Source organism: Phaseolus vulgaris, chromosome 6 (assembly GCF_051622355.1).
Source record: "Phaseolus vulgaris cultivar YP4 chromosome 6, ASM5162235v1, whole genome shotgun sequence".
Lineage (NCBI taxonomy): Eukaryota > Viridiplantae > Streptophyta > Magnoliopsida > Fabales > Fabaceae > Phaseolus > Phaseolus vulgaris.
The window spans coordinates 21561789-21633877 of NC_143503.1; the positions used below are offsets into that span (position 1 = coordinate 21561789).

The following is a 72089-nucleotide window of genomic DNA, read 5'->3' on the forward strand; positions in this document are numbered from 1 at the left end:
TATTGAATTTCTTTTCCAAATATTTTTTTTAAATTACATAAATAAATATTTGTATAATTTATTTCCATAAATAGACTCATTTAGAAGTCAGAATTCTGAATTTGGAAAGTGCAATTATAATATGTAAACAATGATTATTCGTATCAAAAAATTTATACTGATCACTGTTTAAGAAAAATCTTATATATCAGAATTCGATATTATAGAAATTAAATGTGTGTGTGTGTAATCTTTTAAGTAGTACCAGTAGATTATATTTTTCATGTAGAACAAAATCAAATTAATCTATAATACGAATTTCAGTGACAAAAGTCACATTTTATTCGAAAATTATTAGGAATGTCAAATAAAAATGTATTTTGTAGGTATTATTTAACTTCTTTTTAACTTTGAAAAAAAATTATTGAATATGAGTATAATATTAAGTAATATTTGATTTTTGAAATTAGTATATATATTCACTTTTTTATTTTTAATTATCAAGACACTTTTAATTTATTTAATATTGTATTTTAAAATTAAATTACTTGTAATTTATTTATTTTTATTTGAAATTAAAAAATAGTATATATATTTATATATATTAATATGAAATTCTTTATAATTTTATGGTCGATATGTTTTCTATTTTATATCCATCTTTAATCATTATCTTGTATCAAAGAATGAATTTTGATATTAAACTAACGAAAGAGTCCTCTTCGCTCAAATATAAAAAAGAAAAAAAAATACTCATATGTATTCATTTAAATATAAACAAACTTCAATTTTATTTGAAGGTATCATTTAAAAATATTTTTAAAAGATAATTAGAGATAAAATAAAAATATAAAATATATTTATGAAGATAGAATCTTTTTTCTATAAATTATAGATTATTATTATCATTATTATTATATATTCCTTTTAAAATGTAGTTTAATTTTTTTACAAAAAATATGAAATGCAATCAATTTTTTTTATTTTTACTAAAATATTTATAAAAAATTCTATTCAGTTTTTGTGTACTCATTAATTTATATATGTGTATATATACACATACATTTATAAATTAATTAAAATTTAAAAAATAGAAATAATAAGAATACTTAATATTGTGTTAAACTTCAATTTGCCACCACAAAATAAATACCAAAATCTTTTTCAAAATAGCAATTATAAAATTTGAAAAATAAAATAAAATTATTTTACAGTTTAAAATAAACATTGTCTCGAGTGAAATTTTGAAACATTGATTACAAATTTGAGAAAAACAAAGAAAAACTAAAAAAAGGTAAAATGAAAATCACTTAGTTTAATTCTTTAGTAAATGAGTGTCCCAAAATAAGAAGAAGAAGATGCGTGAAACTTCCTCATCATAAATGGCCAAATATCTCTTAGATTACGAACCTGGGAAATTTCATCAGCTCCACCATCCAATCAAACTCACATTGCTACAATTATTTTTTGCCCAGGGTAAATATGCATATGCATTTAAATACTTGTAGGTATTTTTGAGAAAAAAAATGGTTTATATATATATATAATAAATATCTAATAATACATATATAATTTAGATATTATTAATTATATAGATCAATTCTTCTTATCTTAATATTTCTCTCTAAGATTAACTCTTTTTTAATTGATTATATATATAAATACATACACAATCAGATAAATACATCTTCAGGAGAATGATGATAGAACATTTAATATTCATCATATCATTTCAAACTTTTTGGATAGAGTATGAATATGCACAAATTATGTATAAGATGATTATTAGAGGTTATAGGGACTTGTGTTTGCAAAATACCATATTGAGGTTGAAAATAGTATATTAACTGCTTATTTTTTTATATTGACATTCGACAATATAGGTTATATGTGTGCCTAATTAACAAATATAGTTGATCGTTACTCTTATTAGAGGTTTGGTGAATATCTTAATCAATTCTTAATTAGAGTTGACAAATCTAATAATGATGTATTTGACGGGAAATTCAACACAATAAAAATAATAACTCAACAAGAACAATAAATAGCGGATAATAATTTCTCCAACTTTAAAAATATGTGAGGAGCAATAATAAATAATGACAGCAACATAAAACACACTTCAGGAAGCCACAAATTTTTTTACGTGAAAAACTTTCTCAATGTGAGAAGTAAAAACCATGGGTACAAGTCAGTCAATCAAACTCCACTATGATCAAAGTTATGGTTACAAGAGAGTCTCAAATCACAACACAAATTGTGCTCAATAACCAGCCAAATAGTTATACAACAGAGATGAAACAGAGAACAATAAACCTGGAAAATTCACAAACTGCAGCTACCGTACGCGACCTATATGTCATTGTTCCGGTGACTTTTGAACAATTCAGTTGAAGCACCACGAGGTATGAACCTGTTGACAAAATTTCTGCACGATCAAATGGTAGACGAAACCAGCAGCAACAATCTAAAGATTTTCGTCCTCAATAGAAATGTTGAAAACACTGATGAAATATGAGATAAATTTCTCTTTGTTCAAACAACTTCTGCAAGATCCGAACAGTCAGATTGAAGTCACACAAAGTATGAACCTTCTTACAAAATTTCAGCCCGATCCAACAGTGAACAAAGCGTCGATGGCAGCTAGAAGTTTCTGAGCGAAACTTTCTCTCTTTACTCTTTTCTCTCTCTGTCTTTTTTGCTGACTGTTGTCACTGTGTTCGAAAAAAACCCTAAAGGTTAATACTGGGCCTCCACATAGAAAGTGAGTTCAATCCAACAGTATTCATACTTTCTACTCTTGTAAAATAAAAATCTACCTAATGTGTTTGATCCTCTTATTAAAGATAGAATTAGAGACAATGTGTAATGTTGTTTGGTTGTCACATACAAGATGTATTAGGGAACTTTGTTCGAATTTAAGCTCTTTGAGGAGGTGAGCTTTGAGGACGTGAGTTGGGATTGTCCTTAGGTTCAAATGTTGTCCATGTCCAATGGTTTTCTTTGTGTACTTGTTCTTGCAAAAGTCCTAATTATTTCTCAACATCATGTATCCTCTTGTTATTGTCTACAAGTTGGTTTTGGCAAACTTGATGCTTCTGAACAACTTTGTCCCACTCACTTGAATAATAGTTACTATATTCATCATGTTCCTCTCCACCAATTTGTAGAGCTTCTTTAACATTGTTTAATCATTCCTCCACATCAGTGATTGCCCAATCCCCTACAATATACAATAACAACTTCTTTGTTATGGTCAACAAATAAAAATGCAGTGATTTCAACCAAGGTGTTAACCACACAATTAAATACATCAGCTACAAAGAAGGCTTCATTTAAATTATTTGATTGGATTTTTACGCACAACCACTGCAGAAACCGAGGAAAAGAAATTTTATCTACAGGGATGTCAATTCCCAACATGTTGAACAACCCAAAGTTGGTGCCAAAAAAAATACTTAGTCATTAACAATTTCACAAATTTATTACATTTGGACTACATAATTACTTGTCATAAAATTGTCACTAACCTGCAAAAGAGCAACTTAACCAACCAAATATATTTCACTGGCATTCCTTTGATTGTTATATACTTCTAATGTCCGTATTAAAGTAAAAACTATTAAATCATAAACTACATCGCCCCAATTGTATACATCCAATACATTTAAATTATCTAAAACCTTAAAAGAAAATGAAGAAAAACTCCTAGAAATCATAGGAAAATAAAAAACAACTAATAAAAGAAGTATGTACAACCTACAAAATTCATCAACATTTTTTTTCTTTTTATAAATTTTGTTGGCTATTTTTTCAAAAACAATATATATTTTTATGTCTTCTCCATCAAACACTTCATTCACCAACCCACCACCATCATCCTCCAAATTTAATTGTTCTCTCGTCACTCCACTCACAACCTTAGAGTGAAACATACACCCAGAACCTTAAAATGAATTAAATGTTGTCTTATCCTAGAAAACAATTGTTATCAACACTCCACCTACCAATTAATTCGTGAAGAAAAGGGTATGATATGTCCAATTCATCTTCTAATTCAAGCATCCACTTAAAAGGTGTTCGCTCTATTCTTTGACGTTGGAATGACGTCAAATTATGATTAATTTTAACAACATGTTGAGTGTGAACTCTGTGTCTCACTCTTATCTACAAAATCAACCATCAAGGCAAATTTATGTATTCAATACAATTTCACAATTTCAAAATTAAATGAACTATTAGCAACCTAGTAATATAAACAATCAAACTTTCATTTCCCTTCCTTCGGAATCAAATTTTTGACCATTATACTTTCCCATAGAACTTGAATAAGTCATTTCACAATCTGTCTAAAACAAAATATATCAACCAGTTTACCAAAAAAATAAACCAAATAGAACAAATGTTATCATTTTTTATCTTAGGTCTTGAAATGTTATTAACATGTAAATTACATACAAGAATAGATAAAAAAAAATGTAACATTCTCCACCTTCTTATGTTTTTTTTAAAAAGATGATGTGTGTTTGTGACAGCAAGACATGTGTTATACATTAACTTCTTTTCAACACTCACTCAAATTCATTCCCTTGATTAATCCTTTCATTGTGGTATTGTGAGAGTGATTGATTCTTTTCTTTTTATCTTTTATTGTAACAAATTTTAGTTGAAAATCATAAAAGTGTGTTTTCTTCATGGACATAGAGTGGAGTTTTCCATGTATAAAGAAAATCATCAACCTATCAATGACTACACCAAAAATATTCAAAATAACCAACAAACCACACAATGCATAATGGAGGAACAATGTCAACCACCGCCAAAAAAATAAACAAAAAAAATCAACCCCTACCAATGCATAATACTAAGTCGTCAATATATATATAGACCCTAAAGAAAAAAAAAAACACAAAATAACCAACAAATCAAACAAGGTGCATACCACAATAAGGCAATTGCTTCCTGCACCATATCACTACACCCAATCACAGGGAAAAAATCGAAAATATCCTTAAAAAAATGGAATATATATAAAATTACATTCTGGACCCCCTTTTCTGGAACATAATAATCTCTTATGGATAATTTTTTCCAGAATGTATTATTTTCACTTCCAGATTTTTTTATCCGAAATGAAATTTTGATTTTTTTTTTCGAATTTTTATATCCAAAACAAAAAAATCTCTTCCAGATTTATTTTCTCATAATGCATTATTTTCAATTCCAGATTTTTATTTCCAGAATAAAGAATATATTTGAATTTTTTAAAATTATGTTGAGTGCGGGTTCAAAAATGTTGGGTGCTGGGAGCATTTGCTCCACAATAATCACACCACCTACCACAACAAAAAATACAAACAAAAATACATAAAACCCGTCGATAAAACCCTAACCCAAAAAAACAATGTTTGCTACAACCTTATTAGCGTTGCTTCACCCTTTAAAAACCTTATTAATGTTTGACTGGACAAAAATGTCCTTCACCACATCAGCACAATGCCACGTCACAGTTGTATGCAGACACAAAACACTCAGCAGTTGTTAACATAACATTTGTCATGTTTCAATCCTAATAAACTGAGTTTGCCATGTTGTCAAAATAAAAAGAAATTAAAATCAAGAAGTGTGATAGAGCTTTTATTAATAAAGAGATAAAATAAGAATAATAGTAAAAAAATAATTAAGTTATTAATCTATATATATATATATAAAACTGTTATTTAATATCGTGTTATGAAATCAAACCAAGTTCACGCACCATACAAAAATCATTAAATATAAATTAATTTTATATTTTAAAAATAATTAATTATTATATTAATTAAATTATATATTATTATTGATTTTTAAATTAATTTTTATTATTAATTTTTAAATTAATATTTAATTAGTTACCAAAGTTTTAAGTAACAATTATTCTAGAATTAAATCTTAATAACTAAAATTTAGATAGCTAATTAGATATCAATTTAAAAATTATTTATTAATAATAAAAATTATTTTATATACTAATAATTTTTTAAATAATATATAATTTAATTAATATAATAATTAATTATTTTTTTCTCTATAATTAATTTTATATTACATCACATTAAATAAGAGTGTACATAGTTTTTAATTAATTTTATATTACATGACATTAGTTTTTAATATAGTACATAGTACACACATTCTAATAATTCATGTTTGCAAGTTGCATGACCCACCCCACCAGGTTGCATGTGAGATGTCATTTCTTAGCTTTCTTTGCTAATTCAAAATCAGATCCAAAATTCACATGGCTGAGTAAACATCTCTTTCTTTTCAAGGATCCACAAAACAACCTTACAAAAGCTATTGTCTTTGTCTTATGTCAGGACATAACTCCCAATGAACCAGAGTCTTTCTTCCTTTTCTCTGCTAAACTTACAACCTAATTAATTCATTCCTTTTTTTCTTTCTTCCAAAGGATTTTTTTTCTTGATTCACACATTCTGTTTCTTTAAAGTGTAGTCACAAGAATAAAGTAAATATCTACATACTCATATACTCTTGTATTCTTATCTTATTTAAAAAAATTCTCATACCTATATATACACTACAAGAAAATCATGAAACAAAGCATACCAAATTGAAACTACAAGTAAGGAAAGCGAGAAAGAGAAAGGTAGGGACAACCGCTCGGAACCGGAGCGGTTGACCGATTTAAAGAAAATCGCGACCCCCATTTTCACAGTTACACACCTCTCACCGTCCCAAGAGGAAGGATTCTAGATGAAGCATTACAGGTCGAACTCATCCCTCCCCCGTCACAGACCCCAAGAAATGCTAATACATCCACACATTGCCAATACCATCGTAACTACGACTATTCAACCAAAGGATGTCAAGCTTTGAAGGACAAAGTGGAAGAACTCGTCTAGGTGGACCATTTCCATAAATTCGTTAAAATAGATGTCGCGGTACATCGATCTCCCCAGAGAGACCGACAATCATCTCGAGGCCCGAGAGACTATAACGATCGAGTCGAGGGGATGGACGTCGATAGGACGACCATCAACGTCCAGCCATAAGAAAACAAAGTGAAAGCCCAGTAAGGCAGACCCGACGGCGAAGTGAGAGTTCCGGACGGAACAATCAGACGAGGCGCCGAGTGCGGGAAGCCATCAATACCATATCAGGCCCAATATTCGATTACCATTGGAAAACGTGAGGAATTTATTATGTATATATAATGATTAAATACCATCTTTATATGTTGTCCGTGTTATAAAAGAATCATCAATGACACCAAAATCATATAAAAAGTCAACTATTTTAAAAAAATAAGCGAAACTATAGATTTGAAAACCAAAAAATTGACTTACCTTCTTCTCCGAACAAGGAATCGCCAAGAGAAACCATCCAACCACCCACCACCACCAATAGAAACACCTTCCTGTGTCAAGAGATGGAGCAGTGTCACTACGGTTTAAGAGAAATGGAGTATGTGGAGTTTGTCTGTGCAAAATGTGGACAAAGGAAAAAGAAAGAATAGTGTAGGTCCTATGTGCATTCTAGAGATTTTAAAAAATAATAAAGATAGTTTTATCTTTGCATAACATTGTGGGGTGTAGAAAGAAAAACGTAAGGAGAAGAAGATGCGAAAAGAACAAAAAGATGCCAAAGAACAAAAAGACTTATATGGATAAATGGGCCCTGCAACTTGCATTTTTTTACCGGTGGCAGCATCTTATCAAACAATACAATTTTGAGTTTTTTAATTTTAATTAAATAAGAAATGTAATAAAGAAAAAAAAAATCTGGATTGACTCTTTCTTTCATCACCCCAATAGTTTCTTCCTCCATCTTTGTAGACAAAATTTGGCGAATTTGTCTTTGTATGTGTAGGAAAGATCCAAATTACTCATGAAGTCATAAATATTTTAAATTATATAATTAATAAATTTTCAAATTACACATGTTACATTTTTAAATTTAGAATTATAAAATTTGAAAATATATTTTGAATTGTATAATAAAAAAATACATTATGAATTGTATAATAAAAAAATTAAAAATATATTCTGAATAAAAATATATTTTAAATTATGTAATCTGTAATATATTTTTAATTTGTACAGTCTAAAAATCTAATCCATAAACACTTTAAACTTTTTCAACATTTTATGAAGGTACATGATGAAGAAATCATGGGGTAGAAAAAGAAAAAACCCTCTGAGTTAGACCTCACATGAGTTGCAGCAAAAATGGCTAACCAAACAATGGCAATTGCTTTCTGCACCCAATCAATTTTGACTTGCACCAAACGAAAATTTTAAAATCCCATTATGCCCTTTTCACATATTTGCTTAGATATTAAAATATCCAGAAGTCATTTTTATACATTCTGGATTAAGCTTCCGGATGGTCATATCGGGAAGTGAGTAATAAGTTCTGAATTTTTATATTCAGAACGGTGTGTTGTAAATGGTGTTGATGATTGAAATTTGGAATTCATTTATGTTTGCTTATGGATCTTGACATCCAAAATGCTGTACAAATAAGCTTCCAAATGGTGAAATTTGGAAGTGACATTAATTTCGAATTTGTATATCCAGAACTTTGTAGTTTGACTTACGGATATGAATATTCAGAAGTAAAAAATTTAAAATCATTAAAAAAAAATGGACTTGATTGTAATAGGTGCAAATCATATTGGTGAAGGGAGAATTAGCCCCAAACAATTCGAATTTGGGTTCAAAATATCAAATTTTGTTTCACAATAGTGATGAACCCAATTGAACAATTCCAACTTAAAGAAAAGAACAAAAGTAAAAGTAGTCTTGAAAACCTTTTAAAGTGTTTTTAGGTTTGATTTGAACAATATAATAATCTTTATATGGAGGTATGTTTAAAAGTGAAACGCAAAGTAATTAAAAGAATAACATTTTAGTCTACACAGCTTTTTGTCATCTTTCAAACTACTTTATTTTTGTAATTATCAACTCTGCAATCCTTATCCATTCTCACTGGAATCGATTCCTTATACACCAGAAAATTATTGTATATGATAAGAGAATGAATATATTTTACAACCTTTTTTTTAGAAACAAATTCTAAGAAATTAAGATGTTCTATGAATATAAATTTAAGATGTGGTGTTTGTTGATATAATTAAGGTTATTGCACTCAAATACTATTTGTTTTAGTATTGGATTACAGTTTTGGTTAAAAAGATATGAAAGTGAATTAAGGAAATAAAGAGAGTAAAAAAAAACTTTTAAATTATGAAAAAACTGAGTTTAGTGTTGATAACCCATTAATGATATTGATATAGTGATCATTCAAATATAATAAAGTATAATTTTAGGAAAAAAATTGTATCTTTTCTGCCATTAAATTATATTAAATAACATTATTTTTTTTTTATAATTTTTTAAAATATTTTTTGTATACTTTTCTTAAAATGAAACTTATTTTTTTTTATAATTTTTAAAAAGATATTTTTCTTTCAAGTTTTAATAATGATACAAACTCTTTTATTTTTTAGTAAAGTTACATTCACATTTTTTATTTTTTATATTTTACTTCGAATTTTAAATTTTTATAAATTTATTTAAATGTCAGTCAATATGATATTTAAAAAAAAGTATACTTTTATTAAAAACAACACAAAAAAGGTGAGGATTATTTTTTAAAATTGTTTATTTAAATATATATATATATATATATATATATATATATATATATATTCCTTTTCTGAATTAAGATAAGCATTAGAAATCTTCTAGATGGGTTGATTTGAGAAAAAAAAAAATCTCACACCAATCTATTGTGTTCATATGCCATGAAGTTCAAAATAAAAAATGAGAGTATATATGGAGATAGTAGGGTAGAATTCCTTTATTAATCATAATCAAACCCAATTAACATATTAACAATACAAATATTTTCTCTTTAATATGAATTATAACAAAAAAAATCTTTTATGAGAACTATAACAATTTTTAGAAAATTATATAATATGTCATTGTTTTACCAAAATATAAATGTCTTAACCCTAGTTTTCTCTCCAAAGTATAAATGTTTTTATTGTTTCATAGAATTTTAAGTGTGAGTAAAAATAGTGAGAAGATGAAAATTCATAATAATACCTTAAGGTATTGGAGGTGCCATGAGCTCTTTCCCATTTATTAACTTGATTTATGACTCTTTACATCTAAATTTCTCCTATTCAAGGAGTCAATCATAAAACATTTGAATTAGAAGAAATCGCCCTCCAATGCAAACAAAAAAGTGAGAGTTAAATACATCCAATTTCACCTTTAACTTCTCCCTTTAAATTATTGAAAAACTTTCTAAAATTACAACTTATTCACAATAAATGAATATATTGCAACTATAATTAACCTTATTTTCATATGATAAATGTGTTGATTTTTCTATGAAAATTGTTCTTGTATGGTCGGAAGGTTTTGTCGTGATAGTCTTGCTTGCACAGTCTCCATTGAAAATAAATATCACAAATTGACTCTCGTATGAGAGTACCAACAAAAGGTCTTTGGATGCTCAAGTTAATATTTAATATTCAGTAGTTGTAGGTAATACATATTATTAAATACGTATCTTGACCTGAGTATGATTTATCTATTTATATAGTCTGGAATTAAGTCTGAGATGTTGGACCCAATTAACACGAATATCATTGTTAGTATGTTAAGCTTGAGGACTACTTATGTGTCTTTTTAGTAAATCGAAAAATGTCCGATCATATGATAAAAACATTCTAAATGAGTCTAAGGAGATCTTTACATTAAAAAAACATAACATTAAATTTTTTTTGATGTGGATTGTATGTAACATCATGTTGGTTCCCACTTAAGTAGGGTTCTTGTGGGTGAATGTACCGTGTTTCATACTCCAGGCATCAACAAAGAACCCAATCCCTTAGCCTTGGACCACTACCCCACTAATTCAAAGTGGGGGTTTTCACAAATGCTTCTTAGGCTACAAAGATTCTCACCACCTCCAAAATAATGAACATCTAATCTAAAAATGTATTCTACAAAAGTTTTTTCTTTCTAATTTGATTAATTTGCAAAACTCCGTTCAAGAACTTAAACATAGTTAAAGTAGAACCAGTAACGTGGATAGAAATCGAACACATATATTTTACTGAATATTAAGTTAAAAAGTAGCATATTTTGATTTTACTAAAAACAGCAAAAATGAAAGAACACAGATTAAAACATTTTGTTTCGATTCATTCACACGTCAAATGCTATTTTTATCATGGGACCATGTTTCATAGTTTCTTAAAATAATGAAAAATATTTTTTAAGCAAACACGAAAAAGGCAAGAACACATTAAAAATTATATGAAGAACAATTTGCATAAATTTGGGGCTATGCTTTAGCCAAGTTTGTGTGTCTAAGATTATATGTTGATATTTATTTGTCTCTTGCAATCTTGCATCCTCTCTTGGCCCTACTTACCTCATTCATCAGTTTGGCTCTAACGTCACCTTGTCGCACTTTAGAGGCAAAAGGCAAATTCTCAATCTTAATAATCTCTTTCTGATGTGTTCATGCACATAAATGACTTAATCACAAGCTATGCCATCACAAAGCAAGGGCAAAAAGTGATGCCTGCCATAAAAATTCTTATCTGCCATGCCATTGGTTTTATCTGACACTGTCACACATAAGATTTAGATATTCTTCTTTCAGTGATTCCAACATTGGTGTTTAGATTTTAAAGAATTTATTTGTATTCTGAAAATGATTAATGGTCATTTTATATAATGTTAATTTTGGTTTGCATATGCACTTCTATTTGGAAAGTGGTAGTTGTCTCACTAAATGTCAAACAAATCCTGCACTTTCTTTCACAAATTGTTAAGACCTTTGGGTAATTCACCTTTTTTACACTGCTATTAACTTTTTGTAAACTGACAATGATATTTGGTCTGTGTGAGAATTTTCTTAGAATTTTCAGCATCCACTATTTTATTAGTACTTTTTTGTTGACTTTGTAGTATACATCTAATACACAATTTCCATGGTTTCTCTTTCTCTATCTTCCCCTCATTTACCTCACTCATCACTCTCATATCCTCTATATATGCACATTCAGAACCCCATACTTATTCCTACTACTTCCAATTCCAATCTACCTCTACTTCATCTTGTTCTTTTTCACCATTCTTCTTATTCCTTGCTTATTGATACTTTTTTTTCTCTCATTTCACAAAGCCATGAACAAGTTTAAGAAATCTCAAGTTCTAGTGCTCTGTGTTCTAGTTGTTCTTCTTGTCATCACACCCTCTTTACCTTCCTCACTTAGGCCAACCTACTTGTATTTCATCATAAACTTCCTCATCATGGCACTTTGTGCTGAGGCTGGACTCCTTTCAGTTTTTTCTAGGCCTTCGGAAGATAAAAAGCAACCTGTGATGCCACCAGAAGCCACTTCTGAGAAAAGAGAAGGTTACAATTCCACCCCTATAGTTGTTGGTGCTGTCTCAGAACATGCTGAAAAGTCTGCATCTGAAAGGGTTGTTTGTGTCAGCAAAGTGGACATGGTGCAAAATTGTCCTTCAATGCCTAGCCTTTTCTTCACAAGGGGTGGAGAAGCTGATGAAGAAGTCATGGATGAAGAAGTTGAAGCAGAAGAGGAGATTGGAGGAGTTAATGGACAAGAGCTGTTTGCAAAAGCTGAGGCCTTCATTGGGAACTTCTACAAGCAACTGAAGATGCAAAGTGAGGAATCTTGGATTTATCAGAAAGCCTTTTAGGTGGAGTGCAGTAGCTTTTACAATAGAATAATGTGCTAGTTAGAAACAATGGTCCTTATGAGGAACCATATTATTCTTCTCTGATGGTTGTTTTTCCCCCTTCCATTGGGTTTGTACATGTACAAGAACAGTAAATATTTGAAGTTCTGTCAAGTCTGTTTCCTAATTAGTATTATCTCAGATAAAAGTAACAGTTAAGAGGGTTTTTTAATATGTTGTTATTCTTCATTCAAAAAAGAATGAAAAAGGAGGATATCATGAATGATGCTATACAAAATCAGATATGTGAGGTTGGTTCATTATTAAAAATATACAAGAGAAGTAGTTCTTTGAGGACTATTTGACTTGCTTTGCTACTTGAGGAATAGAGTTATTGGATCAATTTTCATGTCCAGAACAAGGGCCAGTTAAGAGGGTTTTAATATGGTGTTGTCAGTTCATGGCAAGAAAAAAATGTGTTGAATTTAATTTGACAGAGAGATCACACCTTGTTGTCAAGAATTTGACACATCCATATTATATTATTAACAGTACAGTAAAGTATCATTATATTATTACATCATAGATGTATTTTGGATTAAGATAAAATCCATGAGTTTTTATATTCATTAAAAAAAATAAAATTTAAGTTTAATTCAATTTTATAAGGTTGAATTAGACTTAAAATCTTTTTCTTAATATGATATTAGAGTTATTTTAAAAAAAATTTATTGGGTTTATCATATCACTCTATTATCGAACACTCATAATATATAGTCTTACACACCGAGTTAATAGTCTTATACATTGAGTTAACCGATTTTAATCGGTTTGAGAGAATGTGTTGGAGATCCAATATCAACTAAAGATAATGACATTTTAAAATATATAAGTGGAGGCAAATCTCATCTTATAAATTGATTTTATAAAATTACAGTAAACTTTTTAATAATCTTAATTACAATTACATATTTAAATTCAAAACCTATGCAGCATTAATAGTTGTTATATAGAAGTTTATTCATTTTTTCTCTCTTATGAATGATTTTTTTTTTCAAACACACTCATAAGAAAGTTGATTGATTAAATATATGGTTGTGATGTTAAGCAGGGGACAGTGTGTTAATGTGATGTTCTGGTCCCCATGGAAATTTCACTAAGAAACATTGGAATTTGATAAATAAAGAAGATGTCTCTCTTATTTTGCTGTTAAGGTCAATTCTGATGTCCACATAATGAATCCTTGTTTGAACTCATGTGGGTCTCAGTTCTAGATTTTCATAACCATGAAGTCATCTTTGAAAATTTGAAATCCCTTTGTAATCTTTGTCTAAAATTATCTTTCTAAGCATTTTAAATTGTTTTACTACTGGCAATCAATTTCTCATTTAAAATCTAAAACTTTTTAAAAATTTATATCATTATTATAAATTAATTTCAAAATTAATATTTAACATTAACCAAGGTTTTAACTATTAATCACTTTATATTTTAAATTAATATTAAATTAAATTAAATTAATTTAAAATATAAAATAGTTTAATAACTAAAATATTAGTAGTTAGTAACTAATGTTAAATACTAATTTCAAAATTATTTTATAATATTTTTAATTAATAATAGAAATTATTTTATATATCAATAGTTTTTTAAGTTTATAAAATATTATTTAATTTAATCACTATAATAATTATTTATTTTTTTATTTCTAAATTATATTTAATGATTTTTTTATGTGTGAATAGGTACAAAATAAATTCAAATTGATTTTATAGATTAAATCAAATAATTTAATTTAAAGTATTTATGTCTGTTTTCATTTTATTAATTCAGTTTTAGGTTTAATTATGTCCTTTTCTCTTTTAAAAAAAAGTATCATATACGCTTAAATTTTGGTGTTTTTGTGGGGTCATATGCATGGAATGTTCATTTTGAGATTATCGTTTTCAATTGTTCTATATTTTTTATTTTTTGTATTTCATAGGTTATATGTTTCTTATAAGGTTGAATTCCTTATGATTTTGATGTGTGTGCATTAGTGAGATGATGTGGTGATGACAAAATGTAAGATATTTTTCTTTGCTTTCAAACTTAGTAAGAAAATTCCACTAAATGGCCCCTATGGTGAGGTTGCCAATAAAGACCCTTATCTCATTTTTCATGGAATATTATTCTTACTATTCTTTAACATCTCTATATGCAAAGAGACCCAGAACTTCAGATTATGGTACTACTTATGGTTATGGTTGGGAAAATTCAGAATTATTTTTTCCTCTTTAGTGTAAATACAAGATGGGCACTTGTGGAAACAATAAACAAATAATAAAAAATAGAGTAAAATAGAATAATGAGACAAAAAAAATTTAACCTGGGAAAACCTTATTAACTTGAGAAATAAATGTCTTCACTATGAAAGTAGAATTTACAATATTTGTTTCTCTCACTCTTTGACGATAACACTTAATCTCATCTAATAAGGATGGAATACCATGTCTCTCTAGTCTCTCACTAGGATTTCTAATCTCACATGGTGGATATTTCTTCTCTTTTTTTTCGCTCTATGTTGCTCTTCTTATTTGCTTCCTTTGCTTCTATTTTTCTCTTTCTCATACATTCCCTTTATACAAAGATTAATGAGAGGAAGACTTCTTCATAAAGAGATTAATTCTCATTACATTTTCAAGAGAGAGTTACAATTTCCAAAAAAACTTTTTAATGGCCATCATTGAATATATTCAATAGATCGATTACCAATATTAATTGGTCATAATCTCCCATAAAATTAAGGAGGGTCCGCAACAATTTTCCCCCTTCCTGACTTAATTTGAGGGATAACAATAATTCGGCTCCCCTACAAGATCAAGTGTCACCGGTCTCCTTGAGGGATTGTCTAATATCTGAAAACTGACTCTGCATTGTTTACCATAAATGCACCCAGTACAGGATTCCAATATTTGACCCTTTATACCTGGCAAGTGGCTTTTGGCTTTTTGGCGAGCATTTGGAGTGCTTTCTCACTCATATGCCCCAATCGTCTGTGCCAAACATCTTTGGAGTCTGCAACAACATTTGTTTCTCGAGAACAAGTTCTTCCTTGCATAATGTATAAGGATCCTACCTTTGAACCTCTAGCAATGACTAGGTTCCCTTTTGCTAGTTTCCACTTTCCAGTACCAAAGTGGCTTATAAAACCAGCATCATCCAACTTACCCCTTAAGATAAGGTTGACACGCATTTCAGGAACATGTCTCACTTCCTTCAGTACAAGCTTGTTTCATGTGTCTGTTCGTAACATGATATCACCAATACCTACAATCTTGCTTGTAACATGGTTTCGCATTTTCACAATACCACAGTCACCTTTCTTATAATTTGAAAAAAAATATTTATGTGGACTTACATGGAAAGAGGCACTAGAGTCGATGATCCAAGAGCAATCACCATATGCAACATTTAGGTAATTGTCTTCTCCAATAAGAAGACTATCATCGTCTCCAGCGACGGTTGTAGTTGGAGTATAATCCTTCTTTTTTGGACCAAATAAGTCTAGATGGACAATTCTGGCTTTCAGATCTTTCTTCATAAATTTGCATTCAAATCTCTTATGACCTTCTTTGCTAGAATAATAACATTTTGTTCTTGTACGAGATTGAGAACGACTTTTGGCTTTGTTTTTGTTTTTTCCATTGGATTCATTTCTCTCACGGGTTTCAATCATATTTACTTCATATTGAAAATTTGTACATCTTTCTTTCCTTCTGGAGTCTTCACTCAACAGAGTGTCTAAAACAATGTCCATTGAGATCTTCCCATCTGGGACTAAGTTGCTGAGCGTGACTATTAGTGTGTCCCAACTCTCAAGCAACCAACTGAGTAGCAAAAGTGTCTCCAACTCATCATCAATCTTCATATCTATCTTTGTCAATTGACTGACAAGATCCTTGAATGAATTCAAATGCTCTATCATACTTTGACCATTTGTGTAATCAAGTTTCACCAGTCTTCTAACAAGAGATGCTTTATTTCTTGGAGTTTTCTTTTGAGTCATAGATTCAAGCTTTGACCACAACTCATGAGCATTTGTGTATGTGGACACATGCTCAAACAAATTTCTATCAATATACTTTCGAATCATTGCAACAGTTTTTCGATTCAAAAGTTCCCAATCTTTATCACTCTTACTTTCTGGCTTGGTTATGCAAGTAATGGGCTTCCAATAGGAATAATTGTCCACAGTCAACTTGAACATGTCTCCATCATAAATGGCTCATTCCATCTTGTATCAGAAAACCAAGCTCTGGTACAACTGTTGGGAAAATTCAAAATTAATTTTCCCTTTTTAGTGTAGATACAAGATGGGTACTTGCGGAAGCAATAAAAAAACAATAGAAAATAAAGCAAAAATAGAATAATGAGACAAAGAATTTTTAAAGTGGGAAAACCTTCCCCAATTTAAGAAATAAAAACCCACGAGACCTAGTCTAGAAGGATTACAATATTTGTTTCTCTCACTATGTGAAGATAACACTCAATCTCACCCAACAAAGATGGAATACATTGTCTCTCTAGTCTCTCACTAGGATTTTTAATCTTACACAATGGTAGATATCTCATCTCTCTTTTTCTTTCTATGTTGCTCTTCTGACTGCTTCCTTTCCTTCTATTTTTCTCTTCCTCGGAAATTCCCCTTTATACAGAGAATAATGAGAGGAAGACTTATTCATAAAGAAATTAATTCTCATTACATTTTCAAGAAAGAGTAAACCTAAAATCTAGGTCGTAAAATATATACATCATTTAAGTTGTTGACTTATTTAAGCTTCTTAAATGAGTTTTTATAGTAATGATAAAACTATTATACAATTATTAAATAAATCAATTTTAGAGATAAAAATATTTAGTTACTATATTGACTAAATTAGATCATATTTTAGAAACTAAAAAAATTATTGGTATTTAAATAAGATTTTATTATTAATAAATAATTTTTAAACTGATATTTAATTACCTACCAAGATTTTAACTACCAATTATTTATATTCTAAAGTTGGTAGCTAAATCCTTGGTAACTACTTAAATATTAATTTAAAAACTATTTAATAATAATAGAAACTAATTTAAATATCAATATTGTTTTAGTCTCTAAAATAATATTTAATTTAATCAATATAATAATTAATTATTTTTTATTTTTAAAATTAGTTTTTATTTAATGATAAATTTATATTTTAAAGTATAACTCATAATTTTAAGTAAGGTATCTTTTATTTTATTCGAATGTGAAGTATTATATATTTTTTCAAGCGCAAGACTTAAATATGAAAGAATCCAACATTTAATTGATACTAATATAAAATTTAGCTTGTAAAAAAACTTAAGTTTGTTTTGTTTAATTCTTATATTAATTTAACTTTATATGTTTATGAAATGTTAAATTAATTTTACCTTTATTAATTTAGTATTAATAAATATATTTTCTATAATAATCTACTTATAGAAGTGAATTTCAACTATTCTAAGCTATAATATTTTTTTAACCTTATCAATTTACTATTAAAAAATATTTTAATTCTAGATGATAATTAACAAAGAGACATGTCTTAACATATAAATCATAACGTTTTCATTTTTCAGTAAATTAAAAAAAATAAAATTTCTTACTATAGTAAAAAGAATCTTCAAAATTAATTTTAACACTCAAGAAAGTTAAACATATTTCTGTAATGAATAAACATATTATTTTTTGATACGTAGTGTTGAGTATGTAAAACTTAAACTTAGTTATTTTAAACAATAGAGCTCAATTTCAAATTTGAATATTTTTTTTATTTAAACTAAATAAAACGAACTTGAATGAATATATAACTAGTTAAAATAAATAATTTATAAATATAACGCATTTAAAAGTTTGAAAGTATTCAAAAGAAACATCATTCCACTTCCATAAGAAGTCGACAATCTTTGAAAGACACAGAAAATTGACATTATAAGTGCACACTCAACTCAATTAAACAACTCATACAAATAATTTGCAATGAATTTATTCAAGTTTTTGAGTATTACATGTATATAAATTTCATCTAAATGTTAGATATCAATACCAACATGTTTTTTTTTTTTATATATAAAAATTTTCATGTTAGGTATCACTATGCAACTTACATCTTAAATAGGCTGACACTTCAAGTAACAACAATCATCTGTCATTACATGAAAAAAAGTATTATTAGAAAAGAAAATACAAAAAAAAAATATGGGAGAGTAGACCAAAATCTATATATTAACAAAAAAGATACGTAGACTATACTTATTCATAAAGAATTCTAAGAACAGACTAAATAGAAGACTATTATACCAATGAAATGATTATCTATGAATAAATCCTAAATTAGTCAATTTATCATCACATGCATTCCCTTCATGAAAAATATGAGTAACCCTAAACCTAATTTTCTCGATTACGAAGCATCCACGAAACATTAGTTCTAACAATAAATGCAGCATAAACCAAGACAGAATCACATTCAAGTCATACATTAGTAAACCTCATCTTTTGAGCTTTTTCCATAACATATATAACTCCATAAAACTCAGCAACCATAACAGTTTGAACTTCAAGAAATGCAGAGAAATCACCAATAAACTCCCCCATACTCCCACAAAAAATATCTCCTCAAGTAGTAAGACCAGGATATTCCCTATCAACCCCATCAATGTTAATTTTAACCCAACCTGGTGAAGGGAATTGCCATCTAACAGGAAGAAGACGAAGAACTTTACTAGTACGAGTATTAATACCAAAATATTTAATTACGTTGAAATCCAACATATCATTCTTCATTGAATCTTTAGACGAATTTTCCTCTAGACAAGTTAAATCTTTAATTATCGAAATAGCCCTAGAAACATCAATCTTATCCTGAAATCTAGCATAATTCCTCATACGCCATATCATCCAAATAGAAAAAGTTATCACAACAAGATTAATCAATTTAACCAAATGACTACCATCACTCTTAACAAAAGAAAGAAGGTCATCCTTATTAGAGAAATGAGAAGTAAGAAAAATCTGTCGAACCCAACTCCAAATATACAAAGCATTAGAACATTCAAAAAATAAATGTTGAATAAATTCCTCGTATTTTTCACAAAGCTTACACATAGAACATATATGCAAACATTTATTATGAATATGCTAATATGTAGGAAGCCGCCCATAAAAAACTTTCCAGAGTATTAGAGTTTTGGAAGGCGGAACATATGAAGAGCAAATGAATTTACCCCAACCACAGGAAACTCCTAGTTCCAAGAAAAAGATCCTAACTGATTTAAGAGTAAAACAATTAGACTCATATAAAATCCAACACGTTTAGAAATACTTCAACTTCCAAAACAAGATTCAACACATCAATCTCTAGTATACTTTTTGTTGTTGTAACGTTGGTTTTTTGCATACAAATTTAAAGAAATATTTGATATCAATGAATTATAAATAAACTTTTTAAATACTACATCACCTCTTATGTAAAATCTTAATGCTTTGGATTGAAGATGAAGACATAATCTCTTATATGGACTGATGCATGATTCATTGGTTTCGAATCTCTCTCTAAAGTTTTTTAATGAAAGAATCAATAGTGATGTTAGAACTAAGTTCATCTTGGTAACTGACTTAAAAAATTTGTGTGAATGAACTAAATTTTAAATTTCTTGTATCAAAAGTCTCTCTAACCAGAGTTCCAAGTAAGCATGTCCCATTTTGATAAATGATCAAAGAAAAAAAATACTAATAGTGAGATACTAGTGGTTAAAATTGCTTCAACTCAAGAAATAGTGTACAAATATGAAATAATTACTTTAAAGAAAAAAAAATACTAATAATGAGATACTAGTGGTTAAAATTGCTTCAACTCAAAATATAGTGTACAAATATGAAATAATTACTTTAAGGAAAGTGACAAATAAATTCATTCCTTAAGAGTTTTGAGTTTACTTTAAGTTTTGAGTTAAGCATTATTAAAAATAATCTTAAAGGTAAGTTCATTATAAATCAACAATCCATAATGTTTCTTGTACATATGATTTTTATAATATGAAAACTGTTCACACGTATGAGATTCTATGTAAGGTAACACTGATAATTTAATTATTGAAGTAAGTCTATAAAACTTATGTGTACTTTTAAAAAAAATTCTATTTCGTTAAGGAAAAAAAAAACACATATATATATATATATAATTTTTAATGTTTAATCATGACACTATAAAATAATTTTACACTATCATTCAACTATAAGTTATTATTGATATGATTTTTAAAGCAATGATTGTAAGAATGAATAAATTTATTGGGTATAATGATCCGTAATTGAATGATAATTTGACATGATTTTTCACTTAAAAACATATAAGACGTTTTATATTTATTGGTAATATTTTATTACATATTCATGCATGAGTATTTTTCAATCTATCGAGTAAAAAACGAAGTCTCTTTCACATTATTTTAGCTATATTGACTGACAAACTACCAATCTTGAACACAATCTTTTTTGTTAAATAAAACATCTCCAAAGTCATACATGCATTTGCTCCTCAATCTAAATCATGGCCCTTTTTGATTCTCATCATTAAAAGGAGAAAGACATTTCAATTTTATTCTCCCAGAAATATTCTTAGGTGATGGTGGTCACCAACCAAGAATATTTTCCACTTTATGGATGTTTTAATAATTAGAGTATTACTCTAAGCATTAATTTTTTAGAAATGAAGTTAACAATTGAATAGACAGATCCCTGAGATCATGATTCAGCAAATTATTATTAGACAGTGGAAGTCAACATTAGTTAAAGCACATAGTTAAAGATTTAAACTTAAATCATTCTTTTAATAAAAAAAATGATCATAGAGATTGGTTGTTATTAAATGGTTCAACAAAACTACTTACTATTTAAGATTGTTTGTAATTTAAACATGTTATATCTAATGTTCAACAAATATTCCCACAAAATAATTATATAAAAATTATGCTAATGTGATTGAGAATATATCTAATGTTCTTTCCAAGGGAGTTGAGTTATTTAGAGGCACTACTAACCAAAGTGAAAATTGACAAACAGCTTAGTGTCACAGTAGCAAATGACTTAGATAAATCCAATCTACTAGAATTCTGACTTACCCGTGTTTGTTTCTATGCTTCTATGGATGTACTGTTCAAGAGGAAGGATGTGAGTGGATATTCATGGTTTGAATCAAGGAATGTGCAGGGAAGTGAAGGAGAGGATATACATGTGAATAGTAAATATCCTCTCCCCTCAAAATGAAGAGATGTAGAGGGAAAGTTCAGCATCCTTTATTTCTAAATTTACCCTCATTTGAATGTATTAGTATTTTAAAAAATTTATTGTACAATGTTTAAAAAATATATATATATATATATATATAAAATGAAGAAACAAATCATAATAAATTTTAAGGAAGTTTTAAGTTTATTTATTATTTTATAAAATATTATAAATCAGTGTAAAAAAAATATAGTTAAACAAAATCTTCCATTTATATATTAGTGATTAGGGTAGATCAGATGATACCTATTTTTCAAGTTCTAATCAGATATTTTATTAAATATGGTTGAATTTAATTTTTTTTAAAGAAAAGAATATACTATATCTAATTAAAATTGAAAATATTACCTGGATTGGATCATGGTCATCACCAAAAGGTTATACTAAACATTTTCATTTTATTTTATACTAAATATTTAATTTATTTAATACAAAAAAATCACTAAAAACAATCCATCACTTAAAATAATTTTATTCTAACTTAATTATTCATTAGAAACTGAAAATATAATTAATATATTAAAATATGTATTATGTTATATTTTTGTTACTGTTGCATTTTTTAAATTACTTTATTGTGAAGTTTTTTAATATTAAAAAATAATAATTTATTTTATTTATATAAAATGTAATTTATTTTTTAATTTCATAGTATACGTTTAATATTTAAAAAGATTATTTAAAATTCTGTTTTTATTTTTATTTTTGTTATGTTTATATTAAAATATTTTTATATATAGTTATTATGTTTATGAGTTATAATTTATTTTATTATAATTTTTTATAAAATTTTGTTCTATTGTTAATTACGTTTTATTTTTATTGTTGTAGTATTTTTTATTTTTCATTTCTAGAGGATTTTTAATATTAAAAAATAATATTTTTTTTATTTATATAAGATTTGATTTATTTTTCAATTTTATTATTTAAAGTTCTGTTTTTATTTAATTTGTTGAATACATATTTTTTTAATTATAATTTTTATATTATACATATTTACATTTAATATATATTTTTTTAATTATAATTTTTAAATCTACAAAATATGTGAAAGTTTTTCATTTTTAAACAAAAACAACTCATTTTATTATTAATTTTTTAATAGGCAAGGGTTAATCTGTAAAGTAACATTTCACACCTTTAAAAGAAATTAAAATTCCCTCATAACCATCACATCATTCACAAACTCTCATAAACTTTCCTCACACATCCATCCTAATATACCCCAATCCAAACACTTTCACTTTCTTCACACTTTCCTTACACATCTACTCTCTCAAATCCTCACACATCCCCTCCCTAATCCAAACAGAGCCTTAAGGTGCAATTTTCTCCTTATAGACTGTGGAGTTGAGAAAACCATAAACAAGAATTGCGTTTATAAAAAGACACCTTTAAAAAATGCATTTAACTTGATTGGAATATTTGATGATTGATACCAAATGTACCTGCTAAAAAAGCTCATTAAGGAGTAAAACCCACCTCAATGTCTTGATTTAAGCATAACTACACAATGGGTATAAAAAACCACCTATAACAAAAACATATAAAGAAAAATGTCTTTTAACTAGATTTCCATGCATCACTAATTACAGGCTTTTCCTCTGACCAACCAAGTTTCATGAGATATGGATATAGCCGGACCCCAAAAGGGATGATAGCAGCAACCAGACAAGATCTGTAACCTATCTCAGGTCACAATCATATGATCGAACCCTCCTCCAGCTTGTAGTGCAGGAACTCGATTCACTCCAACATTGTGAAGCAATTGTTGTAGCCACCTCCTAGTTGTGGGGTCTTCCTGAAGAAACAAAACCGTGACAGATAATGTAAGCAAACAAAGCGTGTATTTTGGTACAGGAGAAAACTTAAATGCAATTATTTAGGTACTTCTAGTGCTATTTTCAAATAAGAATCAGTTTCATTTCCATAGTCCCAGTAATAAATTTACATTAAAGATTAACATAGGTTCCTTGGTCAAATGGTGTCGTTTTTCAATTAAAATTGGAATTTCACCTTCATAATCCGCATCATAAATGTTTACGTTAAAGGTCAACATAAATTCCTAAGGTTAGACTCTAATTTTAACTAAAAGAACAACACCAAAAACACTTTAAAGAAAGTGTGTCTACATTGAGCTATATATAGAATTAACTTTTCTAGTCATTTCACTAGAATCTCCTTCAACTTATGATTTCTGTAATCCAGTCATTCACTCTATTCATTAAACCAAATATGTATATCACAGGAACTATAAGTACTTACACGAAGGCAACTGCTGAACGTAGCATCTCTTAACATGTCTGGTAGACAGCTTCTTAATGCATCACAAGCCCTGTTTTAACCAGAGCAAAGTTTAATTAGAGACATCCGACTTGAAAAGAAAAACAGCCGACAAGAGGCAATTTACTTTGAAGGGATGAAGAGGGAACAACTAAGTAGTTGCAAATTAGTAACTAACCTTGGATTATCTGACAGGCGAAGATAGCACCTAATGATATGCTTCAGTAATCGAGAGGAGGGTTGCTCAGCAAGAGCTGCCACCATGTTCCCCAAAACTCTACCTACCGCAAAAAAGCGCTCGGCTGTAGTACAAATGTAGTCCAAGCCAACATCGTCCAAAAGAATTTTTTGAACAATAAATGTTGCAACCTGGGGTGGTAGAGGTTTCATTAGACAACCATGATCCATTTTACTATTATTTATGTATATATAGACGATCAGAGAGAGTGGCAACTTATGATGACCAAGTGGCTTAATGTCTACAGAACAAAGGAGATCGAGAGTTTACATCTTTGGCATTCATAACACAAAATCGTGAATCTATGTCAAATATCTGGCTTTAAGATCAAAAATAGTATTCAAACTCATATATTACGAATGCCAGTGCTCAAATTACATCTTATAAAATTAAACACGACAGGAAAATTTCAAAGCCCTGTGACATAGCTATAAGCTTAAATTGAGACCAGCTGCTCTCTAAAGGAAAAACAAGTGTCAGAGATCAAAGTAGTCTCCTCAAGTAAAGGTTCCTGTGTCAATTTATCTTATGCTATCTCAGTAATAACATGTGAATGCATAACAGATAAATCATAAATGGGTTGTATTAGAACGAGCAAGATAGGGTCACATAAATACACACATGCTCACAAAAAAAAAAGTGCACATACACATGTTGATGAAACAGACCAGAAAAAAGTGCTCAAAGAAATATGAAGGAAACAGAAACTAAATCCAATTTACCAGACAAATAATGTGATGACATACGTTTACCAAAGACTAAAAGTATAGAATCAGTAAACTCAACTGTTTTGGATAGCTCACTGCCCATTTCCATGGTGCGCAAGCACAGAGGAATTATTTCTGTTGAAAGAAGGAAACTTATAACTTCTGTATCATCAACCTGATCGATAAAAATCAGCCAGAAAAAAAATTGTCACAATTGACAAAACCACAACATTTTAAATATAAATTATAATAATAAAATACATCAATGATGTAACATGACAGGGGGACTAAACTTTGTTTCTTGATAGTAGTGAATAACCATGCTAACAAATTGGATTTGGGGATTTGTGTAAAAAATGTGGTGATAATTTCTTTTTAAAAATTTGCCATATAATCATCAATCATGTATATTGTCATATCATATTTTTCTAGTAGATATTTTGCACCCAACAGAATGGGCAAGGAAGAAATACCTTCACCAACGCACCAATGACACCAAGACTGGTAAGCCTCAAGTACTCAAATGGTCTTGACTTGCTTGTTGTATTAAGGAAGGGGTACAGATATAAAGGTATATGAGCTGCAGTGGAGAAAAAAGCAAGTGCAACAACTCATTGTATGAAACATCAAACACTTCATGTACTATTCTTTAACAAGCAAAAACTGGAATGGATATTGTGAAGTAGAAAGTTCTCATTCTTATTCAATACAAAAAAGGTAATATAAAACTAAATGCTTCTCGCCAAACAGGTTTAGTTAGAAGTGTATAGATATTGGAAGTACAAAATCTAACACAAGTAGGTAAAAGTTATGCAGCTAAACAGGGAAGTCAGGAATGACCTACAGATAGTGGGAGAAAGGAACTTGATTTTTAAGCAACACAGGAAGTCCTAAGATGAGAAAGACTGACAAGATTCACTTTCAGTCATAGAAGCTATATATTGGATGGAAGATTTTCAGTAGATCATCTTAAAAAATCATTCAGGATAAGATATTCTCCAACCCATGTTACAAATCAATTAAAAACAAAACAGACTAAACCAAAGCAATCAGCAATTCAAACATATGCATTATATTACAGTGAACAATTTCAAGAAGAAGGAATTAAATTTACAAAAGAGGATGTATGCATCTGTTTATGCAGTAAAAAAATATCATAAGCAGAATCAAATTAAAAGCTAATATTGACAAATAATGTAAACCCAAAACAAAATTATTGACAATTCAATCAACTCCCTAAATCAAAAGTCCATATGCCATATTTGAGATTTAGCTCATGAACTTGACTTGTATTATGTCCCAAAAATGCTCATCTGGACATTCTAGTTTCCAGTGCTTCCCAATTCATTATATTATCCAGATGGCATCAACGAAATTAAAAAAAGCTGACAGCATCTTCTAAAGCACTACTGTATATAGAAAAAATATCGACACTATCAGAGTGTGTAACAAAAAGGTGATCAGTAGAAAATCAGACAGAAGTTCAAAGTCCTTCAGATGAATGACGAAAGTGACTATACCATTGAGGAATAGCATCCTTGTATCCGGGTGAGATGCTACACACTGAAAAAATAAATTACAAGGGAAAAGAACTCAGCAGAATTAGTGTTTTGTTTATTTTGTTCATAACATACTTTGAAAGGAGAGAAGTGAAAAGATAAAAGAAAAAGTATGATATTTATGATAATCTCATTTTCTAAGCAACTGGTTTTCAGAATTAAGAAGCTTAAAAAACAGTAGTCAAAAATGTTTTCTCTTTTCTCCTGTAAAGAAACAAAATAACCTGGCTAGCATAATGTATTCTGTTGTAGTCCTTTTGAGATTAGTCAATAATATAAATTTAATAGAAAATGCATGCTGAAATTTGATACTTAGTTTGGGAGTATTTTGGAGTGTGTTTTGTTTGTATATATTTGTGTGTATACATTGACCAAGGCTGACTAACCAGTCAGAATCATCTGGCATGAAGATATAATTCTACTGTAGGGCAATGGTTCACACTTCATTGATGTAATCGACTTAGTGTGCTAGAGCCAAGAACCAGAATGTGGTTAAAAGGGTATTCTATGTTTTATATATAGGTTATAGGTTATGCCTCCTTGACATTTTGCAACAACAACCAAGCTAATTCCAACTATATGGATGAAAGGATTCCATATTGTTGTATTGTTAATCACATCCATAGACAAACCAATGACTTCCAAAGCCTTTTTAATTGTTTTGCTTATTATATTTCTGTTTCCCTATACCTCATCGATTCCATCTGCTTTACTCTTCTTAGTAAGGCTTTTACAAGTCTTCTCCACACATGCACAAACTACTTAAAGCAAGGTTCTAACATTTCTTCTACTACAGGTACTATCCAAACTTTCTCTGTAGTAAATTCATTCCTAATCCCAAATGTAGGGTAATTGGCATCATCTATGTCCCTCGACAATTTTTTGAATAATTTTAAAAGTCCAAAACTGCAAGAATACGGTAGTCATGTAATGAAGTTATTCACTAAAACAAAATGAACGTCACAGTAAAATACAGAACACAACTTGATAGAACAAAGTCATCTGACCTGAAGAAGAGCAAGAGCATTACACACTCGATTTGATTGTGCAGGAGTAAGATTTGGTGGTGAAAGAACAGGATAAATTGATACTATTTCCTGAAACAAAACAAAAAAATCAATTCCTTGTAAGTGGAGGAAAATTGTGAGGAAACTTGCTACTGGAAAACAATGAACAAAAAAGCAATGTTTAAGGAATGAAATGAGACACAATTTTTTTCAAGGACACAGATGCAATAAAATATGAAATCAAAATAAATCTGGAGAAAAAAGAATGAGAAAAATTAAATCTACAATGCACATGGCTGCAGAGACTATAAAATACAACATCTGAATTAAATGAGCAATAACTAATAGTACGTTTAGTTTGGTTAAGGGGAACTGAAAGAAAGGGGAGAAATATTTTAGATTTAACCTCCTTTTGGTTCATAAAGTTGGAAGGGAGGGATGATAAAGGGGCTGAAATCCTTTCCTTCCTATTTTTGACTCAAATTCAACATTGACAAGATTTGAAACAAAGGGAAAACAATTTTTATTATTTGGACTATGCAACTAAGTTTCCTGGAGATTTTATTTTCCCTACCATCTCTTCTATTACTATTGAGAACAGTATAATGGTAAATTCTTCATATGTTTCCTCCCTTCTCTTGAACCAAGCCATACAAGGAAACTTCTCCCTCCTTAAGGCTGAAAAAGTGCAGTTTGCAGAGTATGCTAAGTATAAAAACTTATTAATTACCAAAAGAATGATTAGCTTACATATTAAAATTTAAGACCAATTTATAAAGTTAACAGTTTTAAACAAGTTTTGAGTTATATCACACCATCACAATTTACTTCTATCACCCATCAGCTTTTATAAAAATAAAAATTTGGTTTTGCAAAGGAAAAAAATTCTAAGCAACATCAACTTATCAAAAGATATAGCAGATCAGACTAAATAGAAAAGCAATAAAAGCACAAGGATAAAACAGAAATGTAAAAATGCTCAAAATTTTACAAACTACATAAAAGTTCACAAGAATGATTAAAGCAAAGTATGGTAAACGATACAGGAAAGGAATATGCTACTCAAGTCAGATAACGTACCTGCAAAAGTGCAGCAATAGTACCAAAAGAATTCCATAACAAAGGAGCAAGATCTTGAAATAGCTCCCTCTTCTAAAATGAGAAAACAAGAAAGAAAAACATTGATCAGATACCTCTATGAGTGCATCAGCAATACCAAAAGTTTCTCTCTAAAAATGGTATGCTACTAAATAATTATACTGATTTACACAATAAGAACAACCACCAAGCCTTTTCCTACTAGGCAGGGTTTGCTAATCACATGATGTCATAATGTTATATTGTAAATCATGTCTTAGATTAGTTACACACACGTTATATTTAAAACTTCTAATATTATTTATCAGAACTTACATATTTTAATAAAGTACAAAGGATTTATAGTTGAAATCTGGAAAAAAAGAAAAACTGAACACAATGGCTTACTGAAAAACTGAACACAATAGGGTCATTAAACGCAAAAAAAAAAATATCTTATTGAACCACTTAGACCCTTTACAATCATGTTAGTCATCATTTTTGGGGAAGGTCGTCGATGTTGCAGCGCATGCAGCTGTTTTTATGGTAAGAGATTATGACCAGACTATTTGATACAACTATCTATTCACAGTTTTGGTCCATCATATTCATGCATTTACAATTCATGTAAACGATATTGATACTCTTAAAGGGTGTTCTATTTTCTCGTAGTTCACGATTAGGTACATATATGACTTATCTATATAAATTATGACAAAATAAGGCTTTACAAAACTGGTTTCTAAGGCATATACTATAATTTCATCATATTTTTAGTCAATCTGGAGTCACACCCCCTCGCGTTGAGGATAAACATTCTGAGTGTGAGACTAGATATTTGTGGATGGAATTTGACCATATCTCTAATAAATGAGAGAGGATGGTACATTAGAGCACCAAACCACAAAAGTGGGATAGTTATTCTAATAATTTGTATATATTAATATTAAATAATTAATGTTTTTTAACATATATATATATATATAGTTTGTATTATATACTATTGTTTAATTATATCTATATTATTTTTACTTATATATATATATATATATTTCTTATTATTATATTATTTAAAAATTTACCATTGTTTAACAGCATAAATTATTGGATTTTGTTTCTGATACCTAAAATATTTTCTTTAATTTTGTGGTCCCTAACCAATTTTTTACTTTCATTTTGGTCCCAAAAGCAAGTTAGATAATGTTTTTGAAAAATAAAGTGCTGTAGATAACACTTCAGAGACAAAAGAAAACCAAAATGATTATTAAGAATGAAAGAGTTTAAAATAATTTACCAGCGACCATATTCAACTCGATAAAAAACATATTCAACTCTTATCTACCTGATTATATTATGTCATGTTTTATTTAGTTTTTATTATTATTAGTTAACTTTTATATTTTAATATTCTTTTTAATTTCTTAAATCATAGATTATGGTTTATTTACTTTATATTATAATATAATATAAAGAAGAATTCACCAATAACAAGTTTAAATCCACCCATGTAAATATGGCACAGGAATGTTGAACTCAAATTGGCACAACTTGAGGTTGAGGCCCAATAGATAAGAAATGAGAGAAAAAACACATTGAAACCCTAAGGACCCGACCCAATAGGTTCTCTCTATTAGCTATTATCTAGTACATTCCATCTGGGAGTAAGAGACCCCGGACAAAACACAATATGGAAGAGTGAGAGGTAACACAAAAAGTATGAAGGAAGTCCTAAAGTGTTTGGTGAGGCAAATTTCCCTTGACTTCAAAACACCACATAAATGTGATAGTGATGGCCTCTCTCCTCGGCTATTGTGGCGGGTTTAAACACAACTTGAAAATGTTATGTGTCAGCCTTGCCACGCCTCACCATGATAGCAGTGGCTAATGGTAACCATCAATGAGTCCAAACAACAGCTAGCAAGCGGTAGCTGTTTACAACCATCAATAAGTCCAAAACAACAGCTAGAAAAGTGGTGGCTGTTTATAACCGTTGATAAGTCCAACAACAGTTGATAATGAGAGTGGTGGCTATTGATAACCATGAATAAGTCCAACAACAACAACAGCTAGCTAAGATACACTTTTAGAATTTGAGTTTAAGCCTAAGTCAAATTCACCAAACTGACTATAAAATAGAGAATTGTTTCCCACTGTAATTTGATAGTATCACTCTAGTCAATGTAAAATCTCAAACATCCCTAACTCATTCATGTCACAAAATCTAAAAAAGGGAATTAATAATATGTATGTCAAAGCCATGAAAACAAGTCACCACCACCAACTTTTTGGTCCTGATAAGGATAATGTGATTGCCATTACCCAACACTTTTGCATATGACAAGGATCCATCACAGATTATCCACTACATGGATCATCCACAACTTAAACCTCATCTCTTCCTATCTTTTCTTCTCAAACAAAAACCAAAATGATAAGAGAGAGAAACAAACAAGGAAAACAAAGCTTCAATAAGCACAAGACCGTTATCCTAAAGCTCCTCAACAGCACAATGTCTCAACAGTTAATTAAGTTAATTAATACACACAAAATAAAGAAAGAGAAACAAGTTTCGATCCATATTCACAAACAGAAAAACAAAACAAACAATTACATACAAAAAGAAAAGGAACCCTAACTACATATCCAGAAAATCTAGACAACTTCAATTCACCGTCATAGTTATTCAAACGACAAAAAATTGAAGCAGAAACTTGAAAGGGCAAGTAAAAATGTTAATAAGAATTAACCTTGGAGAGTTCCAGAAGCGCGTTTTCTCGGAGTTCAGGGTTGCTGAGTTCCAGTACCAGTTGCTCCGCCGATGCCATCTTCCGATCTTTGCCGGCACCTGAGCCCTGTGACCCGGCACCACTCGACGAAGACTGTGGACCGCCGCCACCGAAGGCGGCACCCATAGACAGCGATTGGGGCAAATTCGCCATTTCGAATCGCAATTCACTCTTCTTGAGTTTGGTCTTTTTTTATTCTTTGGGTTCTTTCAAAGAGAACAAACTTATAAAGCAGTTTTGAAAATATAATAAGGGTTTTAGGTTTCAAACCAATTTTTTTTTTAGGTTTTTAAGTTCAAATGACACATCTCTTGCATGCAATAAATGAAAATGTCATGTGTAAAAGATGGATTGGTACTTCTTTTAATGAATTTGTTTGTTATTTTCAATGAATTTGCATCTTCTTTAGAGCAAGTATCCAAGGAAATGAAAGACAAAAGCAAAGAAGAAAAAATGAAATTAATAGGATTTATGATTTTTTTATTAATTTGAGTTATTAGGTAATAAATATGTATGTTAAAGTTTAGAAAATTTACTTTTTATGGATACATTAAATTAAAAAAAATGTTTTTATCCAATAAAGACTTCAATATTTTTAGTTATTGTGAAATAAACAAATTTCAATTTTGATTTCCAAAAAAAATATTTTTTATCTTCTAAAATTTAAATAATTTTTTTTTGGTTTTTCTTATTTTAAAATTTAAAATAACTAATTATAATCCTTAACATCAATATTAAAATGAATAAATAATATATATTTATAAATTTTAAGGTCTTTCTTAAAATAATTATATGGTACTAAGGCAAACATGTACTTATTGTTTTACTATATTATATTAATTTTGATAAATTAAGATTTAATATATGTATTAATTTTAATTTTATACATTTATTTAAATAAAATTATATATATATATATATATATATTATTTTGTATATTTGATGAACAATATATAATTCCAACTATTGTTAAAACAATATATGAGAGGTATACATGAAAGAGGAAGAAAAAAAAATTGTACCTTAGACTAATGATGTAGGTTGTTAATTTAACTTCATAAGTACTCTATATTTCATTATTTTCTTTCTTTAATTTTTACATATAACAAAATAAAATTTGAAGTTTAAAATATTAAAATTTTAAAATATAATTAAGACATAAAAATTGTATGCATTCTAATAATATATTATCATAGATAATTTGAAATAGTTATTTGAATTTTGATTATCATTAGATAAAAGGTAATTATTTTCCAAATTCAAGATTAAAAAACAAAGAAAAAAGTAAAAAAAAAAATACACGAAATACAAATTTTAAGTCTTTAATAAATATGAAGAATTTCTGAATAATAATTTTTTAATTTTAATTTCTTAACTTATACATTTCATATATTAGTATATTATTTAATTATTTGTAGTAATATAATAAAATTGTAGTGCTTATATAAATAAATGTTTGTGTTGTGTATATTCATTACCCGAATTCTTGATGGAGATGTGATTTTCTATATCAATAAATCTAATGAAATTTAATATACTTAATTTATTAAATAATATCAATACATTAAAAAATTGTCCTTAAAATAATTTGTTACACCTTTAGAATTACATGTTCTAAAATTCTTAAAATAATTCCTGAAACCATAAAAGCAAATAGTTATCTTTACACGACAGTAAAATAATTATAGTTATATTAACTCCTTTGATTCTTAACAATTAAATGATAATATGAATATATTATTATAATTATTACTGACTTTTGTAGGAATGATTTATCTATATTTAAGGTTTGTAAATGTCTAATAAATTATTAAAAACAGCTTTATTTCACAATAATAATATATTTATTACAACAAATGTTTTTGTATGCCCTCTCTATTCTTTTTCTTTTCTACCAGTCTTTTGTAAGGAATTGACACATCTCAATAAAAATTAAGTTTCAAATAACTTGATTTTTTTTCCACATATTTATTTGTGTACATTGTTGTGTTTCTTTTCTTTTTAACCCAATTTATTTGTTTTATTCTTGTTTCTGTTTAGCATTTATTCTCAATATTATTCTTTTTCATCTTCTTAGAATATAGTTTAGAAGTGTATGACTTATGATCTATATTCTGTGATTTTAAGATAGTTTTATTTTATCTTTTGCAATTATTACTTCAATTATAGTAATAAAAAGAATTTGAATATGTTTGGTGTAATGTTCTCAAACTCTAAATTGTATTAAAATGTAAGCAATAATAAGTTGTCTAAGTATCTTTAAGATTAAGGAACATAATTTTAACACTACACTTACACTTAACACATTGAATCAAATGAAATCATATATTTTTTTTTTCCTTTTTTAAGTAAAAGGCACTATTTTGATTAAAAAATATTTAGCTTTATTTTTCTTCTCAACCAAACATGATTTTCATTAAACACAATAAATATTTTATTAAATGGAGAAGAGAGAAAAATAAGTCTTTCATTGTCTCTACATGATTCTAGAAGTCAATTCTTTTTAGTTTCATAAACAAAAATTAGGTTAAACAAAAATATGTATTGTTTTAAGTGGCATACCAACAACTTTTAGAGACAAATTTAAAAGTATTTATATCATGGTGAAATAACCTCAAAATTCTTTTTGGAGTTGAGCGTTCCCGACGTATCAGTCGGGACCATTCCCTCCGTAATGGAATGCATTAATCCTAAGTGGGTGTGATGAAGATGTCTGGAATGATACTATGTAGTATTAAACATAAAACTAAAAAAAAAAGATATTTTAGCTTTGTTGATAATCTAATCATATAAATAAAATATTAAGTAACAAGAAACTGAAAGAAACTCGCATATCATCGTCTTCCATAATAAATGTAACTAATTACTCTAAGAGAAGATCTTGATGTTGATTTTATTAATGGGATTTCTAATAGATCAAGTGTTAGTTTTATTAAAGACATGTTTAATATGATTTTTTTGAGAAATGTTGTGACAAATTCGCTTTTGAATAATTAAGATACAATGTATGATTTATGTATATTGAATAAAAAATAGTATTTCAATACTGATTTGTGGTGGTTCTTATCTAGAATAAAAATGCATGTGATGTTTGTTATGAGATATAAAAGATATTGATGTATGATGGTAGATTTATGTGAATACAATGTATGTGTTTATTAGATATTTGATGTTTGCTATATTAGCTCACAATGAGTACATGTGATGTGAACTAATTTTTATATTCCAAAAGTGACTATATTCTTGGATTTATGTACATGTGTATAGAAAATCATATACATCCCTTATTTTCTTCTAGTAGTTCTATCAATAGTTTTTGTAATCTAAATTATGAAAAAGATGTTAGCAATGTAAAGTAGTGTTCACATATTTTGTGACAAATTAACATAGTTTGAACATCTTGAAACAAAAGCAAACACACTTTTTTTGTCTTTTCTTTTAAAATTATTTCTATATAAAAATGTTTAGTTTCATTTTCCCATTAATGTAACAACCAAAATGCATAATACATTCCAAATATTTGAAAACACCTCATTTTGAATGTAGGCATTCTTACAATGCTTTTACTTCCCTCACTGTAGGAACTATTGCATGCACTAAAAACCAACAATTCAGTCCTTACGCAACTAGTGGCTTTAGCTACTGCAGTCTACAATCACTGTCCTTTCCTTTATGAATATAATGTTAGAAAAATCCTATTACAAATTCCTCCTCTTTAAAACCACCTCATAAGCCTCAAGTAACTCTACACAGAACCTAACACTGCCACATGAATCAGTATGGTTTACAAGCATGATCCTAGGTTTATGTAATTATAACATGAAGTGTTCATATTTCAATTAACATCTTGCATCTTTATAAATTTAGGATCCATAGCCTGAAAGCTTTCCCATGGATTATAGTACAATCCACAAACCAGCTGTGTTAACCTTGGAAAGATTAGCCATTAACCCTTTCAGTTGACATCTGCACCTTCATGTAGATGTAGTACATGTATGCTGAGGGTCATGCTTAATCTTATACTTTTCTTATATTGATAGACATACCAAAGAGCATTCCATGGAAAAATGTGAGAAAATCTGGCTGAACAAATGCAGTGAGTCTATATTCTCAAAATCCGTTTTAACTTGTAAACCTGAAAAGGTAGAAAGTTCTTATGATTAGTACTGTCAAGTGTTAAACACAGGTAGTCAATACAAAGATATGCATATTCATGCTCAAGGATAAAGGTATCAAAGATTAAGCTTTAGGTCCAATAAAAATAATTATTTGCTATTAGTTTTTATAAAGCAAAAAAGTTCATGTGTTGGCCAAATACCCAACAGATAGCTCTCATCTATATTTCAAAAGTTTCTATTAAAGTTTATTTTATGTCTGACACATTGTTGAGCTGGCCCTGTACTGAAATGAACATCTGATTGAAGGTTTTGCAATGAGTAATCCTAATAGTAGTAGTATAATAGTACCTCGGTTTGCATTTATAAGCAACAAAAAATTGAACACACAGACTATGGAAATCAGTGAACTGCATTAAATTTACTAGTCTCCATTAAACTCTTCCTAAAATGAATGTCTCGTGAAACAAAAGATGTTTTTCCTCAGACATTTGAGAGGATACCAAACTGAAATTTCAAAAAGGTTCTCCTATGAATCCACACATCACAAGAGAACAATAACTATAACAAAAAATTATAGAGTTGAACAATATCAGATGTGATTAGTTTCTCTCTTCTTTTTTCTTACTGGTGATAGTTATTGAGACCAAGTAGTGGCTAATGCGAACTTAGAAAAATGACTTCAACTTAGATATATTTCAATTATTTGGTTGCATAACTATGATAAGCATCTGGTCCTTGGGAATAAGCTAAAATGTAACAACAAAATCATCAACCTGAGCAGTTCTGCTGGGTAGTGACACCTCTAAGCAGTTTCGAAGGCCATCAACTCTGTCAATAGTCAATAAATTGGTTGCACACATTAAAGATGATTATCCTTAACAGAGAGAAAAGATTACAGGCAAGAGTTTCAAAATGCATGAGTACCTTTTGCTGATAGTTTTGAGAAAATACTGGTTTTCTTTAAGTTTTCCTTGACCGCCATACTTTATTTCATCTGTGTTCATAATAATCTGCACCATCAAAAAGTGCCAACAAAAATTAGTTCTCCCTTCAGAGGGCCAGAAGTAAAATGGTTAAGTTTGGCCTTCAGACAGATTAAAATATGCAAAGATAACAGTGCATGGATAAAAACAAAACAACACAAGTTTACAAAATTCATCATGAAATGAAACTTACTTGATACTCCCCAGCTTCTTCTACACCTATGCTATAACTATCATACGACTCTTTTGGATGAAAATTGAAAATAAAGACAAGAGGACCTCTGACATAAGATATGACCTGCAAATAATGGTAGTGATTACTTTAGTACATACATTAATTGACACCAGTTGGCATGGTATAGTATTAACAACACAAATATATAACACAAATACGCCATATGCTTGCATATATAAACAGAAGAAAACATGGTTGACGCCATCACACAAATGAAGAAAAGAACATATACCATTGAACGGTTGGTCACTGGACATGCCAGAAAGTAATGAAGATGAAAATTAGCCACTAATTATCCTAAAGGGAAAGGAATACAAAATTCAATATACCATTGAACTATCATTCACATGGTGAATGTTTGGAAAAACTCGTGAGAGCACTCTCTGATTTTCATCAAGCTTCATCATGTCCTGAAAAAAGTGGACAGGTAGTTTCATTGCTTAGCATTAGCAAGTAAGCCATAATATTATATGAGATAAGTTAACAGTCACATTAGTAAAAACCATCGGATAAGGATATAAAAATAAAAATATTATTGAAAAAAAAAAAAAGTGGTTGTAGAAAGATCTTGAGAACCCATTATCGAATGAAGCAAGGAGGGGGAGGGGAAACATGGTGAAACTAATGTGGGACTTTTTCCTTTTGGAATAGTGCATAAAGCACAACACTAGCAGCTTATACTGTTTATGAATAAAAAAATATTTGCAAACTCTAAAACACCATTTATATTGATGCAGTTCAGATTGGACCAATTCAATATTCCAATTAACTTCCAAGAACACAACTTTTATAGCAAGAGATTAGATTACCTTATCAAAAGAAAATAAATCACGGTGAACTCCATCGTTGGCCAAAAGATCCCAACAACGATTAGCAAGCAAATATGAGTTGTTGTTGCTTGATGATGGAAATTCAACTCTCTGGAGCAGGCAAAACATCAATACATTATCAGAGTCACAAATAAGATTAATATGTACATATCTAATGAGTAATTCATACCTTTGGATGCCCAAATTCATTACCCATGAAGTTCAAATAAGCACGACCACCAATTGTTAACGTGATCAATCTGATCATCTAGCCAAAAGTCAAGAAAATTAATGAAGATAAAGAATGATAAAAGTTATAGGAAAAGTCACATCACATGATATATATCTACCAGAAACGAGTCACTTTTAATATAGAAAAAGAAAGAAATTTTGGAAAAAAAAATCAGAAGCAGAACCCACAGAATTATTTATGCTAAACCTACTGCATAGTTAGGCATGTTTTAACAAACAGGTTGGAAACAAAATTTTATTCTCAATTTCAAAAATCCTTGTTTACAATTCTAAATAGTAAATTTAGAGGATAGTGAACAGCATACTTTATGCAGTGAAGATCCCCTCAATAAAGATTCCTTATAGTGATGTGAATTCTCATCTATTTCGCCGAACAATATTTCTGCAAATGATCGCCTTCCAGATATGGACTGGCAGCAAGAAAAAAATTAAATTTAAAAGAATACAAAGAAGTAAGGCTCATAGTTCTAGAAATTGAAAATGTGAGTTACCTGGTTGTGATTTTCCGCATACGTAAGCATCTTATCAGCATATTCTCTTTTGGAAACTAATGTGTTAACAATCTACAACATTAGAAGTAACAACAACGAAATTATAGAATTTAATAAAAGAACAGCACCAACCAAAAAATTTCATTCAATGAAGGAATGATAAATTATAGTCAAGTATACAACCTTAGTCATGTTCCATTCATAATCAGGAACACTATCAAGAAGAGTTGACCACATATCAGGCACAGAAAGGTTGACATAGTAATCAAATCCAAGTCCACCTTGAGAAGTGGGCTCACATAATCCGGGATAAAATGTTGCCTGAGCAATAATGGATACAAAAATTATATTATACAAAGCAATGTGATGATCTCAGGATAATGACAGCTAAACTTAGAAAAACAAGCACCTCAAAGCTTGCAGGCAAGGGAAACTAGATGAATAAATGCAAATCAATAAAGAAACAAGAGAAAATGAATGAATAAATGCAAATCATCATGTACACCTAAGAAGATATATTAAATAATTAACAAAGCACGTTTTCAGTACCCCAGCCCCGCCCCCAAGAAAAAGAAAGAGAAACATAGCAGATAGTTTATATTTTACCTTTATTTGTTATATCAGCTTACTGAATCTTGACAAATGTTCATCTTTTCAATAGGTTAGCCTTCTTGATGAACCGTTTTAAAGAACTAAGCCTTCTAACAACTAGGTGGGGCTAACTACATAGATTAAATGATATGAATGAGATATAAGAAAAACCATCTCCTTTTAAAAACCCATTTAGAGTAAAATTTCTTTAACTGGTTACTCCAAAAGTTTATTTTAGTCTTCCTTCATTCCTTTTAGTCACTCTATCTTGCATTTGACCATATGTGCAACCAACTAGCTAGCAATTTGGAAGCATGCACATAGTTCCAATTCACAATAAATGCCTACTTGTTTTTTTCACTCTTAAGAAGTGTGATGCACATAAGTATGCAAAAGCATCTAAAATTCTAAGTAAATGAAAAGAACATAAATACTTACATCTTCCGCTATTGTGACAATATTTGGGTGAAGAGAATGCAGTATCTCATTGGCTAGGATAAGATATACTAGCGCATCCTTGTCCACATATTGGTTGCAATACCTGAATGAAACTAACATTTAAAATCAATACAACTTTTAATATCATTGTTTATCCTATTTTAAAACCAATCTGAGTAATACAAATCAGTTGACTTGACATTCTGCAAATGTCAAGTTGTATCACAAGGAGAAACAAACAAAAAATTGACAACCATACAAGAAACCTTAAAGAATCTTTTGAAACTGTAAAAGTACGATAATAAAAATGACTTCAGAAACAGCATTGGGTTCAAGCAACATCTTGGAACTAAAATATCTTTGTAAAAAACAACCAAAACTCAGGTATATTTATCCATAAAAACCAATAAACTTTGAAAAGGCCTTACTCCTCCAAGTCTCCAGTAAAAGAAGCAAAACCGTTGTGAGTGTACAGCATAGATGAAACTGAATGAAACTGAAAACCATCAATTTGATACTCTACAATCCACCTGTTCAAACATCAATTCATGAGTAATTTAGCATATGTGAAATGAAGAAGCAATAAACAAATAATAAATAATAAATCAAGTTCTGTATAAAATAATTAATTAATAAACCAATCAGGTAGAAAAGACAATGGCTCAAAGAGAAAACTACAAGTGTACTCTACATCGCTGTGTTTACTTTGCAATTGCATATACCAGTTCAAGTTTGATACAAGGAAATGCAAAACATCAGGGTCGCCATATTTGAACATTCTGGTTCCCCAAAATTTGTGTTGCCCTCGTTTTCCTATTCAACAAGGAAAGGTGAAATCAAAAGTGGTATTTACAGGTATTGAACTGATGGCAAAGCTGAGCAGGAAAAATCAATACAGTGTCTTCTTTTAATAAGGAACCAAAAGAAATATCATACACAGGAAACATATAAAACTATCTCATTGGACACCAAAAAAGTTTGTCCAAACAGCATGCCTGCCCTTTTAACAGTTGTTATATAGTCATGTATTTAAAAAATTTAAAAAGCAGAGATGAAATTTAATATATCAATAATTGACATCAGAAAACAGAGAAAGCATCATTCCTCATATAACAGAGGATGACAAGGGAAAAACTTGCATGTGACTAAATAAAGAGGTTTCAGCAGTATGAACAGCTACCGGAACGAAAAAAACAGTCATTTGATCCATCAAACATTGATAATCCGACCATCTCATCTGCTGCTGCATATGAATGGACAATTTCTAAGAAGACGAGCAGCCCTAGTCCTGTGCAGTCAAAGGCAGAGTTAGAAAAATAGTCTCGCACAACAAATACAAAGAGACTTTCGTCATTATATATTATACATTTGTTATATTTATAGCATTTACTGCAAAATCAGGAAACGTATGTCCTGGGGCAGTAACCATTTATGGCTTAACTTGCTTTTTTGTTTCCTGTCTTCTTTTAATTTAGACAAATATCCAGTTAGCTTGATGGTCTCATGTGAAGGCTATCCTTCTATTGTAATGAAGGCAAATAATTAAACTAGTATAACTTATCATGCTCTTTCTATCTCCAAATTTTAATCTTAACAGTTAAGATTAAACTCTACTCACTATAAAGGTTTTGGGTGTGTACAGGATGTTAAAAATGCCTCACATTGTGCTCTCTTTCCACAGGATTTTATTGTACTTCACAGGAGCATAATTCCAGGATTTTAAGCCGTTCAAAATGATATAGTAAATGCATTAAATAATAGTATGCTCAAGTATCTCTTGTTAAAATTCATTTAGTGTTCTTTGGTATTAGTGTCAAGGAAGTTGCACTCATTTAATATTAGCCTAGGAAACAGTCTCTACTAAGTCTATAAAAGAGGCTATATGTGAAGATCTTGAATAACCTATGTACTACATACATTTGACTAAAATATAAAGCATTCTCATTCTCTAAATATTCTGTTTCTCTCGCTTTCTAAATTCAATATAAGCATCAACACATTTCTAGACCAACAACTTTAAGGATTTTGCTAAGTTGGACTTATCATTTTGAGTTAATATTTTCTTTCTTTCCTCTTTTTATTTTCTTCGTAGATTAAGGAGGATTACTGATCCACCTGCTTTTGTGTTCTCCCCTTTCAAAGTGAATTATTGTTATATCCACAAAACAAAAAACAGACATAACTGAATTCAAAGGACATATCAACTTAGATCAGCATCTTATCACACTTCAGTTCACTGAAATTTCTTTTTGTCAGAATGGCAAAAACACACTTCTAAGAGCAAAGAACTTATCCAATACCTTAAAAGCTGCAATCGTCAACATGGTCAGTACAAGCAATAGAAAACATCAGTACAGCATAAAAAATGCTTACCATGGGCCTCATCAACTAATCTCTTGAAGTCCTCAGGAATACCATATCGGCTACTAACAGCAAAATAGTTTGTAACCTGCACCATTGGGTCAATGTTTGAGCATGTCACTAAAGGTCAGAGTATTAGGTATAACAGTAATAACTGTTTATAACAGTCCTAACTGTTCACTTGTATTCCATACTGCACTGGGTACTATTAATACCCAGGCTGCTCTACATGTAAATTAGAATCTCAAATACTAAAGTTCTCTCAATCTCTCTCTCTCTCTTCTTCCTAATCCTTTCTCTCACCCTCTTTATTCTTTTATGGTATCCAGAGCCAAAAATGGCCTCATCATCTACCACTGAACCCAATTCTGAAACTTTTTCTGCCAAGCCCGAAGCCCTTCCCCCTCATATCTTTCATACGCCAATTCCTCTAAAACTGGACTCAGAAAACTTCCTTGTCTGGCGGCAGCAAGTTAATGCCACTCTTCGCAGTTTAGATCTTCTTTATTTTCTGGATGGGTCTTGCATTCCTCCACGTCTCATTTCTATCGAAGAAGACGCTTCTCCAATTGTGAATTCCAAATACATCCAGTATGATCGTCAAGATCAAGCAATCTTGGCCTGGTTACTGGCATCAATGACCGCAGGTGTCCTCACCCAGATGGTTGGCATGGACACGTCAGCCCAAGTCTGGGAAAAGCTCCAGACCCATTATGCGTCCCAAACCCGTGCTCAAATCAAGAAGCACAAGCAGCAGCTGCGTACACTCAAGAAGGACCGCTCCATCTCTACCTACCTTCTTGATATCAAGAAAACAGTAGATCAATTGGCTGTTGTGGGTTGTCCCATCTCTACCGAAGATCACATTGAAGTTGTTCTTGATGGGCAGTCTGAAGAATACGACTCCTTTATAACCTCTATCACATCCCGTCTTGACCCTTACACGGTTGCAGACATTGAAGCACTGCTTCTTGCTCAAGAAAATCGTATTGAACGAAACAAACAATCTGTTGATCACATTCTGCAGGCAAATGTTGCTTCTGTCCCATCCTCCTTCTCTCCCTACAACTCCAGTTCTACACATTCTTCCTCCTTTTTCCGCCCCTCTGGTCACGCCAAACAACGGTTCTACTCTAAACCCCACTTTCAGTCATCCAAGAACTTCCCCAAGATATCTTCTACTGCTTCCTCTTCTCGGGTTCAATGTCAAATCTGTGGAAAATATGGGCATACTGCCCTTCACTGTTGGCATAGGTTTGATTCTTCCACTCCATCTCAAGTTACTGCTAATACTGCTCATTTTCCTTCATCTTTTTGTGATGATGAACCTTCGATCCTCGGGACTCCCAAAAATCTCCATGATCCCCTTTGGTACCCTGATAGCGGTGCTTCCCATCATCTCACTGCTCATGGCACCAATCTTTCCACAACAACTCCCTACACAGGTTCGGAAAAGGTGGTTGTAGGTAATGGTTTCCAGCTTCCTATTACTTTTATTGGTTCTGCAACTTTTACAGATATTAATACTCATCATACCTTCTCTTTACACCACCTTCTGCATGTTCCTACTATTTCTAAAAATCTATTAAGTGTTTCCAGGTTCGCCCGTGATAATAATGTTTTCTTTGAGTTTCATGCTGATGTTTGCATTGTTAAACGTCAGGGAACCAACAAAATCCTGCTCCAAGGCAAGCTTAAAGATGGTCTTTATGTGTTTCCCAATCTAGTTCAAACTGCATCATACTCTGCTTACAATACTGCACTCTCTGCTGGCTCTTCTGCTTATCATTTGTGGCACTCCCGGTTTGGTCATGCCCAACCAAGAGTGATTCATCAAATAATGAAGATGTGTAATATACCCTTTACTGCTAAACATGAATTTTGTGAATCATGTGTTGTTGGCAAGTCCCATCAGCTTCCTTTTAAAGCCTCTCAAACTATACGATACGAATCGCGATTCGATTCAAAATAGGGGGTTATCGATTCAAATCGGACTATGAATCGTTTTTGGCATGAATCGGTCTTTGAATCGTATGAATCATGTGAATCGTGAGAATCGCGGATTCTCGATTCTATTTCCGATTCGGTTCGGATATTTTCGAATCAATGATATTCTGGAAAATTCGAAAAAGGAAACGAAAGATAGTGAAAATCCGGAAAAAAAAAAGAAAGATAGTGAAAATCCGAAAAAGGAGATGAAAGATTTAATTTTTTCCAAAAATCTTAATAAAAAAAACAAAATGAACAGCCAGAAAGACCATGAATTTGTCTATAAAAGTCAAGAACGCAGAGGGGAAGAATGTAGTGGGGAGAATAGAAGAGAAGAAGAAGAAAAGTGAGGAACTAGAAAAATTGAAATTTACCAGCGACAGAGGTGAGAAGAAGTTCCATCACGGGAGAAGTGAAGCACCGGAGAAGAAGGGAGAAGATCAGAAAAAAATTATTTGGTAAAGTTTCTGAACCAATCTCTAAACAACCGCCTCTTTAAAAAAGTGAAAAGCTGAACCACTGAGCCACTTTCTGAACTTCTCAGAAAAGCTGAATTTTTAGAAAACATCAGGAACTTTCAAAAAAGCTAACCTGAACCATATTTTTAAGTTTCTATTTTTTTTATTTTATTATATTTTAAAAAAAAAATTGTATTATAAAATAAAAACAGTTTATATTATTTTTAATTTCTTATAAATAATTATTTACTCTTGAAGAGGGAGCTCCAAGCAACAAAAAGGAAGAGAGGTCCAAGAAATTTAACTACTAAAGTTGATAAAAAGGGAAAATCTATTGTAAATGCAAATGATAATGAGATTGAAGATATAGTTGAAGATGTGGAGGAAGAGGATGAAAATGAGCTCCAAGAGAATGTTATATTAGAGGAAGAAGATGATCTAAGTGACCTTGATCTCGGAAATGATAATTAGGATGTAGGATTTAAATATAGAATAGAAAGTATTTATGTTTTGTGATTGTGTGGATTGAATCTTTTAACTTCATATTTTGATTTTTGATTTAAAAATATATCATATTTTATCTATTATGTATCTTACGATTCATAATAAGATTCGATTCACGATTCAAAAAAATCGAAAAACGATTCACGATTCGAATCTCGATTCTATAACCATGCTCTAAACCTTTACAACTTGTTTTCATTGACATTTGGGGGCCATCAGCTACCCCTGCCACTAATGGTGCTCCTTATTATATCTCTTTTGTGGATGCTTACACTAGATATGTTTGGTTCTATTTAATTCATGCTAAATCACAAGCTCTCACTGTTTTTAAATCTTTCAAAAATATATGTTGAAAAACAGACTGGTTTTCCTTTGTTAAGCATTCAGACTGATAATGCAAAAGAATTTCTCTGTTTTAAATCCTTTTTGCTATCCAATGGCATATCTCACCGTCTAACTTGCCCTCACACTCATGAACAGAATGGTTCTGTGGAACGCAAGCATAGACATATTGTTGATATTGGTTTGACTTTACTTGCTTGCTCTAAATTACCCATGCATTTCTGGGGCTATGCTTTCACTGCTGCTGTATCCATTATCAATGTTTTACCCACACCTGTTTTAAATAATCAAAGCCCATACTATTTGTTGTTTAACACACACCCTGATTATGTTTTTTATAAAACCTTTGGATGTGCTTGTTATCCTTTGCTTCGCCCATATAATAAACATAAAATGAGTTTTCGTTCATCTTTGTGTGTGTTTCTTGGCTATGCATCCAATCACAAAGGCTACATGTGTCTCTCTCCCTCTGGGCGTATGTATATTACTCGCCATGTTACCTTTAATGAATCTGTTTTTCCCTATGCTGATTCTTCTAACCCTTTTTCTTCTGTCTCTCCACCCACAAATAGCCCCTCCGATGCTTCACCTAGTTTAACTGTTTTTCAGCAACCAACTTTCTCTGTGTCACAACCAGCTCTTCCTGCCTCACAACCCATCGCCCCTGCCTCTTCACATGACCAACCTGCTTCCTCTGCATCCACATCTTCTCACTCTGATTTGTCTTCCACGGTTTCACCCCCACAACATTCTGCTCCTCACAACACTCACCCTATGCTTACACGTGCGAAGGCTGCCTTACTTGGTCCAAGTGCTTTCACTGCTGTCCCTGTGTTGCCTCTCCCAAAATCTACCAAAGAGGCCTTACAGCTTCCCCAATGGCTTGCTGCCATGCAAGAAGAACTTGCTGCTCTAAACACAAACAACACTTGGATTCTCACTACCCTTCCTCCTGGAGTTCAACCCATTGGCTGCAAATGGATTTTCAAAATAAAATACAATGCTGATGGCTCATTTCAGCGCAATAAAGCTCGCCTCATCGCCAAAGGTTTTCATCAGCAATATGGTTTTGACTATTTTGAAACATTCAGTCCTGTGATAAAGCCTGTCACCATCCGTATTATACTTACTCTAGCCCTTCAACTAAACTGGTCTGTCAATCAAATTGATATTAATAACGCCTTTTTGTATAACCTTGAGGAATCTGTCTACATGAGTAAACCTCCTGGTTTTGAAACTGGTGACTCCAACACTATCTGCAAACTTACCAAAGCTCTCTATGGGTTGAAGCAAGCACCTAGATCCTGGTTTCACAAGCTAAGTACCACTTTGCTTTCTCTTGGTTTTCATCCTACTAAAAGTGACACCTCTCTTTTCCTTCACTTCCACAACAATATTACTCTCTTTGTCCTAATCTATGTTGATGACATACTAATCACAGGGAACTCTAACAGTGCCATTCAGCGTCTTATTCACTCTCTCAGTCAGCACTTTGCCCTAAAGGACCTTGGGACTCTTCATTACTTTCTCGGGATTGAAGCCACTTGGACGTTGGATGGCGGCTTACATCTATCTCAAACTAAATACATTCAGGATCTCCTTCGTAAAACCAACATGCTCTCTTCCAAGCCTCAACCAACACCTATGCTCTCCACTACTCGTCTAACAATAGACGCTACCACTGTTGTTGATGATCCTTCATTCTATCGCTCAGTGGTAGGCTCTCTTCAATATATCCTCATCACTCGTCCTGAACTCGCCTATAGCGTCAACAAAGCATGCCAGTTCATGAACAACCCTCAACATCACCACTGGAATGCTGTTAAACGTATTCTTCGTTACCTAGCTGGCACTACCACTCATGGTCTTCATCTTCGGCGCCCTTCTCAACTCACTCTCAATGCCTTTGCTGATGCTGATTGGGGTTCTGATCCTGATGACAGGAAATCCACCTCCGGCCTTGTTGTCTTTCTCGGCTCGAATCCTATTGCTTGGCTTTCAAAGAAACAAAAGGTTGTTTCTCGCAACTCCACTGAAGCAGAATATCGCAGCATTGCTGCTACGCTTGCTGAACTCAAATGGATCCAGAATCTGCTCACTGAACTTCGTCTTCCTCCTACGCTACCCACCATTCGCTCGGATAACCTTGGCGCTGTTCTTCTTGCATCCAATCCTATTATGCACTCCAAGACCAAGCATTTTGAGCTTGACCTCCATTTTGTTCGTGATGCTATTCAACAAAAGCAACTGCACCTTCTACATGTCCCTGCCACTTTACAGATCGCGGATGTTTTCACGAAACCTTTAAGTGCTGGCCCTTTTTCAGCCTTCTCACATAAATTAATGGTGTATCCTAAACCATCAATTTAAGGGGGGGATATTAGGTATAACAGTAATAACTGTTTATAACAGTCCTAACTGTTCACTTGTATTCCATACTGCACTGGGTACTATTAATACCCAGGCTGCTCTACATGTAAATTAGAATCTCAAATACTAAAGTTCTCTCAATCTCTCTCTCTCTTCTTCCTAATCCTTTCTCTCACCCTCTTTATTCTTTTACCGAGGGGCAACAAAATTCTAACAAAACTTATAAACAGATATAAGTGGCATGCCAGCATATACAAGGTGTGCACATAGTTTGTGTCAGTATCAAGGCTTAAAAGATAAAGCATGTATGGCTTTTGTACAATTCATACACATAAGCTATTACAATCTGGTTTGTCAAATTGGCATCAATTGCTAACAACTTTGTCGTATATATTAATATTTAATAGACTTAATTGTAGTTTTGGTCTCTAATTTACAAAATCTGCAAATTTGATCCCTAAATTTTTTTTGAACCATTTTAGTCCCTTGATTATTAATTATCCATAACTTTGGTCCCCCGGCTTCTTTTTATGCAATTTTGATCCCTTAAATTTTAATTTTCCATAACTCTGTTCAAATTTTAGTTTTAAAAATATACAAAATCACTATCAAATTACATTTAATAACAACTCTCTAAATTGCTACCTTTTTCAATCCTGTAAAACCCAACAGTATCACACGTTAAATCCCAATCTCATTGTGTCATGTGTCTAAAGTAATAGAAGATTGCGGTAATTGAACAGAGTTGCAAATAATTAAAATTAAAGGATCAAAATTGCATAAAAAAATTCTGGGACCAAAATTACAGATAATTAAAAGTCAATGGTATAAACTGTGGGAAAAATATTAGGGACCAAAATACAATTAAGCCTATTTAATAACACTTAACATCAAAGATTTATTAGGTGATTCTCTATATTCTCCTAATTCAAAGTCGATAAAGCCTAGCATGGTTTCCATAACCTAGAATAGAAGCTTCATGTACAGGTTTGAACCCATGACACTAAATATTCATAAACGTAACTTGAAAAACTTTAAAAGAATCTTAATCACAATATAACAACAGTGAGAAAAATAAGTAAGAATTACAGCATTAACTTACTCTGTAACCAACAGTAAAATAATCCTTATGTTCAACAATTCCAATCAGCTGGATGGCATTGTATCCAGCATCCTTAATGTAAGGAAGAACCTGCATTGTGTATTGAGAATATATAACAACAATAAAAAATCAATGGAGCCATTTACAAATATAGACATGGAAGATATGAATAATGGAAAAATTATAAATTCCAACCAAAAGAAATGGGAGAAACCTCGTCTGTGAAATCATTGAATGAGGATATTTTTGGATCAGAACCACTAATTCCAACATGAGCTTCGTATATCCGCAGGGATGTTGGTACTTTGGGACTTGCATTTTTCCATTTGTATGCTTGCTCAGGGGGTGGTTCCCAGTGAATTGCATAAGCTTGCCTCCCATCAACCTCTGGAATACATTAAATCAGCATCATTCACACATTCTTTTAACACAAATCAGAGGATCCCCATCTCCATCTTCCAAAAAGAAAGTGACCGATGGTCCGGACAAATTTTTCAATAAGCAATTTTAGGAAAACAATAAGAAAAAAAGAGTTTCTCCATAAGCTAAAATTAGTTTATACAAAAGTTACTTAAAAGTTTAGAAACATTATGTGAGAGAAGTTATATATTTTAGCTTATGCATACGCAAATTTTAACTTATGAAGAAGCTTATTTCCTTTTTTCGTTGTCTTTCTATCTATAAGTGCATATAGAAAAGCTTGTCCAAACAAACCCAGGCAATCATGCCTCTTTCCTTCTTTTTTATCTATTTGGGCATAGCATTCCGCATTTATTGTCTTTTCATAAAATTGAACTTAAAGTAAACATAGAGTCATAGTTTTTAAGTTCTATTCAAACCCAAAATTAACATTAATTGAAAATAGTGTATTATATTACATAGAAAAATGAACAAAACTTAATAATATGGAAATGGTGATAATATATGAATTTATTTCATGGGTATAAATTTGATCACCTACTAGGATAAGGCTTTTGTTGGTATGAGGTATAAATTTTATACTCTCTAAATAAATAATGCCCACATCAAGGAAGCTCTGAACATATCTTCCAAGTCCAAGATGCATTTTAGCTAATATGTATGTAGATCTTTACAAAAGAAACAACCATAAGATACTACACTCGACCAAATATAATTCTAATTTATATTCACAAACAATTAAATAACTTCTAAGAATCCATATAAGATTTACCTGGCTGCACATACGTAGCCCAAGCAGGCACCCTTTCCAATGGTCCATTTGGAGTGTTGAAGTAGACCCTGTACTTGCTACCATGAGGAATGCTAGGACTATACTTTTTCATCCAAGCCTTCCTACCTTTACGTGTCTCAAACCAGTATGCTATAGGAGGTTTCAGAGAACGCATTTTTTCATGCCATTCAGGATCAACTATAACATTATATATGTCATACTCCTTGCCACTATCCATCGCAGCAGTACGGGAAGGTCCATGCTCTGCTGCCCATGCTTTGTATCTTGTTTTTGGATCTGGTACGTCCGGTATGTCCTCTATGGTTTGAGGTCCATTAGGACCAAATATCTGCTCATATAACTTAACTGGCCCTTCATAACGATTATTTAAGTAACGATCTTCTCCTGGTTCCCAGTACTCATCATTTGCTTTCTTTAAGATCTCTTCCAAAGTGATACCACTATCCCCTTTATCATAATCATCTGCATAGTTATACATTTGAAAATAGTATTTATCTGGCTCTTCTCCCTCTCTCAGCTTATCTTGAAGAATGATAAACCAATATCCATAATCATCATGACCAAAGTAATGCTCTCTTGCACAATTTTCTGTAGGTGACCAATCATTGAAGTCACCAACAATTGCACAATAGCGAGCCCCTGCATTTACTAGCTTGTCAAAAACCAAGAAACTGTGGACACACTAAGAAATTATTGTAGCTGAAAATAAACAAGATAAACTAGACTACACATTCAACATTAGGATTTTGAGAATTGGAAAGACCCCAAAGGAAAATATATGGGATATGTCAAACCTGGAGCCCATTCCATATAATCCACACGATGTTCTGGATGACGATGCATTCCCAATAATTCAAACCTGGACCAATACACGCACATATTTGTAAAATTAATTAACACTAAGTTACTAACAATAATTTCAAATATCATAATTCCATGGCAAAAAACTTCAAGAACACACAGGAAACATAATATACATAACATTATTTTTCAAAACTATGGTTGATGGAATTGATAAAAGTTAAGACCCATTACAAGGAATAATGCTTAGAGCTGAGAGAACCAAAATGCAAAATTATGTACCAAATTACAAGCTTAAAGCCACATTATAATGGAACTAACCCAGAAGCTAGAATCATGAAGTTAGCGTGCCGTTTCAAAATTTCATCTTTGATGTCCTTCAATATTTTATACCTGCAAAACCCAGCAATTAACATCTTATATCTTATAATGCCAAACATCAAATTAGAGGCAAAAAAAGGTGCCCAACATATCCATGTCATTCACTTGGACAACCAAAATAAAAACGAAATAGTTTCCCCTCATTTTATTTACAAATAAGTACCTTAGCCCATGCTTCATAAACTATTCTTAGTCTCAATGACCCTCTTTACTTAAACCAAACTTTCCCAAATTTTTTGTAGGAACCCTGAACAAGATTTTCCAAAGAAGGGATCTGACTTTTTTCTAAACGGAGCTAGTCACTTTGAAGAATAAAATTAGTTCAGTGTATGTTTGATCATAAGTTGGGAGAGCTCAAAAAAACTTTCCTTTCAAAGCAACAAATTCTTTCTTTTTTATTTTGTCTATTAGAAATGGGGGATGTGTATTACAATTCCTAAAAACACTCTACCAACTTTTCTCCAAACATAGCCTCAGTTCTTCATGAAAATAATCAATAGTTGATATCACGAGCACACACATAACAAAAACAAGAATGTGCTGAAATATGAACACTTAATTTTCTCATTGAAGATTAAAATTAATGACTTTACCATCACTAACACTAAAAGAGCCTAAGAAGCAGAGTGTGAGTGTAATATCATGTGAAGAGAGTGTCAGCACCCCACTACTAAAAAATCTAAATTTCCATCACAATCACTAAAACCAAACACCCCAGAAAAGCCGAACGAAAATTCCACCAAACACGGCCCAACTTTCATTTTAAATTTTCCAAATTTCATGCCTTTCACGGAGGAACAGGGCAAACGCTTTGTGGGAAATGCCGCGTTTTTCGAGAAAGCCAGCAGGGTCAATACCCTTTTCGCCATCATCACTTGTGGTTTCGGTTTTGGTCTCTGTCTGTTTCTTCTTCGGCTTTTGGCGTTTCTTGGGGTTCTCGGAAGCAGAACAGGCCGTTTTTGTTGTCGTTCTTGTTCTGCGTTGGAAAGTGAGGTTTTGGGGTTTGGTTTGGGAGGGAGGGAAGGAGGTGCCTGTGGTTGGAGGGAAGTAGAATTTGAATGGGATTGAAAGGGTTGACATTGTTTGATTGGGATAAGGAAGAAGAACACAGAGAGCACTATGCTCTGTACTCAGTGTTGTGTTGCCTTTGGTTTCAAGAGAGGTTTTAGAGTCCACCTTTTTGGCAATAATCCGACAAGAGCAAAATAGAAAAGAATATCTTCTGACTTTCAATTCAAAACATAATATCAAATGAAAAAAAAAATGTAAATTTTTACACTTCATCATCCAATAAATCAAAGGATATATAACTCTTCAAGATTTTTATAACAAAATTTTATCGTTGGGTAAATATGATACGACTTTAGTTACGAGGATTAACTCATGTCAACTTAACATGATTTTTATTAATAAATTTATTTTAAGTAAAGTCATGTGGTGGCACGATTTTTTCATAAATCAATATTTTTTATTTTATTTACATACGTGTTTTGAATAAAAAAATATTAATATATATAATATTAGTTAATATAAATAGTAGATAAATCTAATGTGAATAGTAGTAGTTAATTGATTATTTAATTATAATTTAAATAATCAAGTCGATATTGAAGATATCAATGATGATCTACCGACACTCACCCTCTACAAAGATCTAAAAACAAATAAAAAATCACCCTCTGACATATCTTTCTATAGATAAATTACTTACTATAATGTAAAATTTGTTTCTTATTTTATATTTTGTAATGAATTTGAATATTTTTTTTGTATTTGTAAAGAATATCTTTTTATCACCATTTCTAAAACACATCCAAATACTCCTATTTATTTTCTAAATGCACAATAATAATTTATTTTTTTTACAATTACAGTTTGCCTATATAAATTAGTAATACCCAAATATGAAACAATACAATATTAAATACTTTTTCCTAAAACAAAACTCCTACATAAATTTTATTTATGAAATAATAGAAACAAAATATTACATAAATTACTACCATTCATCAGCACACAATTTTAATTATAATTAAATATTACTATTTACATCAAATTTATCAACTATATTACATTAATTAATATTATATATATTAATATTTTTTATTCAAAACACATATTTAAATAAAATAAAATAAATAATGACTTACACAAAAGTTATGTCAAGTCACACAACTTTACTTAATAGAAACAAAATTTCATTAATCAAAATTGTGTCAGGTTGGCACGAATACATTCCCAACACTAAAAGGGTATTATCTTGACACAACTTCACTTTAATATCACAAAAATTGTTCTACCATTACATAATTTTTGTAGATTAAAGTTGTGTCACGTTAGCTAACTCCAATCCATAATTTTTTGAAAAATAGTCTTATTTCAGTAAAAAATTCCCAGTTTAGTAAAAAGAAACACTCTTCAATGTATAGTTATTAACTATGTAAATGTTTGTTTGAGCATTTATAATCATTGTTGCTTAGTAGGCCATTTGAACAAATTTGGATTCTTTGTTGGATATTTGGTGTTATTTATCTACTCTCTTTTAAATTATATTAAAAAATTAAATATACCAAAATCACTAAAAACTCCACGAAAGGATCCAAACTCCATTTTGACAAATTTGTACCCTTTGATAAGAGCAAGCTTTGAATGACATTTGATAGTTTTCACGAGGATTCCTCGTATGATGCCTTGTGCGCCAATCCATTGGAAAGGTTTATATGACAATTTAGACATGTGAAAGGGATTCTTCGTTCTCATGTGTGTCTTTATGATGGAGCATTTATCAATGTTTACAATAACTGCATTAAAAATTTATAAATAAGTTTAATAGTCAATGATCATTAAAATCAATTATTTGCTAATACACTCAATATAAAAAAAACTTGAAGCTCGTTACAATATATTTTTCATTATTTAGAAACATAAATTTTGTTCACACACATAATGTTTTATCTGTAAAAGAATTTGTTGATTAGGGACAATACTTTTCAATTATATTATAATTCATAATTGAAGGACTTCATAAAATAACCTTTTACACTAACTGTATTCCAATTAAACTTTAAAAAAAGTTACACCATAACGTGATCTTTTTAAACCTCTATTGTAATGAAGTTCAAGTGTACAAATAATACCATAGTTGATCTGCAAAACATAATTCGAAGCTAAAAAAAGTATCAACTATTAGCTATATTCCAGTTAGCTACAGACCAAAAAAAGGAAAAGAACTTGCTGCAAGACAAGATCATTGAGGTGAATAACACTGTACTAGCAAATTAAAATTTGAAGCAGGGCATAAATCCACAAGACACAGGAACCAACATGATTATAGTATGCTGCAACTTTATAACATTGTGTTTGTTACTCTCATTCTACTTATCTCGTTCTCACACAGGCATACACACGGCTCTCCCGTTCACACATTCTCTAATTAGTATAAACAAGCACTGTGTAAAAAAAAAAAAAAATTGGAAGATTTTGCATGAAGATTGTTTTTATGGTATTTAAACCAACTATGGACTTTATTATCACCAATTCCATCGCATCAATTACAAAGGTAAATGAATACAATACACTTCAGAACATCTGTGTGCCTAACACAGTTTATATATATAGAATGAGAGAGAGAGATTACAGCTTCTAGCTATTCTTGTTTCTTAGGGTATTCCCTCGGTCCAAATATTGTGGACCCAACTCTCACATTAGTACTACCCATTTCAATCTGGAAAGGCAAAAAATATTTATCAACAGTTGCATGTATACAATTGACTAAGTGTAAAAGAAATCTTTAAGTAGTTCAAACAAAGACTTTAGTAACGTATCTATCAACTAGTAGTATTTTCAAAATGCTTCACAAATCACATCCAATACTAATTAAAAAAAATGTGGTAGTGTCATCACAACATAACCATATCTATAAAACTTCGAAAAATGATAACACACTCTTTTAAGACTTTATTGTTGTGTAAAATTCATGTAAGAATGCAGATTTCACCCTTATTTGATGAATTTCATTTATGATTTAGTGAGATCTTTCTGGATTCCATTGAATAATGAAAAATATTTTACAAAGTGTGTTGTTAGCATTCTTCATACACTATCATTATCACTGCAAGTATCAAACAAAACATGCCCATTGAAAGATGGAATCACGCAATGCAACTATCAAGAAAATTATACTTTAGCACACTATTCCATACCGCTAACTCAAAATCACCAGACATGCCCATTGAAAGTTCACATTGTTCCTCGGGCATTTCAAGTGCCTTGCATACTTCAGATCTGCAATTTGACAGTGTCTGATATTTCACAAAAGAGAAAAAACCTTAGTAAACAGACAAGTAGAATTTGCAACTAAAGGCATAAAACATTACTACAAAAGCAACAAAATGATGGTAAAAAATGCAGAACAAATTTCAACAAAACAACATGAAGACAAAAAATGAAATACAATTCTTAAATGGAAAAGTTCTGACAAACAAGAAATGGATCATTTCAAGAAGTGCTCCCCCACATGCTTCAGAATATAAGAATAGAATCTGCACCTGAAAGTTCTGTGGGGTTGAGGTATAGTCTGCCATTCCTATTGTCATTAAGCCAGAGAACACTAGGTTTGGGCAGCTCAATTTCACGTGTTTTGCAAGCTCAACGCAATTAGAAGGATCAACACCAGATTTGGCTGCAAAAATATAAGAACCCAAACAAAAAAAAATTATTTATTTAAAATATGTAAGAAATAAGAACATTAATACTACAACAAACAATGCACTAAAAAGTACTTGAAACAACGCCAATACATAATCAATGAATTTGATACGCTGTGTTAACAAACAATGATGGAATAGCTAAAATTTTCCAATCCAACAGATATCAAACTATCTTAGGAGTGACTGTTTAAGTAGCATTACTGTGCTAATAAAAAAAAGTAGCATTACTGTGTCAATATTTAAATGAATAAATAAAAGTTTAATGCAGTAAATAAACCATGGGATAAGGGGAAATATTTGAATTACTTATATTCTTCCAATTTATGGAATTCCATGGGTATTACAGGAATACAATGAATAATAATTCCCTGATGCCAAATTAAGAACTCTTAGTACGGGAAGACAAGTCAGTAACACAAATATACAATTTACAATCTACACATGAAGGATTTGCTAATACCTCAAGCAAGAATTTTCCTCACAACCAAAGGTATTGGGGGTACCTCAAAAGATCCAAAAAGTGTAAAAAAGAGTTTAAGAGTAACTCATTATTTTAAGTCAAACTTACATTCTTCACCACTGGTATTTACTTGCACCAAAACCCGCAAGGGATCTCTTCCAAGGGTTGATACCATACGATCAAGATTATTTGCTATCTACAGTTCCAGAGGTACAAGAACACTTTAAGGTGAGTCAAATAGCTAATGGTATTGATTAGAAAATTAGCTGTACCAACACCAAAATTTGAAATTTTAACTAGTTATTTGCTAGGTATAATATACACCTTGTCCACAGCAACAGCAATGCGAAAAGTAGTTAATAAGTGAGCACAACATAAAGACAACTTTTATCTAGATTCATTCAAATTTTATTAGAGAATAAAATACAATAATTAACCACAAATTCATATCTCCAAGAACTACAAGTAACATTGATTTTACATCTCTACCTTCTGATTGTCCACACTCTCAAACACGGCCAGATTTGGAACACCACCTACATAAAGTATGCAACTTTAACATTCAGCTAATATAAGGTGCTGAAGAGAGGAACAGCCGAATAAGCTATAACAAGAGAATGCCATTATAGGAACATTTTTAACAATCACAGAGCCAACCAAAAAGATGTAGAAAAACTATGTACCAGCTCGGATAGTAAAATTGAACTGGCATCACCACTCAATCACCTTTATATTGAAATTTAATCCCTATTTCATCTCTGCCATTTGTCACTGTTGCAACACCATGAGATTGGTCTGGCGTGCTAATATGACATATAAGGATTATAATCATCAAGTAATGGAACCAAAAATAGTATTCGGACCTAAAATTAGAATCAATTGTATGGACTAAATTGAAAATCAAGGTATCACGTAGGAACCAGAGATTTTTAAAAGAAGTATTTGAACAAGTTCTAACTTCGATTTTTTCAAACACTTCTACCGGTGTGTAACTTGCTAAAGCACTCATTAAACAAATAAGAGATGTGACAATATACTCCCAGTTATTTTTTCCAATAAATAATATATGCATTGATAGTATAAACTTTTTCACAAGGTTATCCAGTCATAGAACTTGTTAACTTCTATAATAACTACCTTAAACTTGGGTCAAAGAAAATTTCTGATTAGTTGGCATAGCTTACCTATTAAACTCTTGTTTATTTTAAAAGAAAGTATTTTAGCAATATTTCAACTTAGATTTATTAGAGAGTAAATAGTCAGCAGTATCCACTCATGGTGTAAAGAGTAAGTTTGTTAACTTTTACAATATCTATCATACTCCCGCTAGACTCGAATATAACGAAAATAATTAACTTCACACTGATCCAAAAAGGCAATTAACATAATTCAATTCTAATAATTTCCATTCAAAAATACTTTAATTTTCTAAAATGTTCTTCATTCAAACTTAATATTATGAAGAAAAAGGAGTCATTGAGCTAATGTAGTGCTTCTAAAAACACAAGGTAGTCCTCCATATATGCAAAATTAGAAGGCTAAGGCTTCATTTTCCATCCAAATCCTACCACCCTAGTGAAAGCATAGAAGGGAAATCATTCTACATCAATAAACTAAAAAATAAATTCTGCAACAATTTTTTTTTTAAATTACCCAAAAGTGTTTTGACTTTGTTGCTCTGCAAGTGCCCAATGAAATGCCACTCAACGTCTTGCGGAAGCTGCAGGCATGCCCCAAAACCAAATCATTAGAAATTTCCATTCACAACATAAGGGAGCACAACAACGTAGCAACACCTGAGGAGCTATCGCGTCGTAATAAAAGGGAAATATGAAAAGGGAAAAAAATGAAAGAAATAAAGGTAATCATTGCAACACCTGAGGAGCTTTTTCAACGATTTCTTGGACGTAATTTTCGCCGAAGCAGCGGTGACCCGCGTCGTAGAGTTGTCGAATCAGAGTGACGGGTTTCGTCTTGGAAACCGCCACGACCCGGACCCGGTCGGGTTTGGAGCCGGAACGCTCAGCCGCCTGCTGCACCCGGAGCATCACCGACCGCAATGCCGCCAAGGCGGCGCCCTCCGCCACCAGCGGAGAAGTCATGGAATCTGGAATCGGAAAAAAGTGGCGCGTTGTGTGGCGTCTCTTCTGTTGAGGTGGTTGAACACTCAACACAAAACAAAAGCCCAACGAGCCAGAAAAAAAAGGTTAAATAATTAACAATATCTCTATTTTTTTATTTTACAAAAGTATGTATATATAATTGTGTGTTTTTTTAAATAAATAATATTTTTATTTTTATAATATTATGATTTATCAAATTTGATTTTCATTTTACTTAAAATTTACCAATTTTTTACTGTAAAAAACTTTACATTTTTTCTTATTTGTTATTGGGTGTAAAATTCAACACATAAAGTTATTTATATTTCAACTCTTGCAGTTTGTCATGATGTCAGTTTAATTATTTGGTCGATTTAGAGTTGTTTTATTCATAAAGTATTTATTCATCAAATATAACTAAATATTAAAGGAATTAAATTTTAAAACTGCATTTTACTATAGATTAATAAAATTTTATTAATGAGCTAATTATATATTGAAAATAATATACCATGATTTACTCATTATTCTCACAATCGATTAATTAAAAACATTATCAAATCAAACTAATTTTGATTTTTATTTACGTGCTTGATATTTTTAACCATTTATCAATTTTAATTTTTTATCCATCAATTGAATTTCAATATTTTCTTAACACAAATTGTCAATAGGTAAAACTTAACTTCATATCATTTAAATTGTTTTATACAGTTAAAATATTTATTTTATATTTGAATTATATAAAAAAAAAATATTGATCTCATCCCATGGAGTTAACGCTGGTTAAAAATATTTGCATGAGTTTTATTATACGATGAAATGTGTTAAAACGATCTCAATTTTCGGTAAAAATCAATATTAATCTCTATATTTAAAAATGATGAATTTAGTGTGTTTTTTTTTATAATTAGTGGAATTTTGTCCCCATCTTGGTATTCTGAGTTTAAAAAAGGGAGACCAAATTTATTAATTATTATGAAAAATACATGAACTAAAAATATTATTTTTAATAGGAGGAAGATAAATTTTGAACAAAAAGTTAATATCTAAACTAAAACACATTTTAGGCTTTATTTTTACAAAATATTTGTTTAATTAAAAGACTAACATGTTGTCACTTCCTCTGTATGGTATCTATAGTTTTCAAGCAATTTATGCAATGACTTCTGTTTATTGAATTCTATTTTTCTAAATCAATTTAATTATTCTTTAAGATAAGAGTTATTGTAATTATAGAGCTTTCCAAACAATTAGTATTTTTCTTCTTTTCTCGTTATCTCATACTCTCATTCTTGTCTTGAGTTTTCGGTCATAAGGTTCACTGATTTGGGCTTAGGCTGGTTCTCGATTGTGGGATATGAACTTTACCTTATTTTGTTTGGTCAGGTTCAACTATCAGTTTTTGGGCTCATAATCAACTCTCGGGTAGGTGGATATACAAGGGTCTCCGATGATAAAGTCAAAATCAATTTGTTTAGTTATCAGATAAAAATCACCATACTTACCTCTTAAGCAAATCACCTATTGGTTGATTCTCCCTGCACCATATCAATTCAAACATGCACTCAACGCACTGGCATGAAATGTCTTTTTTGTCCTTAATGATTTAAAAAATTTGTTTTCCAGATATTCATATCCGTAAGTCAAATTACAAATTTCCGGATATATAAATCCATAACTAATATGTCACTTCCGGATTTCACCATCCGGAAGCTTATCTGAACAACATAAATGACATTCTGGATATCAAAATCCGTAAACAAATACAAATGAGTTATGGATCTCAATTCTCAGCACCATTTACAGCACACCATTATGGATATAAAAATCCAGAACTCATAACTCTCTTTCGAATATGACCATCCGAAAGCTTAAATGAAATACAAAAATTACCTTTCGGATTCTGAAATCTGGAATGCATAAAACTCACTTCCAGATTTGTACATCCATAAGCAAAAATAAAATCAAAGGTAATGTTGGATTTTAAAATTTGCGTTGAGTGCATGTCATAAATGATATAGTACAAAAAGTAATTACCTCACCTATTTATAAAGCTCAATTGTTGGATTTTTGACTTAATTGAATTTTTACTCTTTGTACCTTTCAATTATTAAATATACTGTAAATTTTTTAAACTTATTTATTGAACTTTGATACAATATTTCCTTATTTTTATTATTTATTTATTTTAATTTAACTTTCGGCCTACAGTCATAAGATCTAGATTAGTTTCATAGGAGGAAATTTTTAGACCATAGTTTTGTGATATATATATTAATAAAAAATAATTTTTGTTACATCTTTAAACTTCAAAAATACATTGTGAACTTGTAATAATTAGATATTTTTTTGTTCAATTACTTGATAGTTTGAAATTAAAGTAAAATGAACTTGAAGTGTATCGTTCCCACATTATTGAAGTTGTTGTATTTTACAAGTAAGTTGAAGACCATTTTTCAATTGCTAGCAAAGTCTTGATTTTGAATATGAAAACCCACACACTAATACTCTTAGATTCGTGGATCTCTCATCATTACCTTCTGATTTATTTAAAAAAATGAAGAGAAAATGATGGATATGTAAGATTATTTGATAAAATACTAGTTTATTCTTATATTTAACATTTATTTTTTAAAAACTATTTTACTAATAGATTTTCTTTAATTATTCTATAATTATTACTGGAAATTAATAAATAATATTTTAAAAAAATATTTTTTTTGTTTTCTCAACTTTTAAACTAAAAATATATATTGTAAAAATATACTTAAAGGGAAATTTTAACATTATACTATAAAATAACATATCTATTTTCATTAATTATAATTAATCATATAGATCTATAAACTTTTTATTCAAATTTGTTATTTCTTCATTAAATTAAATCACCACACTTTATTTTTAAATCAATCTTTCACTTCCTATACTCCTAACCAAATAAAGCAGAATGCTTATTTGTATCCCTAACTAGAAGAGGAAAACTCCTAAAAAAATAACAATTTTTCATCCAAAACTAAATTAAAAGTTTTTCCAAAAGCATTAAAAAAAACTCAAAAAGACATTGCTCATGTTACCAAGACATGCTCAAGTCACCAAAACTTTCAAGAAAACAAAGTAAATTATAGTTCTAATATAATTTATTGCAAATGAGAATGTGAGACTTAATTGTCACATCACATCTCAGATTTTTCTCCCTTTTACTCATTGGCAGAGAGCCTAATTTATGAGAAATCACACATTTCAATATCATCAGTTTTTTTCTAAATATTTTTTTATGCCAACATGATATTCATTGGTCAAGCAATCTAATATATAAAAACAACTGTTCTGATAAAGGTGAAAGATATCTTGGGAGGCACTTATGCTTGCACGTGGACACCCCATTTGAACGAAAATCCATGCCACTTTATTTTGGTTCTGATCTGTATATTATTGGATATCTTCATTTTTCAGAAATACCTTAAGTAAAGGTTTCTTCAGCTCCTCTATTTTGTTTTCTTCAATGATAAGTTTTCAGATTCATGCAACTTCATTACCAACAACTCTTAGAGCATTTTCAATTCAACAAATCTTGTTAAATTTAGAGATTTTCCAATTAACTTATCTAAGCACTAAACTGATTGTCATAGTTAACTTTGAATACATTTATTGCAGATAAAATCAAAGTAGATAGCAGTAAACCTTTTCTGGGATAATGAAATAACACACTGTCTGCTTGAAATCGTGTTATGTAATTAAAATAATCCATAAGCATGGTGCTTCAAATTAACACACCAGATTTGAGAAAAGAAGAAGATCAAGTTTCTTGTTCAATCAGTTTACTTCACATTGAATACTTTTGTGTATAACAGGTCAAGAAATTTGATCAAAAGAAACTATGAGGAACAAAATAAACTATAACAGAACATTGAACTATATGTTGCGGTATATATTTTGTTAGATAATCACCACAAATGTGGTTCACTTTATTGAATATTTTTAATAAAATGACAAACCTCGTATAATAATAACAATATAGGACCCTATTGGGGACTCATATGATGATGATGATGATGATGATAAACCTTAGGCATAATCGCACATTCCATAGACACAATATTCACCTACTTCACACCGATGGTTACACTCCCCACAATGCCTCTTGTCGAAGTTGGTGTCCACACATTGCCCTCTACAGCATGTTTCTGTGAACTTGCACTTTTTCTTGCATGTACCACAGTTGTGTTTGTCATACCCTACATCCATGCACTTGTTGTTGCAGCATGTGGAGTTCTTCACACCCACCAAACTGCACACCTCTTTGTCCTTGTGGCAGTGATCAGCAGCATTAGGGTTTTTAACTTGAGCAAGGAAGCGACTCACCCTCTTGGAAGGTAGAAGAATGTTGTTTTGACGAGTGGTAGATGGTGGTGGTGATGAAGAGGGAAAATCGTGGTGCAGAAAGGAGGGGTTTGATTCCTGTTGGGTGATGGTCTTCATTGTGAGTGTGATGGACAAAGCCATGGTTGTTGCTACGATGAATATTGCCTTTAGGAGCTCCATGGCCTTGCCAGTGTCAAGAGATGGTTGAAGGTGTACTCAGAAGGAGATGATGAAGATGAGAAGAGGGTTTTTGTTTGTTTGCTTGTTCTATTGGGAATGAAAATGTGGTAGAAAATGAAGGGGGAGGGTTAGGGTTTATAAGAAGGGAAGTAGGGGGAGAAGTTGACGCCGCAAAAGTGGTAAAAGTTTATGAGGAGGTTGCATGGTGCATGCTAATGGAAGAGTGTGATGGAATTCTAATGTATATTCTATTTTGTTTGACCTTAAAAAGCTTCAACCACTTGTGTTACTTGAGCACCACAACACCATGCATTTTAAACTCTTCTTTTCCTCCTTCATATGATATAATATAGTTTTCCATTGCTGATAAAAAAACTCTTCTTCCTCCATGATCTCTTGTACCCTTCAGCTCTGTGATGCAAGGAACTTGAATATGGAGAAGCTTTTGATTGATGCACACTTATGTTGTGAGAGAGTCAAAGGGTAGTAATGAGTTTTCAGCATCATATGAGCCACCACATCTGATGAAACCGCAGTGGACGGCCTGAGGAAATTCAGGCACACTGCTAGGGTAAGCAAAGGCATTTCGTCATACACGTTAACACCATAACTTATATTTTACAAATTCTACAAACTCACATACGTTCCTTCAAGCAAAACAAATTCTAATCAAACTTTAATTCTTTCAAATTAATTATTTCTTTACAATACATTAAATATTTTTCTAAAAGCATTCATAATAAGAATGTAACTAAAAAAGAGATAATATGTTTTTTTTTACGAAAGTGCGTAATTTTCATTTCTTTAAACCGAAATATGGTTGCTTTTGAAAAAATTACAGAAAATTGTTTTAACGTATTATGATTTAAGTCGTATCAAGGTTTTTTTTTTGACGAAAAATGAATGAATAAATAAGAGATATTTCGGGATACTTAAACCCTTATACAAAAAATCTGTATGAGGATCTGAGTATGAAAAACTTACACCGCGTGCTTTAGATCTAATCGAATACCTAGACTTTATTTGTCTCATAGTGAAAATTTCAATGTGATCTACCCTACTTTCTCTTAAAATCCTCTTGTTCTTATGTGACCACAGTTTTCCTAACTACTATGACATGTCAAGGTAAAGTCGTGCCAAAGTGATACGATCTCAGTTCAAATTAATTAAACTAAAAGGAAAATGATAGTTTGACAACTCCAAGAGTTGTATACAATTCTCGATATGATGAGTTTAAAAATAAATATATATAATAAAAAGTAAATTTGTAATTAAATAATAATAAAAAAATATTAAAATAACAGTATTGAGAGTTGTAATGTGATTGTATAAAAATTGTGGGTTGTCAATGTATTATTACCCTACACTAAAATTGTAAGATTTTAACACGATGAAATCAAGTAACATGACTTCTTCATATCCGTAATTTTTTAAAAAACAACCATATTTCTGTAAAAAGAAGAAAAATTGCTTCCTTTTATAAAAATTCCGAGATAACACTAAGAAAATTGAGAGGTATTGATTAAAAGTTGAATTATTACATACTTAAAACTTTAACCTATAAAATAAAATGGAAAGAGTAGTTTTTTTTTTTAATCAGCAAAATGGAAAGAGTAGTAACTAGTACACGTGTGGTGTGTAAAGCATAGAAAGAAAAATGAGGAATAAAGAATATGAAGAGGTTGAAAGGGCACCTTATGATAGCTGTTGATAGATGATACATACATAGACTTTGAATATTGGTCCCAATTTCTTTTTGGTTTTGACTAGGGATTTTTTAGGTCTTTGTGCTTTAGTTATTGCCATAATATTTGTTTTATCACCAAAGGGAAACGTAAAATGTAAACAAGACTAGAGCCATGAATGTGATAGTTCCAATTTTCCCACCACATACATAAGGAATATTCTAAGGCTAAACAAGTATTATTATTTTATTACAAAAATTTGCATATGCAACAACATACGTATGTTCTTGTTGTTATAGTTGTAATTTCTAACATTAAAATTGGATCATGGTAAATTGAACAAGCTCTAAACCACTAGGCTTCGAAATAATGGAGTGAGACGAGAATTCACATGTATTTTTGAAATTATGTTAAAATATAAAATTATGAATATGAAGTACAAAGCAAAATAAAACAAAATATTTTTTAAATATACAGTTACACTAGATTTTTTTTTTTTTTTTTTACATTGATTGACATTTTTAAAAACTTATAGAATCAAAGTAGATTTTGAGTGAAGTAGAAAACATATAGGATAATGTGATTTAAAAAGTAGATATTTAACATAGGTTATGCATTAAATCAATGTATTATTACTAGAAAAAAAAATCAAAATAACTTCTATAAAAATAACATCAATCAAAATATCATATTATTAGCCGATTCTAACATGACATATATACTAGATCAAAAGGCTTGTCATATGGTTGAAGTAGGGAGACTTTAATGCAAAATATTTGCATTTAGTAATTAATTGGAGAAGAGCAAGAAATGGTATTAGCGGGTTGAGGGACAATGGTCATTGGTACGATGAGTAGGACATGGTGAAGAAAAATGTTAGATATTTTTACAAATTCAAGTTTAGTGGAGATGTTTGTCAACATGTCAGGCTAGATAATATAGATTTCAATAAGATTACAGATGAAGACAATGCCATATTGATAAGAAGCATATCTGAAGAGGGAATAAAGGATGTCGTGTGGAGTTGTGATAGTGTTAAAAGTCCGGGACCTGATGGCTTCAACTTTGGGTTTATAAAGTTTTGTTGGGAAGAGATTAAGACGAATTTCATTAGGGCAGTGCAAGATTTTAACTATCAATTATTTAGATTCTAAATTTGGTAGAAAAATCTTTGGTAACTAATTAGATACCAAATTAGAAACTATTTATCAATAATAGAAACTAATTTAGAAACCAATAATTTTTTTAGTCTCTAAAATAATATCTAATTTAGTTAATATATAAACTAATCATTTTAGGTCTTTAAAATTGGTTTCTATTTAATGATTTTCTTGTAGTTTAGACCAATTTCTCTAGTGGGTTGTTTGTATAAAGTTATTGATGTTAGGTAATCTGCGTTCTTGGAGGGTAGAGGGCTAATGGATAGTGTTCTGGTGGCCAATGAAGTTTTAGACGAAGTAAATAGGAGAAAAAGTAGCTTTGTTTTCTTTGAGGTTGATTACAAAAAAGGCATTTGACTCAGTTATTTGAGAATTTATTTACTACATGATGGAAATGTTAGGATTCTGCAGGAAATGGATTGGATGGATTAGAGCTTGTCTTGAATCCTCATCGATGTTTGTGTTAGTATATGAGAGTCCTTAGGAATTCATACCAAATAAGGGGTTGAGACAAGGAGATCCTTTAGCGTCGTTTTTATTTATCATCGTGGCTGAAGGTTTAGCTGGGATAGTAAGGAAGGCAGTTGAAAAAAAGTTGTTAGAGAGCTTAGAGAACAGAGATAAGTAGACAAAGGTGAATATGCCCCAGTACACAAATGACACTATGTTCTTTTGTAAAGAAAACATTTAAAGTGTGTTTGTTATTAAGGTTATCCTAAATTGCTTCGAATTAGCATTAGGTTAGAAGGTAAATTTTTAGAAGAGTAGAATTGGAGGGGTAGGGAGCAACTTTCATTCGTTACAATGCTTCGCGGCTATCTTGAACTGTGAGGTGATGATACTTTGTTTAAGTATCTGGGTTAGCTTGTAAGGGGATGTCATAAAAGGAGCAAGTTTTGGGAAGGGATGGTGGAGAAAGTGAGGAACAAACTTGGCAGATGGAAAGACAAGTTTATCTCTATGGCAAGATGATTATGCTTGATAAAATTTGTGTTATCTTCTCTTCCCTTGTTTTATATGTCATTATACAGAATGTCGGTTATGGTGGCGAAGGACATTGTGAAGCTACTGAGGAACTTCTTGTGGGGATGGGGCTTGGAAGGCAAAAAAATAACGTGAGCTTTGTGGAAAAAGGTTTGTGAGCCGAAGGAAGAGGGATGATAGAAATGTTAGAGATAAATTTTTGAGATTTTTTTCTATTTGTGTTGATAAGGAATTTAGACTTTGGTAGGGAGGGGAGAGGGATTATAATATGGAGTGGTCTTGGAAGATAGGATGGTGTGTATGGATAACAGTTGTAGACGAATTGTGGAAGCATATGAATAAGAAGTTTTTTTTTAAATGGTAGGATAGATCATATTGAGATTTTCACATTGACGCAATTGAAGGTTTGGTCATGGATGACTTCCAAGGTTCATCTTACAAGTTTTTCGTATTCTGACTAGTGCATTGAGTCATTGGTATGCACGAAATCTATAAAAAAGTATTAGGTGGTGGAGCAAGTTTTGATGAGTTGCGAGGTATGATGATAAATATTTGTAGTTGGTTTGGTTTAATTTTTCTGTTGTTTTTACTTTTGGATATAAGGAGTCTTAAGTTGCCATGTTTGTTGCTTTAGTCTAGTTTAGAATTTCGTCTTTTTGATGTAATTCATGTAAGGAGTCTCAAGCTAGCTTGCTTGTATAAGGGTTGAGGTATCTTGAAATACCTCTATTATTTATTCATTTTTTGCTAATAAAAAAATATCAATTTTCTTAAAAATATTAAAAAATATAAAATTATTTTAAATTTAATTTTTATATTATGCAAAACGTATACATTGATTAGGCTAATGCTTACTACAATAATAGAGTTGACCATAATCAATTTTAAGTTGATACTAATTACTTTTAAAATATTAATGTTGACCTAGTTGATTATAATATTATTTACTTTTTGTTTTTATATTTATTTAAGTTAGTTTATTAGAGCTACACTAATTTTATTTATTTTATTATTTATTTAAGTTAATATGAATTAAATTAACATAAATATAATATATTTTTAATTTTTAATATTTATTTAAATTAATATTAATTAGATTAATGTTAATATAATATATTTTTAATATTTATTTAACTTATATCGGTTAAGTCAATAATATAGTATGAATATGCATGTCTTCATGCATCAAAATAAAAACATAATGAACAATCTGTTTTTGGAAGTTATCATATATATATATATATATATATTTTGTGGAAAATTTGAAAAATCTATAATTAAAAGTTCATTCTAAAATGTATTTAGTGTAAATGTATTTAGTGTGTTTTGGAAAGTCTATTCTAAAAATCGTGTTCTAGAAATCATGTCCTAAAAATTCCAAAAAACTTGTTCCAAATTCTAGAATCGATAACCAAAAAGTGATTTTTACAACGATGAGTTAAATATGTTAAGATGCACTTAGAAATTTCGGAGATGCAGGAAGAAAAAACCTACTTGTAACCTATTACTGGTCCGAATAAGAAATACTTTCGGCCAAGCCTTCACATTTTGGGCTAAAGCTTGGACAAAAACGCGACGTCGCTTAAGATAATGGGCCTAAAAAAGTCTCACCTAAGTTATGATGGTAACATTTGGAATATGGAGAAATTGAGAGAGAGATAAAAAAAAAAAATTAAGAGTTAAGAAATGAAAATTGTTTGATTGAAGAAAATTAGTGAGAAGAGAAATTAAAAAAGGTTAAGTTTTAAATTATTTTTTTTACATTAAAATGGTAAGAAAATAATGAATAAGATTTCACATTACTTATGACTTGTATGTCAAATGACTGAAAAAAAAAGAGGATAATTTTGGGTTTATTTTTGACGAACTTTTTGAATAAGCACTTCTAAAAAAGACTAAAATTAGTTTTTTAATAAATAAAAATTGGTTTACGTAAAAATAAAAAAAGTTAGACATAATTTATTTTTAATTTATAATAAATTTAATTTAATTTTTTCTTCTAAAGTATTTATAAAAAACTTTGTCATTCATACCTTTTAAATAAAAATGCTGCACCTCTAAAAAAAATAAAAGGCACTTTTAGAAAATGTAAACAAAAACATTTAATGTACTCACACAGGTTGTACTTAATTTAATCATATAATGAACATTTTGTTGGTGTTCAATCTTGATGGTTAAACCAATGTTATTATTTAATTAAAGAACCAAAAAAATGGGCATAATTAATCAACCACTAAACTAACATCTTAACCTCAATCAACACGATTAAGATTACCGAAAAGGATTGAATTATATAATTAATTAGATTTGACCTTCAAAGTTCCACAAAACCTACCACATATAGTAGGTTCAATATATTTAAGAAGTTATAAATGTTGAAACTTTTATCATTGTTTTCTTAAAAAATTGAATTTTCTAAAACATACACAAGCATATGATAAAGTGATATGATTATGGATAACATTAGAATCTAGAAAATATATAATTAACACTCAATTTTATTTCAATATAAAATATAAGGCACATTTTTCCCCAAAGTTTAGATGATAAAATTTAAATAACTGAAAAATAAATGTCTTTTTAAAAAATTATAAATAAATTTACAACATTCAAATTTTTTTTTATTATAAAACTTCATCTTTTTAAACTATCAAATTTTTACATTTTCAATTTATCGTCAATCTTTATTGTTATCAAATCTTAGTATACACGAGAACATAAATAAATATTAATTTATGAGAAATTTGTATTAGATAATTTATGTGGTTTTCTATAATATATTTTTTTAACGTGGTTAGATTGATGTCTTCAAGTTTTCAATTTTGTATAAACTCAAAAATAGGAAATTTTCAGATATATTATTAAGCTAGTTTGATATTTTTGATTTTTTTTTAAATTTTGTTAGGAGTTATAATTATATCTTGTCAAAAGTGAACAGGAAGACTACAAATTTTGATATTCATATTTTTTTTAGTTTTTAATTGATTAATTATTTTTTTAATTTAATAAATTAAAAGGTATACCACCTTTACCTTATAATTAGTAGTTGAAACTTAAGTTATAAGTGTTAATTATTTAAATTAAATATTATTATATATTTATACTCTTTTAATAATATAACATAAAAAGTTAATATTTTAAATTAACTTTTTTCATTTTAACTTTCAATATAAATATGAGAGGATAAGAGCTCCGAATAAATTAACAAGTTGAAAATATTAACTAACTTCATCAAAGATATTATAAAATTAATTATTTATTTCATTATGATACATAAATAAAATATTAATTAAAATATTATGTATGACATATTCAGTTATATCTTCATGTATATATTACATATAAAAAATTATAATTAATTATGTCTTTATCATAATTTATTATATATAATTATACATTTTCACTCAAATATTTTTTTTATTTTTCATATTTATTTTCTTGTACAATAAATGTGTTTTTTTTTTTTTTGCAGATCCAAACACACTAAAGTGATTGTGTACTTTTCTGGACTCCAATGAAGAAAAATCTGTGAAAAAGACTAAGCTTGAAGATAAGCCACAAGATTTGAAAAGAAATGCAAATTAAGAAGTTTGATGATGTTGGAGTTTAAGTAGTCATATTCGTTTTTGTGAACTTAAGAATTTTGAAGTGTGTGTGTTCTTACTTCTTTTTCGTGTTTTAATATCTGAACGTGAAGTGATGTTTCATAATATTTTATTTTTTTTCTTTGAAAATTGAGCATTGTGAGGTAGAAAAAGTGGGAGCAATGACTCATCAGAAGGCTTTGACTGGTAATAAAATATAGATATTTAAAGTACGTTTCATTTTCTGATTTTGACTTATTAATTGCTTTTCTCCACAACAGGGCCACAGATTACACGTTTTAACAAAAAAATAAATTCATCTCCAAACACTTCTAATTAAAAAACACTATAAATAAACTATTTTTACATGTTAACATTAATTTATATAAAAAATAAAAACTTACTTTTAAAAAATTAAATAACATATCTTATAAATTCATTTATACACACAAATCAGTTTTAACCTATTTAAGAATTTGATTGGATTTCAAAAGAACTTTTAAAAGAAAAAAAAATTAAATTTTTCATAAATTTAAATTAACTTATGTTTGAGTGACTTTTGTTTTTTATTATTAGAATAATCTCTTCGCTTGACTACTCTCACATCGTACGTATAATTGATTTTGTAGGTCAATTGTGGTTGTACGGGTCTGTTGTTGAGTGTAACTAGGTGTACGTGAATTTTTTTGGTTAATTCTGTTGAGTCGGTTGAGACTCTCCCTCATGTTTGGGGTCGGTTGATGCTCAAACCTCTGAATTGTTCGGTGTTGTATCTCATGCCATATAGTGTGGATCTCTTCACGATGATGTTATCATAGATTCTGAAAGCTGGTGCAAAGCTTGCATCGTCTCCATTTCTTTTCATATTCTAATGAAAGCATTTTGCATCGTGGTCTTGTTCTTTTGAACATAATCCTTTTGTCTTGTGCCTTCATTTTTCTGCATATATGTGTTAGTGTGAGGTTTGAGTGCTTTTAGGATTGAAGAATCCATTGTAGGTTGAGGTATACTCGATGTTGTTTAACTTTTAGTGGAAACTATATGATTTGTGGTACTGGGAAACTTCTACCAAAGCCCCATGGTGGACTGATGAGCATATATTTATTCACATTCACTAGCCTTAATCATAAATTATTGGACTATAATAATAAATAAATCCATTGTTTTAATTAATATTGTTATAATTGTGTTTATTTGGGCCTTAAGAATTATTTTTGTTAATTTTGTGTTTTTAAGGTAAATGATATGAAGTTGTCTACCTTTGTGAATGGGCCAAATATGCAAAAGTCCAAGTTGCTTCTTTGAATCAAAACAGAAAACAAATTCCAAGGAGAAGAAAGAGAAAATAAAAGCTACAAGATCTCAGAAACAGAATTGGAAGCAAATCTTCTGCAAAATAAAAAGAATTATAGAAAGTGAAAACTGACTACAATATTTTCCCAAGATCCTTGGAGCAGAAAAGTCTATAAAAGGACACAAGCATCAAGGAGAAAGAGGGAGCTTCATAGGGTTTTCTTAGTTTAGTTTCTTCTTAGTAATTCTTTTGTTTTGCCTCCGCATGGAAGACTAAACCTTTTTGGTTGATTCCTTTGTAATTTCTCATTGATTTATGAGGTTTTGTTCAATAAAAGTTTCAATTTTTAATTCTTTATAACAGTTGTTTTTATTGTCTAATCTTCTGGAAAACTAGTTTTTGTGAGAGG

The 72089-nt window shown here is 30.3% G+C and overlaps 5 protein-coding genes and 1 pseudogene across 5 annotated transcripts; 1 reads left to right on the forward strand and 5 right to left on the reverse strand.

Annotated features, from left to right (window-relative positions):
* Window positions 1-3524: 3524 nt before the first annotated feature.
* LOC150027284 (uncharacterized) lies at window positions 3525-12056 on the reverse strand (annotated as a pseudogene).
* LOC137831252 (uncharacterized) lies at window positions 11988-12899 on the forward strand. Its single transcript, XM_068638849.2, has one exon. It carries the CDS (start codon window positions 12201-12203, stop codon window positions 12738-12740), a length of 540 nt encoding a protein of 179 aa, XP_068494950.2. The 5' UTR covers window positions 11988-12200; the 3' UTR covers window positions 12741-12899.
* Window positions 12900-23455: 10556 nt separating this feature from the next.
* On the reverse strand, window positions 23456-32117 carry LOC137831254 (uncharacterized). The gene is made up of 9 exons (XM_068638850.2): window positions 31681-32117; window positions 28937-29008; window positions 27857-27946; window positions 26811-26853; window positions 25764-25870; window positions 25370-25465; window positions 24524-24714; window positions 24328-24397; window positions 23456-23863 (listed from the first exon to the last, which is right to left on the reverse strand). The coding sequence occupies exons 1-9, from the start codon at window positions 31870-31872 to the stop codon at window positions 23753-23755; spliced, it is 972 nt and encodes a 323-aa protein (XP_068494951.2). The 5' UTR covers window positions 31873-32117; the 3' UTR covers window positions 23456-23752.
* A 3220-nt stretch (window positions 32118-35337) lies between these two features.
* Window positions 35338-52351, reverse strand: EMB2729 (Alpha amylase family protein). Its single transcript, XM_068638851.2, has 21 exons — window positions 51942-52351; window positions 51098-51169; window positions 50770-50834; window positions 49955-50614; window positions 48977-49149; window positions 48763-48852; window positions 42010-42085; window positions 40817-40924; window positions 40359-40449; window positions 40065-40166; window positions 39637-39739; window positions 38791-38928; window positions 38608-38679; window positions 38422-38526; window positions 38055-38132; window positions 37865-37975; window positions 37385-37465; window positions 37014-37118; window positions 36762-36847; window positions 36611-36665; window positions 35338-35854 (listed from the first exon to the last, which is right to left on the reverse strand). The coding sequence occupies exons 1-21, from the start codon at window positions 52235-52237 to the stop codon at window positions 35822-35824; spliced, it is 2700 nt and encodes an 899-aa protein (XP_068494952.2). The 5' UTR covers window positions 52238-52351; the 3' UTR covers window positions 35338-35821.
* Window positions 52352-54651: 2300 nt separating this feature from the next.
* Window positions 54652-58555, reverse strand: LOC137831257 (Putative pyridoxal phosphate-dependent enzyme, YBL036C type). The gene is made up of 7 exons (XM_068638854.2): window positions 58204-58555; window positions 57980-58046; window positions 56816-56862; window positions 56435-56522; window positions 55705-55838; window positions 55360-55458; window positions 54652-54881 (listed from the first exon to the last, which is right to left on the reverse strand). Exons 1-7 carry the CDS (start codon window positions 58426-58428, stop codon window positions 54804-54806), a joined length of 738 nt encoding a protein of 245 aa, XP_068494955.1. The 5' UTR covers window positions 58429-58555; the 3' UTR covers window positions 54652-54803.
* Window positions 58556-62362: 3807 nt separating this feature from the next.
* On the reverse strand, window positions 62363-63066 carry LOC137833063 (uncharacterized). Its single transcript, XM_068641446.2, has one exon. It carries the CDS (start codon window positions 62971-62973, stop codon window positions 62497-62499), a length of 477 nt encoding a protein of 158 aa, XP_068497547.1. The 5' UTR covers window positions 62974-63066; the 3' UTR covers window positions 62363-62496.
* Window positions 63067-72089: the final 9023 nt, after the last annotated feature.

Coding starts and splice junctions, on each gene's coding strand:
- LOC137833063 (XM_068641446.2), bottom strand. CDS start 62,973: ATGGAGCTCCTAAAGGCAATATTCATCGTAGCAACAACCATGGCTTTG.
- LOC137831257 (XM_068638854.2), bottom strand. CDS start 58,428: ATGACTTCTCCGCTGGTGGCGGAGGGCGCCGCCTTGGCGGCATTGCGG. Junction 56,523..56,815: donor AGAGTGTGGACAATCAGAAG/GTAGAGATGTAA, acceptor CTGGAACTGTAG/ATAGCAAATAATCTTGATCG. Junction 54,882..55,359: donor CTGGTGATTTTGAGTTAGCG/GTATGGAATAGT, acceptor TTGCCTTTCCAG/ATTGAAATGGGTAGTACTAA.
- EMB2729 (XM_068638851.2), bottom strand. CDS start 52,237: ATGTCAACCCTTTCAATCCCATTCAAATTCTACTTCCCTCCAACCACA. Junction 39,740..40,064: donor TTTACTGGAGACTTGGAGGA/GTAAGGCCTTTT, acceptor AGTTTCATTCAG/GTATTGCAACCAATATGTGG. Junction 38,680..38,790: donor ATGAATGGAACATGACTAAG/GTTGTATACTTG, acceptor CTAATGTTGTAG/ATTGTTAACACATTAGTTTC.
- LOC137831252 (XM_068638849.2), top strand. CDS start 12,201: ATGAACAAGTTTAAGAAATCTCAAGTTCTAGTGCTCTGTGTTCTAGTT.
- LOC137831254 (XM_068638850.2), bottom strand. CDS start 31,872: ATGGCGAATTTGCCCCAATCGCTGTCTATGGGTGCCGCCTTCGGTGGC. Junction 24,715..25,369: donor GCAGTGAGCTATCCAAAACA/GTTGAGTTTACT, acceptor CTACCACCCCAG/GTTGCAACATTTATTGTTCA. Junction 23,864..24,327: donor CGTTCAGCAGTTGCCTTCGT/GTAAGTACTTAT, acceptor TTGTTTCTTCAG/GAAGACCCCACAACTAGGAG.